Source organism: Bidens hawaiensis, unplaced genomic scaffold (assembly GCF_021521415.1).
Source record: "Bidens hawaiensis isolate Kalapana, Puna unplaced genomic scaffold, B.hawaiensis_p1.1 tig00014466_1, whole genome shotgun sequence".
Lineage (NCBI taxonomy): Eukaryota > Viridiplantae > Streptophyta > Magnoliopsida > Asterales > Asteraceae > Bidens > Bidens hawaiensis.
In genome coordinates, this window is record NW_027492259.1 from 359,405 (window position 1) to 431,493 (window position 72,089).

Consider the following 72,089-nt stretch of genomic DNA (forward strand, 5'->3'; position numbering starts at 1 on the left):
CTGCACAGAACTTCTTCATCACCAACTCTTTCAGATCGTCCCATCTCAACGCCTTGATCTCATCCCTAGTCTTTCTCTGCTCCACACTTTCCCACCAATACATAGCTTCTTCCACAAATGACTGAGTAGCATAACCCACAGCTTGGTCGGGACGGCATTCGCTAATGCGGATAACCTTGTCCATAGTAGTTATCCATTGGAGAGTAGCGATTGCGTCTCCCAACCCAGTCAGCTTCGGCGGGTCGCATCCTTTGAAGGACTTATAGCTGCACCCACCTTGTCCTCTTCTCCTATCATCGACTTTCACAGACTTATCCTCGCTCGAGGCCCCTCTTTCTCCTTCCCCAACCTCCTTACCATCACCCCCTGCCCCTTCAGCAGTTCGCTCTCGGCTTCCAGCAGATCCTTCGGGATTCAGGTTCTTCACAGCAGCAACTACAGCTTGAACAATGGCTGCTTGAACTGCAGGGCTAAGTTGAACTTCTTCATTGTTGTTCTGGTCTCCTCCAGCTGCGCTTCCTTCATCTTCGGTGTGGGAAGCTTCTTCTACCGAGGGTTGCCGGACAAGACGAGGCCTGCCACGACGTCCTGTGCGACCCCCAGTTCCCACAAATTCTCCAGCTCCAGCCATCCGTATTCTTAAAGGGACAACACAAACATCATCACGCAAGGAACTATTTAGTACAAGGATAGCAAGGCTAACAGGTAATAACAGTGGCCAGTTGTGACTAGCTGATCACGTTGCTTTCCGTGTCCTATACACTTCCCTTTATGAGTCTATTTGTGCTAGTTCTACTTAAGCAGTTAGTCAAATCAACAATCAATTATTCCTATCCCTTTTGTTCACATACCTTTTCATTCTCATTAACATATGTCATTTAATCATACACTTTACCTTTACTGATCTTGCTTGAGCGACACATGGCATTCTTGAACTGGCATCTTCTTTCTTTTCTTACTTAAATCCCATTTTCTGTTCGAGTCTAAGCATGTAGGATGCTTAAATCTCTCGAACTTATGCTCTGATACCAACTTGTAAGGCCCCGAACCCGGTGACCCTACTTTGGCGTCGGATTTACTCATAAACACAGTTCTAAATATCAGAGTTAATTAAAAACTTTACGCGGAATATAAAACTTTCATAAAACATTACATATCAATTCATAATCATGTCTTAAAACATTCCTCTTGTCTTTCAAAATCAAAACATAACTTATAAAACATATCAGATCTTCAGATGCCAGGCTTTAGTCTTCTGCCATGTGTCCTCCACTCAGCCAGCTGTCTCAACCTACTCACCTGCGTGCATACTAAAAGTCAGCTACGCTGAGTGAGTTCTAGTTAATCATACAATACCATACAATACCTTATTACATACATACGTACTTAACCTCATAACTTTCTTTCATACACACATAAGTGCTCATGCCTTCATTCTTACTTACATACTTTCTTTCTTACTTACATACTTTCTTTACATTCATAATCATACGTTTTAAAGAGCCTTTCGCCCTATAACCTCACAGATATTATAAGGGTCTGGTCCCTAACATCACAGATATTATAAGGGTCTGGTCCCTAACATCACAGATATTATGAAGGGTCTGGTCCCTATCCTCACAGATATTGTAAGGGTCTGGTCCCTAACATCACAGATATTATAAGGGTCTGGTCCCTAACATCACAGATATTCTAAGGGTCTGGTCCCTTACATCACAGATATTATAAGGGTCTGGTCCCTTGCTTTCGAATATTAGTAGGGTTCAGTTCCCTCTTCGTTACCATACAACATGCAACATACATCGAGTATTATTAGGGCTTGGTACCCTTTTCGTAACCATACAACCATACAATCGTCATTTCCTTCTTTTATTAACTTTATTACGTTCATACACATAAACATACATATCATACTTGCCATATTTATAACGTTACAACCTGACAGTACGTGCAATATCCGAAGATCGTTCACGAACCATCAAGCAATCATTCATACATATCACATATATCACATATGGCTTTATAACGTTACAACCTGACAGTACGTGCAATATCCGAAGATCGTTCACGAACCATCAAGCAATCATTCATACATATCACATATATCACATATGGCATACATTTATCACTTAGGATAAATGTATTAACAACACATCAAGTATGCACACAGCCCCGAAAACATAACAAGGAATGGGGCTAGAAACTCACCTGAACTCTGCTTCTTCCTCTGGTAGCTGTAAATCCCTTCTTTAACTGAGCTCGGCTAACTGTACAAGTTACACGTATCAATACTCGCCTGACCTAATCCGGTGGCCTAGTATTAGCTTACTTTAACTTATCGCTTTTAATTTATTTTCTAAACGAACTTCACTTCAGGCGAAGTTAAACCTCGGGCGAACTTGGCTTCAGGCGAAGTTAAACCTTAGGCGAACTTGGCTTCAGGCGAAGTTAAACCTTAGGCGAACTTGGCTTCAGGCGAAGTTATCCTTAGGCGAACTTGGCTTCAGGCGAAGTTAAACCTTAGGCGAACTTGGCTTCAGGCGAAGTTATCCTTAGGCGAACTTGGCTTCAGGCGAAGTTAAACCTTAGGCGAACTTGGCTTCAGGCGAAGTTAAACCTTAGGCGAACTTGGCTCCAGGCAAAGTTATCCTTAGGCGAACTTAGCCGTAGGCGAAGTTATCCTTAGGCGAAGTTACGCTTGAAGGCGAAGTTACGCTTGAAGGCGAAGTTACGCTTGAAGGCGAAGTTCATCAGGCGAACTTAATCTTGCAGGCGAAGTTATCGCGCTGCAGATCTGTTTGCCCATAACTCCTTCGTTTCTTAGCCAAATAACTCGATTTTGGTACCCCACGGAATCGTATGATCGGCGCCTACAAACCCCAACCATCAAATCGGCCTAAAATCGACGTTTTAGGGGTCCGATTTGGGCAGTTGGGTTTCGGGTCCGGTTAACCCATCCATTCCTAACCATTTTCAGTAATAATAGCTTTGTTAGATTAGTTCTTACCTTACCAACTCAGATCTATCAACAAATCTCGGGTCTCGGCTTCGAATCTAGATCGGTTAGAATGTGTGTGTTTTGAAGGTGTAAGGAGTGTGTGTTAGGGAGTTTGGTGAGAAATGAGATATTTTGGGATTTTGGGGGTATTTATATCCCTGAAATCCCATTCTCATTTAACCTATCTCAATTAACCCAAGTCCATAACCCACTTCCATTACCCGACACTAGCCCGACCCATACCAACTCCTATTCTTTTATTTATTTCCTGATAACCCGAGTAAACTTCCCATCTATTAATAAGTAATATAATTAATATTACCTTTGAAATTTCGGGATGTTACAGCCGAGACCGGAGAAATGAAAGACCGAAGGTAAACAAGTAGAGTATATTATATATATGTTGTAACATCAAGCTTTAAGTATTGAGAAGTTAGTTAAAATGAAAGATTAGCTTATGAAGAACAACCTTAGAATTCAATAATTTGAGAGAGAAATGAGGAAATGAGCAAGCACAAATGAAGAAGATGGGTGTGTATATATAGGGTAAGTTGAATGGGTCTTTCATAAAGGGTGTTGCATGAAAATGGGTTGGTTATAGACCCAAGAAAGCACAAACTACAAATGGGTCATTCAAGTCTCCATTTTGGTAGTTTTAGTCCCTTGAGTTCGTTTTTGAGCGTTTTCGGGCATTTTAAGAACCGAAAAGGGTGTTTTTTTTAGATCCAACAACTATAAAACATAACATAAAATTCATCATTTTGATAATATCGAAAGGTTCGGGATACAAAACGGGTCGAGTTTACATTAAGAATACAAGTATAAAATAACCCAAAATTGACAAATGTCACAACCCGCTTATGTTTTTTACTATAAAAATGTTTATTAATTGTAAATAATATCTTTGTCTTTTTAAATTGGATATTAAATTTAGTATATTCCTATTTTGTAGGATTTTCATATCAAATAATTGATAAGATTAATTTTTAATTTAATGAGATGTTATAATCCGTTTAAAAGCTATCTGGTTTTGGTAAGACCCATACCCATGAATTTGGGTTAAATCAATGAGAGGCCTCCATTTCAAAATCAAGGAATCTGGTGGCTTGCATAAAAGGGGGGAGCGACCATATCGCGACACATAGGATTTTTGGGTTTTCGTTTATATATATTATAGATTTTTTTGTACATACGAGATGTAATCCTGGGTAGCTCTAAAAAATTTTGACACCGACGTTCATAAAATTTTAAAACCGACCGTGTAATTGACACCCATTCTCAAGAATTTTTTTCAACTTTTGAAATTATGCAAATATAAATATTTTATAAGAAAATAAATATGGGGCTGTTAAGCAAGCAACCTTATATGCGAAACCAGGGCCGGTTCTAAGGAAGGGTCGGGTGGTCGACGGACCCCGGACCGAAACCCCGTTAAGCCCGAATTTTTTTTAAAATTATATATATATATATATATATATATATATATATATATATATATATATATATGTTTAAGTTCATGAGAGAAATGAAATTACTGTGAGAAATAAATATGGACCACTAGTTTTATTTTATGTTTTAAATATTTAAAAATAAATGAAAAAAATATAAATGCATTCTCTCTCTTCAATTAATACAACTAATATAACCATAATAAATTTTTCTTTTCAATTAATACAACTAATATAACCATATTACGTCATCTCTAATTAATAAATATCATAACATAATATTTTTTTTTCAATTGATATACTTAGAAAAATTATTGTTATAAATAATAATAAAAAATATCATACAAACGTGTTCATTGAATATAAACAATAAATATACAACCTACACAAAATTATATAACCTACACTTGTTTTGAGCAATAAAAACGTACAACATACAAAAAAGTATACAACTTACATATGTAATTCGACATCAACAATTACATTAGACAAAGATACACATATCCTATACATGTGTATATTATATGTTTTTCGTGTGTAGGTAATATGTTTTCTTATTCTTAGAACAAGTGTATGCTATATGTTTTTGTGTAGGTTGTATATTTTTTATTGACATTTAATGCTAACATATGTAAGATAATTTTTCGTATTATTCATCACAATGTACCTACGTGTTGATGGATATTGATATATTGAGTTGGAAGAAATTGGTTTTTGATTGAAAAAAAATTTAATGTATTAATAAATTGTATTTGTGTAGGATAAAATTTTCGAGTGTAGGTTATATGTTTTTCGTGTGTAGGTTATACGTTTTCGTGTGCGTGTATAGTTTATTGATGCTGAATTTTGTGTGTCGGTTATATTTTTTTCGTGTGTAGGTTATATGTTTTCTTATTCTTATAACAAGTGTAGGTTATATGTTTTTGTGTAGGTTGTGTACTTTTTTGTTGATATTTAATGCAAACATGTGTAATATAGTTTTTTGTATTATTCATCACAATGTAACTACGTGTTGATGGATATTAATATATAGTTGGAAGAAATTGGTTTTGGATAAAAAGAAATTTTAATGTATGAATAAATTGTACTTGTATAGGATAAAAATTTAAGAGAGAAAAAATAAGTTATAAAAATAAATAAATTCTTAATATTTTTCAATTATAATAATTTGATTAGTTATATTAATTAAATAGATAACTATTATATTTATTAGTTATATTAATTGAAGAGAGAGCATGTATTAATACTTTCCTTATTAATCTTTAAGCATTTAAAATCTAAAATAAAACTAGTGGTCCACATTCATTTCTTGCATTTCTCACAGTAATCTCATTTCTCTCTTGAACCATCCCTTATATATATATATATATATATATATATTAAAGATTAATAAGGAAAGTATTAATATATGCTCTCTATTCAATTAATATAACTAATAAATATAATAGTTATCTATTTAATTAATATAACTAATCAAATTATTATAATTGAAAAATAAGGGCAAGATTTTAAACAACCATATATATATATATATATATATATATATATATTAATTTCGACTGTTAGATCTAATATGCTACATAAGGGTAAGATTTTAAACAACCATGTCATTTTAATTACGTAAATAAATTACTAATTAAATTGTAATCCCTATTTCTTTGTTTAGGAATTAACTAGTTTTAGAGCCCGTGTCACACACGGGATAATTCAAATTATAAAAAAGTAAAACAAATAATTACATAGCGTATATGAAAAATAATGTATTACATCTATGCTTGTATCTATACAATGTGTACATAAATTGATTTTATTTATATCACAAAATGATTTTTTTAAATGAACTTAATAAAAAAAATGTCTGTGCAAAACCGTACCCGAGAATGCTTCTTTCTATTGAAAAATTCATTCTCGGTGTCATATATGTATAATTGAAAAGGTTTTGGTTATGAACCAATTCGAAAATAAGACTTCTCATACGATAGTAATTATAACCACTCAGCCTAAATACAAAAGAGGTGTTACCTTTATTGATATATTTATCAATTTACCACCCATCAAAGGAAATTAAGCAGGACATTAAATTGTAGCAATGGATGTTCTTCAAGAACTATGTTTTTCTGAGCTACATAATAAAAAAGATTTTGATAAGTTTCAGAAGGCTTCTCGACTTTGTCATAATGACAACATAAAAAAATAACATGTTAACCCATTCAATTTTGTGAATATTTTGTTTCATTTGAGCATAGTTTTGCATGACATGATTCCCATAAAACGTTCTGATTACCATTGAAGGAAAAATTAATGTTGGCATAAATATTTTAAATTTGATAAAAGTTAGAAGCATTGATAGACATGGGGGTGACATGTTGAAAATTTTCGCAATCTTTTCTTAAATTTTAATAGCTGAGAGAAAAATAATCAATTTGTCAAATCCCGAACCTTTTGTTTATTTCAAAAAATGCCCTTAAAAATAATCTTGAAACCTGAATCATGTTTAAAATTCTAACTTTCATACTTTTGACATTTTAAAGTCAACACTTTGAACCCATAACAAATTTGACGATAAATCTATTTTGCATTCTCAAACTTTTAAAAATACTCAAAATTTTTATTTTTGGCCCGTAACAAATTTTGACCTCAATGTAGTTAACTTGTACCAAACAATCTATTTACCAACTTTTGACCCATAAAATCAAATTTAACTTTCACAAAAAACCCGAAACAATTTTCATTTGAGAAACATAATTTGTTGTTGATTTTTGGAATTTACCAAGTATTTTGAAATATATAGTAAAATAATATGTTAATATTTATGTTTATAAAAATATATAGATATTATATAAATATAGTGTAAAATGAACGTGAATAATTATTGATTTATTACATATATTAGGGTATATTAGTTTTGGAGGGAAAAAATTATGAGAATTAACAAAAACATGACATGTGTCCACATTTATTTTATTTTATTAGAATAAGTAGATTATGTTTTTAATAGCCCTTAATTTTTGGATCTTAATTTGGATATATATATATATATATATATATATATATATATAGAGGAAGTAAACCAAAGGAGAGAGAAAGGGACTGGCTCTTTGGTGCACAGGCGGGAAGATCAACAATCATTCATCATCACCCATTTATGAACATGTTAACTTTTCTGGCGACCGGTTAGGGTTCTGCCATTTTGCACATCGACTGCCGCTGGTTATTCCACGGGAAGTGCTGTAACACCCGGGCTTAAGCGGAAACGCCCGAGTGTGATGTACAGATTGCTCAAAACATATGTGACACTATTACGTGACAATATTATCATTAATTCATTTAAATCGCAAGTACACAAGTGTTCAAGTAAACAATTAAATTGAAAGGAAATAAAAACAAACATCAACTTGCCCATTATTTAAATATCCTAGTTCTATTGTCTTCACCCATCTCATCGTCTAATAATCGTACCTGTAGCATATATATATATATATATATATATATATATATATATATATATATATAATACGGTCAACTAATTATATAGTTGGTGAGTTCACACAAGTTTTATATAAGTACGTAAAAACCGTGCAATTCCATGAGAAATGTAATAATCGCGCATGCAACGTCCTTTCCAGTCGGTAACAAACAACGTACTCGGATCGGGGGTCCATTTTCCACTCATAACAAAATGGCCCTGAGTGCAAAAGGGAGCGTATAATCATACTTAATGAGTTAACCATGAGCAAGTAATTCTGATCAAGTATTAAGTAAGCACACAAGTCCATAATACGAATCGCAGTTTTGTAAATGAATATAATAAAAATTTTGGTTGGATAGAATATATACGCTACCCCCCCAAAAGTATAAAAGCGTTAGGGGGGGGGTTGAGAAATTCACCTTTGCAGTTAGGGCTGTAAACGAACCGAACGAACACGAACAAGGCCTTGTTCATGTTCATTCGTTAAGTAAATAATGTGTTCACGAACACTTACCGAACGAGATTTTATGTTCATGTTCGTTCATTAAGGAAACTAATGTGTCCACGAACACAAATAAAATCGGCAGAGACTAGAGATTGAGACCGATGTATTCATCAATGTGAATAATGAAAGCCTGTAACCGAATCGAATGAACACGAACAAGGGCATGCTCGTGTTCGTTCATTTAACTTTAAAATAACACAGACACTTAATCGAAAAAAATATTTATGTTCATGTTCGTTTATTTAAAAATGGACATTTGTGTTTGTTTGTTTAAAATCGAAACTAACATAATTGAACAAAGATAAACGAACATGTATGAACAAACGTAAATGAACACAAATATAAACGAACTTAAATGAAAACACTTAAATGAACACAAATTAACAAATATAAAACTTTTAAGCAGATGACCTATCCAGATAGTATTTGATTATTTCCTATTAATATTAATACATAAATGAACATAAATAAACAAACACAAACGAACGTTCATGAACATAAATGAACGAATGGAACATGCGTTCATGTTCGTTATTTAATTAAACGAACACAAATTTTTTGTTCGTGTTCGTTCGTTTATTAAATAAACGAACTTCCCTCCGAACGGTTCACGATAGTTCACCGAACGTTCGGTTCGTTTACAGGCCTATTTGCAATAGATGATAAACGGGAAAAAGAAATCGAAAATGCATCAAAGGAACGGAAACGAATGATCCGCCGAAACTATAAAAATAAATGCGAAATTTAAAGACTAATCTAACGGAATTTTTAAAGTTAATTATTGTATAATTTTGTTGAGAAAAAGTATTATTTGTTATAACTTTTATTATTTTAAGGCATGGATTATTTTAATATTATTCTAAGTCTTAACAGAAATTTTAACGGTTTATATTATTTTAATATTAAACTTTAACACTAATATGCGAGTTACAATATTACAATGTACGGATTGTAAATGAATATTTTTATCTCAAACAATTATTTATATTAACGAATTAAAGCTAGCAAATTATAATTCTAACGGTTAAAGTTTAACGAATTCAAGCAAAAGGATTAAAGCTCGCCGATTAGAGTTCACGAATTATAAAACTAACTTAACGGATATAAGCTAACAAAATAAAGTTTAGCTAATTAAAGTTTACAAATTATAAGCTAACGAAATAAAGTTTAGCGAATTAAAGTTTACGAATTATAAGCTAATGAAATAAGGTTCAATGAATAAAATTTAATGAATTAAAAGTTTAGTGAATCTTAAAGTTAATGAATTAAATCTAACGTAACGGAATTTATAAACTTTAATTTTAATGATTTAAAGTTCATAAAGTAACGGAAATATAATTTAGTTTTAATGGTTTAATGAAATATGAAAGTTGGGTTTTAGTTGAAAACGATAAATTATAATTTATAAAATTTTATTTAGTTTAAAAATAATTTTAATTTATTTTAATTTTTAAATAATTTATTTGATTTATTAAGATAAATAAAATGGTTTAGATAATAAACCAAAAAAAAATGTGTAGTGACCTGGGTTCTAACCCGGGTCTGAAGTATCGTACACATTAGTCTTAAACATTGTACCAATCTACTAATTTGACTACAACTCACAAACAAAAATAGATAAGTTTATGTTCATCTTCTTCCTTATTACAAACCCTTATCTAATTCCAACAAACGGCTCCATGTTCGATCAATCTTTGTTAGGGCTTTTGTTTGTTCGCTAAAAACTATTACCAAGCATATTACAATTACCCATAATGGTGACGTAATGATGGTGAACTATGGCGGCTGGAAAAACGGATTTTGAAGATTCAAATTGGATTACAGAGGGAATTTTAGATGAAAAAAGATGTTTGGGCAACTTTAGTTGATGATTAGGGTTTTATTTATAGGTCGAATTGAAACGATTAGTGATTAAAGCTCGTTAATGTAATTTGCAAAAAGTCCGGCCGGTTATACGATGGTTAGGGAGTGAATTACGTAATTAAAATATTGATTAAAGATCGTTATATTAATCTACGGCTGTTACACGAATCAATTGAGTCAAAGAGCGAGTTTCGGCGGTGTTTTTGATGTGGCCAGAGTCCACCGGGGGTTGCTGGACGGTTTTCCGGTCACCGAAAAACGTGCACAGTAGGTTGGCTGATTTTGAATTACAATATTATTTTTTAAATGAATTTCCCATGTTTTAATTTTCCTTTAAAACCGAAATTAATACATATTTACAGATTGGACCCTTGAACTTTGATATGTTCTAAAAATGTGTCAAAAGTTATAGTTTTTTGGATATTTTTCATATTAAGCCCGTATATTTCGCAACTCGATTAAAGTTAATAAAGCTTTAAACAAAAACGTTAATCCTGAAATTTTGATAATTGAACAAAACATGAACAAACGATAACCGTGAATCATCGAGATATTATATTAATAATAAACGATGAACGTTGAACACGAACAAAATGAAACGACAAAACGGGTTGATTTAACGAATGTGAACACCAATCCAAATACAAATAAAAAAATGACTCATGAAATACATGCAACGAAACTTGTGACACACACACACATACGCATACACATATATATTTTTATATATTAATAAACAAAACCAAAAATTTAAAATGGGTCGGGTCTTCGGGTTTAAAAAGTAACGAATGGTACAAGTGCTGACAATTCTGGGTTTTGATGAGCGATTGAGAGGAGATTTGGTATCCAAAGTCGTCGAAGCCCAAGCTGATTTGTATGCCTATTTTTACCCCTAACATCGTGCCGATAAAAATCTGGCGCCACTGAATCCATCATCTACGGCATCATCAAACACAGATCCATCAAAGCGCCGCCAATAACTTAAAAAACCATGTGAAAACATGATGGATGATGCCATCGAAGCCCAAGCTGTTATCGAGCCTTGATTCCGGAGCTTATTGTTACCATTAATAAGCTTTGTTTGTGTAAGAAGTAGGGCTTTCAATTAATGACACGAACATGTTAACACGACACGACACGACACGAGTTTTAACAGGTTTGGGTTTGAATTTAATAGGTTTCGTGTCTTAAACAGGTTAACCTGTTTAAGACATGTTTAAATTCGTGTCCTAACAGGTTAAAGACCTGTTAACCTGTTAGTAACCTGTGTAGATTTTTATTTTAAAAAAATAAATTTATATACACTCTTAAAGTCCTAAACCAAAAGTCATACTTACAAATGATATTTCACTATTGCCCATCAGAACCTGTATTATATTTTTATAGATGTTATAATTTGCATCTATGGTTTTTTGTTACAAGTATGTTATGTATTTGTTGTCTTTTGTTTCTAGCATGCTATGGATTTTTGGTTTTTTGTTTCAAATATGTTATTGATTATCTATTAACTAAGACTTTTATGCTCGTTTTGAAATTTTTGGTTCCGTTACACATGTATTATTCATTGTGTCTTTGAACAGGTTCCTTAACAATTCTTAACAGGTTAACCTGCTACTAAACAGGTTCGTGTTCGTGTTTGAAAAAAATGACACGATTAGTTATCGTGTCGTGTTCGTGTTTAGCACAACAGGTCATCGTGTTTTATCGTGTCGTGTCCAACATGTTATGACAACCCTAGTAAGAAATGCTGCTACCGTTAATAAGTTTCGGAGCTATTATCGTCGCCACTGTCGTGTTCTTGATCCAAGTTGTGGCCATTTTTTGCTTCCGGAGCTTAAATCGAGCCTTGATTGGCACTATTGAAATAATTTAAGTTTTATGTAAAAGGTGAAAATGAATACTACATTTTTTTAAATCTTTCAATTTTATGCACAATATTAAATATATATATATTTTTTGTAAGAATGTAGGTTTTAGAATTGTTGATTGTCATATTATGTATATCTGTTATCTATATTGTTTCATTTTTCTACCGAGTGTGTTATTGTTCATCTTTCTACCAAGTGTGTAAAAAGTAATATTTTGTAGTGTTTTAATTCTTATTTTGTTATTTATTTTGTATTGTGTTATTGTATTATTGTGTTTTAGTTCTTACAATCAGATGCTATTGTGTTTTAATTCAAATGATTAGATGTGTTGCTTGTTTCTGGGTATTTGTAGGTGTGTTTTTGTTTTTTGTTATTGGTGTTGTGTTTTAAATTTAGATTAAAATTTGGTGTTGTTTTTAAATTTTGATTATTATTTGATTTAAAAACACACTGTAATATATCTTGTTCTTAATGTTGGTAATGATGTTTAAGCTAGTGTGTTTTAGTTCTTGGTGTTCTTTTTGTTGTGTTTTAAATTTGGTTTAAAATATGGTGTTTTTTTAAATTTTGATTATTTTGATTTAAAACACACTGTTATATATCTTGTGATGTTCTTGGTGTTGTGCTTTAAATTTGGATTAAAAAAATGATAATTATAGATTGATAATGTTTCCATATATAATATAACACACCAGACGATTATGCCCCTGAAGTGTTATAAAGCAAGTATTAAAATAAAACATACAGCCTACAAAACACACTTTCCATCTAAACCATCAGATCATCAAATCTAACGCACCAAATTACTTCTTACACTTTTTAGACACACTCCACTTCTTATTATAACTCCACCCTATGTGTGTGTGTGTGTTTTAATTGACTATTTTTATATTTGTGCAGTGTAGTACACAAGTCAATAACCTAGTTTATTATGAAAGTATTAAGCAAGGGATACTTCCACCCGTAAAGTCGTAAATCCAATTAAAATTCTATTTTTCTCCTAGGCGGACTAAGTTTTTAGCTAAAAAATCTCTTTTTTTTCTTAACCAAGTAGATTCGAAACTTCTGAAAAGACAAACACAACATGGCCTAACAAAAACTTGAAATCCCTAGGTGTTATGCTTAAATACATGTGAATTCTATCTTACATAAAATAAGAATAACATAAATTGGGAAAATGATCATTACCTAACATGATACATTACACAATTAAGTTTACAACAATGATGTCAGTTATGAATAACATAAATAGGTAAACTTACGTACAACCATCATTACTTTTCATATTTAAGCTTAAGTCGGGTGCAGCTTTTTTCTTTTTGAACAACGTTTAGAAATACCCACAATATCTTATTAAGCCTCTTAATGCGAGATGTCAACTATTTATACTGATTTTTACACTTTATGTCACCCAAGAACACCATTAAGCTGGAAACCCGCCGCTGTGAGAAAATTCTATTAAGTCAGGTTTTGTATTTGAGATCATGGTGATAGATTGAATAGACGACAACACATTGATGGGGGTGAACCTAACCAAGAAATCCACACCAAGATCGCCTTTAAAAGTGACATGGGCATGTTCGAATTAATGGTTGTAGGTAAGCCACAATGCATCAGTATTTTCTGTTTTAATCTTGTATGAGAGATATGAGGGCCAGGAACCCATGCCTACTGCTAGAGACGAGGAAAAAAGGGGTACTGTTGTGACTTACCCATGCATGACACCATATGAAGTAATAAATTATACGGACCAGTTTAAAGACATCCAGATAACATATACATTTAATTTACACAAGAAAACAAAACTTGTTTTAGAGTACCTTTTTTTTTTTTTTTTTTGTGATTTATTAAGTTATTAGAGCATTCTCATCCAACCCCTCATATTATGTGAGGGGTGTTTTTATAATTTAGAGAGTGATTTAGGGTGTTGTGAGTGAAGAGTTTTTATATTTTTAGAAATAGTAGTGATTTTTCTATATATTTGAAAAGTTACTGTTCATTCCCTATAATTTTTTAATATATTTTGAAAGTGGTTGTGAGTGAAGGAAAAAAACAATGTAATGATAAAAGGTATAAAAAGTATTATTTAATTGAAATAGAGGATAAAGTGAGTTTTAGTGTAATTTTTGGTTTGAAGATAGAGAGTGGAATGAGAATACTCTTAGAGCATTCTTATCCCATCCATTAAAACACTCTCTATCCTTAAATTTTAAAAAAATCTTTCAATTAGTCACTCCATCCAATCCCCTATTTATATACTCTATCCCTAATTTATGAAAATATGATACAGTAACTTTTCATTTATAAAAAGCTACTGTAGCACCCCATAACTCAACTCCTGTACTTTCACCCGCCTAATTCATCTTCTCCCGCCCATATTCATTTCCCTCTTATTATAAAGCTCATAATCTGCTTTCTGCTTTCTTCTTTCTTTCTTTCTTCTTTACCTATGAAGCAAAACAGAGGCAAAACCTAAATCAAATAATTATTTTTCATCGTCAAAAGCTGCAACAGGTACTCACCCAATCACCCTTCTTTGCAATCGTCTTAAGTATTTTAGGTCTTTTGTTGTTAACAAAATATGTATTTGGGTTTTTTGTAAGATGAATGAAGAAAAAGTATTTATTTAGATTTTATATTGTTTGACCCGCCCCGCCCCGCCGACTCGAAAATTTTTTATTGTTTGACTTTGACCCGACCCAAACCGAACTGCTGTCCCGAAATTTTCTAGATCCATAACTTCGGCCCCCGATGATTTTGGTCAAGCTTCGCCACTGATGATTTGGAGGTGTTCTTTTCTTACAAATATGTCAGCGGGATAAGAGAAGTTAATTAGGGTTTGTAGATGTTCTAATTCCATGTTCTTGGATAGTAATTTGGGTTTATTGGGGTTTCTAGATGGATTGTAATTTGGTTCATGATTAGGGTTTTGGGTTGAGTTGTATACTTATTTGTTCATAGAGAATAAAGATGGTGGTTTCTTTTATCATCATATTTAACACGTTTCAACTTTGTGTGGATTTATTTAATTTATTTGGTCCATTTTATTGTTTTTAGAGTATGCAAGTTGTTTTCTTTTCTTGATTTAATACAATAAAAGTTACAAAGTAGTACTTATAGTGGAATTATCCACATAGGATGAAGTTTTGTAGAACATGAAATAATTAGGGTAATTAAATTGTGTTCATTTATGTAATCAGTATGTGTTATAATCGTTGGCCAGCTAATGAAACTATTGTGACTATTAATAGATAAGAGAACACATTCAATAAACTGTTATATTTCTTTACCAATCCTAATATAATAATCTTTGTACTCTATTGTAGTTTTGAGTATGGATGCACAAGATCAAGGTGTATCCTACACCGATCTTCTTTGTGGGAATTCTATTGTGAGCCTTGACGACTCTCCACCTTTCCCCGCAAATGCAAACAGTGTTAAGAAATCAAAAAGGGGTGTGAACTTCACCGCTAAAGAAGACGAGCTAGTCGTTGCTGCATGGCTTAATCATAGCCTTGATTCCATTCAAGGAACAGATCAGAAATACTCTCAATTGTGGGAAAATATCTATTTGTACTTCGAGCAACATAAAGAAACCACAAACGAAAGGTCAATCAAGTCTTTATCAAATCGATGGTCTAGCATTCAAAAGGCCACTAATACTTTTTGTTCGTGCCTAGATCAAGTTGAACGATTAAATATAAGTGGCATAACCGATCATGATAAGGTAAAATTCCACACTCTAATTTGTTTTGTGAGTATTTTATAATGTTGGGTTAATCTTGACGGGTCGGGGTCAAAGTTGGGTCATGAAATTAAATTAAGTTTGCTTTTAATGGGTAAGTTAAGTGTCAATAAAGCAAAGTGAGTCCGAACCAAAAGATAACATAGTAACCCTAAGGGTAATTTTGGTATTTTATTTACCTTCAGTATTGGCAGCAGGTTATAGATTTTTAGAAGGCTAATACGAGTAGTTCATAATTACAAGTGCAGTTTAGTGAAGCTTCTTTTCGCGTTACAGTGCAATATTTTCGCATCAGTTGGCTACAAATGGTGTATGGCATGTTTGGATCGGTCAAGTAGACTTTAATCTATTTTGGATGAAGTTAATTGGGAATTTGCTGCGAACTGTTTGGTTTATTGGAGGTCAAGTTTGCTGCGAATTTGCAAACGGGTCAAAGTCAACATAATAAATGGAACTAGGGATGAGCAAATTCGGTTGTTAATTGTTATACTTCCAGGAAGTAGTAAAAAGGTTGTTAATTGTTATACTTCATTACAATTTTTTTGTAACTTTTTTTTTTCAAACGGGCCGAATCGAAAAAAGTCGTTAAATTTTGCTAAACTTTGAATCAACAGGTTATTACAGCTACTCCTAGACAACTTGAGAGCGTTATGCGCCTCAGCGAGGCTTTGGCCCGCATTCGCTTTTCAGAAGAGGTTGAAAAGAAAGATGTTGTTGAGGCTTTTAGGCTTCTAGAAGTTGCATTGCAGCAGCCTGCAACCGATCCTGCCACTGGAAAGCATTCAAACAAGATAAAACAAAATACATGTTAGTTGGTTAATTAGTTAGGTAACTGATAAAGATGTTTTCTTAACAGGAACCATTGACATGGACCAGATTACTACTGGTGTCTCTTCAAGCGAAAGAATGAAAAGAGACAATTTGGTTGCGTTGACTCGCAACATTATTATGGAAAGGCTGCAACAAGGAGGTCCATCTATTCGTATGGTTGAGGTGCGCCTTTTTTTATTTTTATTTTTATATTTCAGTTAGCTTATTTATTGTTATTAAGCATTAATATTTAATATGAAAACCATAATTACTCTACAGCTGCTTGAAGAGTTGAAGCAGCGTAGCGAGATTGCTGAGTTGCATCTTAACGATGTAAGTGTCGCTCTGTTTTTCTTGAGCAGGACTATTTTAAACATCTCCTAAGATTTTTTTTTTTGGCAGTTGCGAAATGCACTTGGTACTCTTGCAGGTGAGTTGTTGGTGGATGTCCGCGGTGATAGTGTAACAAGAGTATGAGCAAAGGCTAATATCCGCTTCATACAAAAGTTCTAGAGATTGTATGCTTATTAACATCAAGACGGAGTATTGCGACATTTGTATACTTTTGGGTTATATATATGTTGAACGCTTTGACATTATATGTGTGATGTTAGTTAGAAATGCTTGTGTATGAGATGAAAGGTGTTCGGATTTGCTGCATGGTTTAACCTCAGTATTGGCAGCAGGTTATAGATTTTTAGAAGGCTAATACGAGTAGTTCATAATTACAAGTGCAGTTTAGTGAAGCTTCTTTTCGCGTTACAGTGCAATATTTTCGCATCAGTTGGCTACAAATGGTGTATGGCATGTTTGGATCGGTCAAGTAGACTTTAATCTATTTTGGATGAAGTTAATTGGGAATTTGCTGCGAACTGTTTGGTTTATTGGAGGTCAAGTTTGCTGCGAATTTGCAAACGGGTCAAAGTCAACATAATAAATGGAACTAGGGATGAGCAAATTCGGTACTACTATTGAATCAGTACTAAAGTTTCGACTTTCGGGATCGTTACGGTACCGGAACCGGTATTTCACGAATTTTTACCTTCGGTACCGGTATTATCCCGGTACCGTACCAGCACCGAACCGAATATTTCGATACCGGTATCAAGAATTCGCGATTTTCGGAATCGATATTTTTGGTACCGGTACAGTACAAAGCTCATCCCTAAATGGAACTCAGTTGAAGCGTTGTTCAATGAAGTGCTATTTTGGATGAAGTTAATTGGGACCTACGAAGAAATTTAAACGCATATCGATTATAATGTTTGGTTTAATATACTATATGAGTTCGAGCCGACTTTAGGCTTGCATAACGTTTAACGCAATTTTTCTGAAGGTTATTAGAATTATTTTAGACGAAAAGTATAATAAGACAAAATAGTCTTTAGTTAAAATTGTAAATGAATAGAAAGAGAAAAAATAATAAAAAAAGAATGTAGAGATAAATATAGAGGTTAGGATGTGTGGTGGTTTTTAAAATGAGAGGCGTATTTTAAAAAGTAGTGAATTTTTGTTAAATTATGAGGTTAAAGATGGTGGATTGGATAAGAATGCTCTTAGAGCATTCTTATCCCATCAATTAAAACACTCTCTATCCTTAAATTTTAAAAAAATCTTTCAATTAGTCACTCCATCCAATCCCCTATTTATATACTCTATCCCTAATTTATGATATGATACAGTAACTTTTCATTTATAAAAAGCTACTGTAGCACCCCATAACTCAACTCCTGTACTTTCACCCGTCTATTTCATCTTCTCCCGCCCATATTCATTTCCCTCTTATTATAAAGCTCATAATCTGCTTTCTGCTTTCTCCTTTCTTTCTTTCTTCTTTACCTATGAAGCAAAACAGAGGCAAAACCTAAATCAAATAATTATTTTTCATCGTCAAAAGCTGCAACAGGTACTCACCCAATCACCCTTCTTTGCAATCGTCTTAAGTATTTTAGGTCTTTTGTTGTTAACAAAATATGTATTTGGGTTTTTTGTAAGATGAATGAAGAAAAAGTATTTATTTAGATTTTATATTGTTTGACCCGCCCCGCCCCGCCGACTCGAAATTTTTTTATTGTTTGACTTTGACCCGACCCAAACCGAACTGCTGTCCCGAAATTTTCTAGATCCATAACTTCGGCCCCCGATGATTTTGGTCAAGCTTCGCCACTGATGATTTGGAGGTGTTCTTTTCTTACAAATATGTCTGCGGGATAAGAGAAGTTAATTAGGGTTTGTAGATGTTCTAATTCCATGTTCTTGGATAGTAATTTGGGTTTATTGGGGTTTCTAGATGGATTGTAATTTGGTTCATGATTAGGGTTTTGGGTTGAGTTGTATACTTATTTGTTCATAGAGAATAAAGATGGTGGTTTCTTTTATCATCATATTTAACACGTTTCAACTTTGTGTGGATTTATTTAATTTATTTGGTCCATTTTATTGTTTTTAGAGTATGCAAGTTGTTTTCTTTTCTTGATTTAATACAATAAAAGTTACAAAGTATTACTGATAGTGGAATTATCCACATAGGATGAAAGTGGTTGTGAGTGAATGAAAGAAAAAATGTAATGATAAAAGGTATAAAAAATATTATTTAATTGAAATAGAGGATAAAGTGAGTTTTAGTGTAATTTTTGGTTTGAAGATAGAGAGTGGAATGAGAATCCTCTTACATGAAGTAATAATGGTGCTCATAACTAACATTATTTTGATTGGGAACACAGTCGGTCAATTATTCATTGGGGCTCACGAAGTTACATTTATGTTAGGGTCGGATTGTCTTTCACAACAAAACCTGAAAACTAGAGGTGTTATTTATTTATTTATTTTTTTATCACATTGTCAATATAGATTACTACAGGTTAACCTATAATATTTTGGATAATTAAAATCCAATTGGTCATTTAATTAAGCTCGTGGTGACATTCTCACGCCTTCTCAATTCACGAAAATTTCGACGTCAATAAACATATTCCAAAAATCGAGAAGAAAAGAAAGATTGTTCAATCCATCATTATGGTTGCGTGTTGATGCATTTGGAAGGCCCGACGATTGGATCTTCTCTAACAAACCTATAAAGATTCGGTATATTCTTGGTGATATAAAAGTCTTGATCTTTTTATGGATATATTAAAAAGAGGTCTAAATGCATGGAAATAGATTGGAACAAATAGAAGCTGCCTATAATGTGTGGTCTTCTGTGTGTATACCTGCTCTAGCTTCTTGTTAGCAGAGGTTGATAGTTCGCTTGTTCAAAAAAAAAAAAAAGACCAAGCATATTGAATATATAATCTGACTATTTAGATGAGCTAATGCGGGTTATGTCAGGTTAACCCCTTGACCTTTTGCTTCTTTCTATTTTGTATTGGGTTTTGTGTATTACGAAACAATAGTACTAAACAAAACTTTTATATTTATTTATAAGGTCACGGGCTTTTAGCCCCACTATTAGGGGTGTTCACGGTTCGGTTTGAAACCGTGAAACCGTCCAAACCGGTCATCGGTTTGGTTTCACGGTCGGTTTTTTTCTTTTATTTTCGGTCGGTTGGTTTCAAAATTTTTAAACCGTAATGAACGGTTTGGTTTACGGTTTATATAAAAAACCGGTCGTATAAAATTGGACCGATCCGTGAGAATGGATGTGATTTAGGGTATGTTTGGTACGGGGTGATGGAATAGATGAGGGAATGAAATGGACGTGGTAATGAAATGAAGAAATGAATGAAATGGATCATTACCATTCTATTGTCATGTTTGGTTACCATGTAAGAAGGAATGATTAATCACTTTATCATTATTAATATTTTTATTAGTAATAATAAAAAAAATAAATAAATAATATTAATAATAAATGAATATTCATAATAAGTATTTTTAGGACCTCGTGCTGCAACGAGATCGTTAAACTGTATATGCGTTGTGAAATGTTAACTCATCTATTTTAAAATTAAAATATATTGATAATGTAGTAATAGTTCTAATATAATAATAGTTATATTATAATATACAAAACGATAATGATAATATAATAACTATAATTAGAAAATAATAATAATAATAATATAATTATAATTTTATAATAGCAATAATGATGTTGACTTTTTGACTTTTTCATTCTTTGGAGGAATGAAAAAAAACACCCATACCCAAAGGAATGAAAATCCTAAAAATGGAAGGAGTTTCATTCTATTTGGAATGATCCATTCCATTCATGCATAGTAACCAAACATGTTTTTTTCTATTCATTTGGAATGGCTTATTACATTCCACCTTCCATTTCTTTATAACAAACACTACCTTATTCTTTTGAATATGTTTTACTAAGTATTATTAATTGTCTATTTTGGAACATTTAGGTGTAGTTTTGAAGCACTTGGGTGGATCTTCACCTAAATAGATTACATGTTTGGATTTGATTAACTCTCTTAACTTCTGTTTTCATTTTTTTACTCCTTTTTTTCTTTTGTTTTCATTTGGCACATCGTGTTTTATGATTAGATTGTTTTCAGGTAGCTTGATTTGTATATTTCTAGACAACAATTTTAGCATATAATGCACTTTTAAAAAAGAGGCCTAACAAAGCCCAAACCGTGAAACCAAACCGAAACCAAACCGTTAGTGACAGTTTAGTTGGTTCGGTTTTGTTTTTCAACGGTTTGGTTTTGGTTTTGATAACTAAAAACCGTTAGTAACGGTTTGGTTCACGGTTTGATGTAAAAACCGTGAAAACTGGACCGTGAACACCCCTACCCAGTATTAAGTTGTTTTTCTTACATTCGGCGTTTCTATTATTAATATATTTTATTTTGAACTAGTTTTTTCTACCCGGCGCGTTGCGCCGGGGCAACTGGCAAAACCCCAGCATTGAAATTCGGGCGTTGGTAAAACTCGAGCATTACGACGATGAGTTGACACAAATTCGGTCAATACCAACTTAAGGTACCATAATTAAAACAAAAGGGTCGGTAAAACTCGTGCATTGTGGTGATGAGTCGGTAAAACCTGAGCGTTGTTGGTCTCGAGATTTGTGGCGGTAAATCGACACAAATTTAATTTGTTTCAATTACGCTCGTTACGATACCGAAACTACGAAACAAAAATAAAAACTTTGTCCAATGTCGGACCATCATATGAACCAATAAGATGCTATCGTCACCAAACTTTCAATTTATATATATTAGATAATTTTAATTTAATTTATTTTAAGGAAGTTTGTTGTATTCATTCCGAATTTATATACTTGGACATTTTTTGATCCATTTATGTAAACATGTTTTTTTATCATATTCGTTTATGTTCATTTTTTTATGAAACATTCAATAAATAATCCATTTAATGTTTTATATTTGTTCGTTTATACCCATTTAAGTGACAATTCAATTAATAAACTCACGGTTTCTTTGAGAGGGCGCTATTAGAAGACTTATCTATACCATTATTAGACTATGTGTAGTGATTTAATTAAATACTTAGTTAAAATGACAACTAGGTGACATATAGGCAAAAATAAATTCATTAAAGTTTCTTTTAAATCAAGTGTAGTGCTTTTAACTAATTGCAATAATTACTCAGTAACTTTCTTTATTTACTTTATTTTTTTTATTCAACAAAAATACTAATTTAAATAATAAACCATATAATAAAATAGTAGAGCATTTTAGTAAAATAAAATTTATGAGCATGTATCAATAAAAAACGATACTCGAAATTAAAAAAGAAAACAAAGGATATGTGAACTTAAAAAAAATAAAAGATACTAGAACATTTAATAATAATAAAAAAACTAATAAAAGGTTGTGGCATTCAAGTCTCTCTTTTCTTTATATTTTGAACACACCATATTGAAATTTGAAAAGTTTAATTTTAAGCCACTAATTAACGCCAAGGGCATGGCGTTCCATTGCTTTAGCAACCAATTTACAATATTGTGTAGTGGTTTTGGCAATAATTTGGGAGCAACCAATTTACAATATTGTGTAGTGGTTTTGGCGATGATTTGACTGCCACGTGATCATTCTAGCGCCATATTAGTTCACCATTACGTCCGGTCTTAACATTGATTTTTTCCCCGACCTCCGTTAACTTTGCTAGTCACCACTGACCTTGCTTTCTTTGAAGGCAAACAATTGGTATACATATCTATACCATCATCAAGATTGACATTTATAATAAAAGAATTATAGCAAAATAAATAAGATGGTCATAGAAAATAATATATTTATTAGATATATTTTTAAACCATACGAACCTCAAGGAGTTGATATCACCAACTATGTTTTCAATCTTGATTTCTTTGCCCTCATGAATCTTCACATTTCTTGATTTCCAGATTTACCAAGTTATAATAATAATAATAATTATTCCATAGAACGCCTCCTCCTTTAATCCTTCCAGACCCACACGACCAGAAAGGTCCAACAAATCTCTCACCGAAAAGGGGAAGATTTGAGGAACCTTGCGCCAAGCACAAACGAGTTGCCACAACACCGAAGCAACAAAAACTATGATCCAACAACTCGGGACCTGAATCACATAGCACACACCTATTAGAAGCCACTTGAATGTTCCTCCAACTCAACGCTTCCAAAGTTGGCATCCGATTCAACCCCGCCCTAGAAGCAAAAATGTTGCACTTGGCTGGCACCACTTCATAACATAGAATCGGCTCACATCTCTACCCGAAACCAACAACTGCTTAATCGAACCAACCAAAGAAATCCTTGAAGGCTCTCCAAACACTTCCACAGGTCAACAAGGCCTTTCCAACCAGCTGATATATGTTCCCGAGTTTATTTAAGGAAAGTAAAGCAAGGAAAAGAAAGTTCTCTTCTTATCTTTTCTTTTGGCATCTTCTCTTTATCTTCAATTTATTTTCCTTCAAAATCTTTCCAAATTGGAAATATATAAATTCCCTTATTTTACTCATCATTTTCTCTCCTCTCCCCTCCTTTTTTTTTAACGAAACTCGGGAACACCACTTTTATATTTGCCTTCATTTTCCTTTCTTAAATAAAACTCGGGAACACAACATATTTTTTTCATCCCTCACTTTCCTTTCCTTTCCTTCTTTAAATGAAACTCGGGAACACAGTGAGCAACTTTCCCACTCGAACATCTCTACATCAGTGATCAGGCGACGGTTTACAATTCTACTCTCAGTTTCTAGAAATCATAACCCATGTATTAATTAGTGCACGCACTACAAAAAAAATGTCATTTAGTGGCACACTTTTTTAATGGCATTTAGCTTTTCGGCCACTAATTTACGTTTTTAATGGCACTTTGTGTATGTCATCTTTGCTTGTAACACATTTTTAGTGACACTTAGTTTTAGTGCGACTAATTTATGATTTCCGTGGCACTTTGCGTATGCCACTAAAGATATACCGTCACATGTTTTTAATGGCATTTAGCTTTTGTGCCACTAATTTTGGTTTTTAATGGCACTTTGTGTATGCCATCTTTTCTTACAACACATTTTTAGTGTCATTTTATTTTAGTGCCACTAATTTATTATTTCAGTGGCACTTTGCATATGCCACTAAAGATCTACTGTTACATGTTTTAATGACATTTAGCTTTGTGTCACTAATTTAGGTTTGTAATGGCATTTTGTATATGCCATCTTTGCTTATAACACATTTTTAGTGGCATCTTATTTTAGTGCCACTAATTTATGATTTCAGTGGCACTTTGCGTATGCCACTAAAGATCTATTGTCACACGATTTTAATGGCATTTAATGTTTGTGCCACTAATTTAGGTTTTTAATGACACTTTTCGTATGCCATATTCGCTAGTGACATTTTGTTTTAGTGCCACTAATTTATGATTTCAGTGGCACATGTCGTATGCCACTAAAGGTCAAGTGTGACACGTTTTTTAATGACATTTAGCTTTTGTGCAACCAATTTAGGTTTTTAGTGACACTTTGTTTTTATAGACAATAATCGATAAGATAAAATTACGGTTTATAAAGCAATACAACATAAAAATAAATTTAATGAGCAGCCACCCGTGCATCATAAAAGGATGCAAATAATAAAAACTTAAAACTAGCATAAAAAAACAATACGCACACAAAATGAAAAAAGAATATATATATGTATTATATTATATATATAAAAAAAAGCTAAAATTAAAGTATGGTTTTGCCTAACATCTCGATCTATCATCACATCTCCTCCAATTACAAAACCCTAGTTTTTCAATCTATCGTTCATATCTCCAATTCCAAAACACTCTGGCGATGGAAGTATAAATGTATGATCCTACTTCTTCCTTTGATCCTTGGATCAGTTCTGCCGTTAATCAATCGTCAAGGAAGGTAATCAATCTTCTTCAATTCGTCGATTTCACTATTTCGTTTTGTTTTGTAGTTGCAGCCTATCAGTTTTAGACCGAGACAGAACACGTTTGGCCCCGGCGAAGGACCTCCGACCGAAGACTGTTCCCTATTTGCTTCTGCTCCTTCTCGGCTCCTTTCATGGTAATACGGTATGTTAATATCCTTTGTTCATTTGCGTGCTTGAGTAGAAATTAGGTAAACATTTGGATTATTTCGCTGCTAGGTTTTCATTTGAATCATTTTGCTGCTAGATTATATATTCAATTTATCCCAGGGATCCACATATTTGCATTAGGTTAGGATTTGATTTAATGTGTTTTTTATTATTTATTGGATCGGTTTATAATTGAATCATTGGAGATTCTGGTAATGATTGGGCTAGGGTTTTGTAGACAGTGGGACTTGATATGATTATGTAGTGATATATTAATTGATAAAAGCAGCAGTGATGCATTTGAGCTTGTGCTCTGACCTACTACTGTGGATTCAATCAGTAGCATTCTATTGCTTATGGAATGCTTAAAGATATTATTAATGTTTACACTAGTTATTAACAAACTATTAGGTTTTCAGAGTATGAAACAGAATAATTTTTGTTAAGCGTCAAATGCCTATTAGACCTTAGATTGCAATTTTACCCAAATTCTGTTGGTATAGCCATTAGGGGTATTCACGGTCCGATTTTGACAGTTATTAAGTCAAACCGGACCCAAACCGTTAGCAACGGTTTTTTATCATCGTAAACCAAAACTAATCTGTTGAAAACTAAAACCGAACCAAACCAAACCGTTACTAACGGTTTGGTTTCACGGTTTGATCTTGCTAGGCCTTTACGAAAAACGCATAACATATCAACCGTTTTGAACTAATCAACCGTTAACTAAAATAATATCTATACACAGAACTTAGTGTTAATCCAAGTTGTTCTTATCCATCTATTTTTGTTAGTTTCTGTTATCTTTTAAAAGTTCTACCAACATCTAAGACTATATAATTAGATGTTTGTAAACTAAAAATGTTAAATCTAAGTTATTCAGTACTAGAATACAGCTTTCTCTTTATTCTTCAATGTCTATTAGAGTTCATTCAGTTTAATTTAGATGTATCTTTAGTTTTGAATTAGACCTGAACTTGTAGACGTATTTCCTGTTCCTAATTTATTATATGTAACATAAGAAATATACTAAAAACAAAAATATATTGTTAAACTTTACGGTCCAGTCCGGTTTATACAGCTGGTTTTTGGTACAAACTATAAACCAAACCGTTCGATATGGTTTGAAAATTTTGAAACCGACCAACTGAAATTCAAAGAAGAAAACCGACCGTGAAACCAAACCGAAGACCGGTTTGGACGGTTTCACGGTTTGAAACCAAACCCGAACCGTGAACACCCCTAATTACCATTACTTTTATATTTTAGATCACGAAGAAGATAAAGATCATGATGATTATGAGGTACAACCATGTTCCGGTTTCAAAAAGAAAATAAAAAATTTAGTGTTCACATAGAGGATAATCGTCTTTCATGAACTGAATTACGTGTCTCACTGTTGTCTTTTTTGGTGTTAATGATCCCAGTAATTGCTCTTTCTTAGTATTGATGCCTTTCTTTTTCTCTTCGCAGGTTCATCTCTGATCATTTTTACCTTTGCCATTCCTCTTAAATTGCAGGTGTGATTTCCCTTTTTTTTCTTCTTATTTTGTGCTTTTTATACTGCATTCATTTCTTTGTCTTCTTTTTTTCCAAGTGCATGTGTTGTTCTTATGAAATTAGGCTTTTAGTGTTATTGTATTCATTACTGATTCGGTTTTGTATGCTGTTATGCATAGTGGTTTTTGGAATTAGCCTTTTTAGGGTGTATTTTGGTTTTAGATACTCTTTTTTTTTTAGGTGCACACCAGGTGTTCGACCAAATGTCAGTTATATTCTTTTGTTGTTGAAATAGTACTCTAATACATCAATGCTGGTAGTATTATACATCGGTACGATAGCATGCTTACCTACAGAAGTCATATGACATACTAACAATAAATTGATAATGTCCACGTGTGTGCACTGCCATATCCTTATTTTTTGTTATGTTCTTGCAACTTACCGTGGTCACTTTTCTTATGGGGCATTTAAGAGACAACTCCATAAGGTAAGACATGGCTTCTTATATGTTGATTTGTATTTCAAATTGCAAACTATATTTTACAAGTTTCTTTCAAATTTTACTGATCACGTGATCTTAGGACTGCATTTGCATGTTAATTTGTGATTTATAAGTCATTTCGTTTATCCATATCGAGTCAGTAGACTAGAAAATAAAAGGCAACTTAAAGGAATGGAGGTGTAAGAAGAGTTTGCATGTGAACATTGGGAATGACCAATGTGTGATCAAGGGCTTTGAAGGCTGTCAAATGTATATGTAAAGTTGCACCATATTTTGTGTATTTGTAGAGACTTGAATGCTATAAATCTGTAACCGTACAAGCACACGCGCAAGTAAAAACTACTTACACATGATATGGAACGTGAAGTGGATGTCGATGAAAACGATGATGATTCATTTCTTTTTTGATTGCACATTAATATTATAAATCTGCAAATGTTCTCTTTGAGATATTAAATTGTTTTTTCTTTCTCTTGAATATTATTTTAATGTTTTATGATAAATATTGACATAATATATATATATATATATATATATATATATATATATATATATATATATATATTGCATGTTTTTAATAGATAGCATGGGTTGAAGAAAATTTTGAAGACAATGAGGCATCTTAAACTCAAGTGATCATACCAGTGAATGCAAGTTGGTCAATCGGATTCTCCAGAATGTCTGTCCACAAATGAACCGGGTACTGAATTAACCTTATTGACTGTTTAAATTTCTATACACTTTTTGTTGCTTTACTCCATTATTCCATACTGCCCCTATACATTCTTTGATCTACAGTCTTAAATTAGGCGCAGTTTAAAATATGTAAGAATTGGCCAGTTAACAAACTGAATCACAAACGTTTTTTTTTTGTACACCAATCCGACCAGTTCAGTTGCAAAAGTTGATTTGGTTTAATTACCGAAACACAATCTGATCAGTAATGAAACTTCCAGATATATCCTTGATGTTGATGGCGTATACCAATAATTTAACCAGAATGCCCTTATGCAAAAACCCGTAATGTTATCTGGATCTGAAATTACATTTAAACCCGTAAATTCGCTGCATATCCTTTTATTTTAACAGCTTAATCTGTTTGATGACATGCACCAACAATTTGACCAGAATGCCCTTCTTATGCTAAGACCTGTAATGTGATCCGGATCTAAAAATTACCTTTAAACCTGTAAATTTGCTGCAGATTCTTTTATTTTATCAATTTAATCCGTTTGATGCAATTTACTCAAAAAGAGTTGAAAAATGACCCGTATATAAGTGTGTGATAAGTCTGATCTGCTCAATTTTACAGCCTTTTCAATCTCTAAAATTTCAGTAATTCCAGTTTTACTATTCATTGTAAAAACAAACGTGTAACGCAAAGTTACGTAAGATGCCCTCCTAACTGAAAATTTTAGCCGGGTAGTTGCCTGAAACGCAGATAATAGCTGACCCGTAGTCGAAACTATTGCACCCCACATGTAGCTTGAAGCCTTGAAATTTTGTAGACATATATTTGACTACTTTGACCTCATTCTAGCAGGCTAATAATGCTCTTATTGCTTGCATATTGAAAAGTCTTATATTTTTTTTATTAGGTATTGAGCATGAAGATTGATGATTGTGAAAGAGGTTCATGAACGCAATGAAGTTTGATATTTAGACTTAATTTGAGACTTGCTCGGCATTTGGTGTATACGCGGATATGGTCGAACTTTTAAATGTGGTGAAGATATCATAATTTCTATTTTTATGGTTTTATTTTCATTATATATTGTAAATAAATATTGATTTCAATTAATCAAAATTAATGGTATTTAGCTCTTGTGTCACTGAAAGCCCATAAGTTTGTAGTGGCAAACAAAATAAATGCCATTAAAAACCAAAAGGTTAATGGCCGATGAAAAAAGTGCCACTAAGGTTTAAAAGTTAGTAGTGGTAGATGAAAAAAGTGTCACTAAAGCCTAAAATGTTATAGTGGCACACGACAAAAAGTGTTAAAACTCTAAAAGTTTGTAGCGGCAGACGGAAAAGTGCCACTAAAAAGTCCGAAAAGTTGTTGTGGCAAACGAAGAAAAATGCCACTAAAACTCCGAAAAGTGTAGTGGCAAACAAAAAAAATGCCACTAAAACTCTGAAAAGTTTGTAGTGGCAGAAGGAAAAAGTGACACTAAAAGGCTTTAGTGGTAGCGCTTCTAATGACACTTTTTTTTGTGTGTCACTCATTCCTTCAAGGTTCTTTAATGGCATTTTTTTGGTTTGTTGTGGCCCTTTTTGTACGTCACAAAATGGCTTTTTGTTTGTAGTGATGTTTACATAGTTAAGGATTCAGATTGGCTCTTTAAAAGTAATGAAAATTGGTGCTATCTTAACAATTAACAAAAACCTTCTACTTAGAATTTTTTTCAGCAAAACTCAATCAAACAAGACATGCAAAAGAACAAACAAAACAACACCGACAAAAACCTCGACCTAGACCCGAACCCTATCACTAATGAAGAACGCTTAGCCCTAAGAAAATGAAGTCATAAATGAAAACCTTTCAAATAGTGACATATACGACTTTTCTACATTTGCGGGCACAAGTTAAGGCGTAAACTAAATTGGAGATACATGTGGTTTATTCATTGACACTAACAACATCATTAATTGTACATGTCTATTAAGGTTTTCATGCATTAACAGTGGGACATTTTGTTTGACTAAACGAACTACCAAAACAAGCTTTCTAAAAATGGACTTGTGCTATCACAATTAAACATCGACTTGGGTTGTTGGGGACATTACAGAAACGTTTCACTTCACACATAATTGATTATTGATTCATTATTATTTAAGTTAATTATTTTACACAGTCTCCTAAGTACAAAAACACAATGAATTACAAAATATAACACAATGTCGAGCAAAATATAACATTAATATAACATAATGCCGAGGAAAAAAACACAATGATGAAAATAAACAAAAAACACAATAATAAATAAAAACACACAATGACTTGAACAAAATTCTAAAATCTACAAACTAGAAATTGAAAAGCGAAAACCTGAAATCCAATATCGTAGAATTCAACAAGACGGTTTTAATATAGCTAGTTTGAGTTCAACCCGAGTCCGTGTGATACCCTTCCTATAATTTCCTAATTTTGGAAAACTATGTATTTGAACTCCACCCCATTATTACTATTATTACCAATGTCACACCACATCTCAGAATCATTCACAGTTAACATATTACATTATCCACTTTTAGAGATTTATCACTTACAAATTTCTTATTTCACATCCTTAAATCATGTATGTCTCTAGTATTAGAGATTTAAGAACCTCCCAATAAGCAATTTTTAGATGTTTTTGGGTGCTGATGTAGCAATGTTTTTGAAGGAGTTTCTGGTGAAGGACGCCTCAAAAATCTTACCTTAGTAAGATTCGAAGGTTTCTGGCAAGGGCTAGAGGTCTTAAGATTCACTCGTCTCTAACTCAATTCAAGTGGCATATATGACCTCAGTTCTTTCTTAGCCACAACTCCACAAGTAATTTATTATTATTTTCATTTTGATTACATTGAAAGAGAAGTTAAGCGGGCAACAAGCTGTGCCGCTACCCCCTTTTTGAATTGTAGTGAAAACTAAATTCGGATCCCGGTAGGCGGCCATATATCATGCATTAATTAGGGAGACATCTAATTTGATTAATAGGATTTTTCTTGTTTGTTTAGAACGACAAATTCATGCAGTCTACAATAATACTCGTAAATCTAGATAAATTTCAAAAAGCTGGGACTAAAATGTTTCTTTTAAGCTATATTAGCTATTAAGAATAAGATGGTTTTTTATTAAAACTTGGCTGTTTTAAAAAAAAGCTATTAAGAATAAGAAAAGTAGGTCAAATGACTTCAAAATATTTTTTATTAAATATAACTTCTATTACAATTGGTACGAATCAAATTATTTAAATATGTAAGACTAAAATAATTAACAAAAATTTAAGATTAAAAACTTGCTATTATCATAAAATTTTTTTACGACGACGGCAATTCAGCCTCAGCGGCATACCTCCTAAAAACTTGATTTTAGAATTAGAATAGTCAAACAAAGTAACATAACATGTAATGTTTTATCACATAAACTATAAACTCCTTATTTTTTAATACAAACGTTTACTTTTTCATCTTACGTAAATTTCAGATAGCCTGTTCAGTCTTTTAGCTACAGTTTATTCTATAGTCATCTATAGAGTAACACTACTTGTATACTTAACGTATAAAACCTGCGGTGGAGGTGCTAATCCCTCGTCTGAGCCGCCCCTTCCTGAGTCGCTCTGCAATGATGAACGCGAGTTCCAACGACTGAGAAGCATTGAGCCGCGGGTCACAATGGGTGTGGTAGCGTGAGCTCAAGTCATTGTAAGTAATGGTCCTTGCACCACCAACACACTCGGTCACATTCTGGCCCGTCATTTCTAGGTGTACGCCACCTGGATAGCTTCCTTCCTGATCGTGCACATCAAAAAATGCCGTCACCTCAGCCTACAAAACAATTAATATTATATGTCATCTCGAACGAGTAAAAAAAGCTAGCTAAAAGGGAATCATATAAGCAAACAACTCGCATACCCTAATAGCATCGAAAGACCGAGTCTTGAGCCCCATGGGAGCTTTAATGGTGTTGCCATGCATCGGGTCACTAACCCATGTGACGATTTGACCAGCACCACTAACCGCTCTGATCAGATGAGGGAGTTTTACTCTCGTGTTATCGGCTCCCATTCTTGAAATGACAGTGATTCTTCCGGGCTTGTTATGAGGATTCAAGATTTCTATGAGCTTTACTAGTAACTTTGGGTCCATTTTATTGCTCACCTACATCACAAAAACAGTAATCTCAACCTAATTGGTTTCCTTAGGTTTAGTTTTTGTCATTTTTGGTTAATCATCTAATCCACAAAATTGAAATAAAAAAAAATCTAACCCACGAAATAAATATAATAAAATTAACTAACAAATATATGATTTCATAAAGAATAAATAAGATGGTTTCATTAGGTTTTGGTTTCTGTCATTTCAATCATTTTGTTATTAAATATAATAAATATATATCAAATAATGAAAACAATCACATAAATATTTACTGACAAAACTAACTAAACAGTATATGATATGCTATAAGGAACATATACAAAATGAACTATAATATAAAAAATAAGTATATATGCATATAAATAAAATAATTGATGAATGAATAATAAACGAGGAAACTCAAACTTGGAAAATTTCTAAGTAGCCGAGTTCGAGCTTTGTATACAGAGCTCGAAACTAGTCAAACTCGAGCTCTAGTAAGTTAAATGAGTCGCTTGATCTTCGGCGAGCTCGAAACGGGCCAAGCTCAAGCTTTAAGTTAAAGAGCCGAGCTCAACCTTTTGGTCGGCTCGTTTAGGTAAAAAGATTCTAAAATATTTTTTTAAAGAATGTTATCCATGTGACCATGTCAATGTTAGTTATATGATCAAGTCTAAAAGTTGAGACTTCAATCCAAAGACAAATATAAGTTGGTAGCAAATAACAAGAGTACGTTTATGATCAAACAACCTACAATGATTAAAAATGCATTAATATATGCAAAATTTAGCAAATATACCTTAATCCCAAGAGGGTTTGCAACTCCTCGCAGAAATTCAACATGTGCACCATCGAGTTGGCGCGTGCGCTCACCGACCCAAACCATGTGAGCTGAACAATCATAGTACAAGCCTGAAGTAGAGTCTTCCCGTGTAAGTGCTTGTTCATAAGGCAAAAGCAAGCACTCGTGAGACGTCCAGAACTGTGTCGTTGTCATAATTGGGTGAGCGGTTGTGAGTCCAGCAGCTGCCATGAACCCCATTGCTTCACCAACTCTGTGCGCTAATTCACGGTACCTGTCAATCAAAAAGGCGTCATTAACCTCACAGTTTCAAAAAAGGGTCATGCTATCGGTGCACCACCCCCTAAAGTGTAAACCAGTTTACCTGTCATATCATACAGGCCGTATGACCTTTTACTCTACTTCATATTGGCCATATGTTGTCATATAGGCCATCATATGATAGAGCGTAAAAGGTCATACAGCCCGTATGGCTTTTGTTAGGGGACACACCAGTTATTTCTTTGTCAGTCATATGGTTCATAGATTGGGCCCTCATACAGCGGGTATGAGTGTATGACTATCAAAACGACCCGTTTGACTATTCTTATCATATGGCCCATATAACTAAACAAGCCGTATGACGCGCCAATGGTGTCAAAATAGTAAATCAATCATTTCTTTGTCAGTCAAAAGTGATACGAGTCGTATGATTTGGCCCCTAACACGATCCGTATAACCTTTTTCGAGTTATCACACGGTCAATATAAACGACCGGTTTGATCGCTTTTCGCCATACAGCACATATGACACACCATTATTGTCTGGATAGTACATCAGTGTTGTTTGTATATCGACAGCCAACCAAACTATTAACATAACTTCTTTTCACATTAAAAACATGCAATTTTTCCATACCTGTCACCCTGTTCACTATGCTGTGTGAAATCAAGATTCCACTCGTTAACTCGCTGCATTGCGGCATACCCACCAGTAGCAAAAGCCCTTAATATGTTGAGGGTGGAGACCGATTGAGTATAAGCCTGAATCATCCTATCGGGGTCCGGAACTCTCGATTTTTCGTCAAATAAATCCCCATTAATATTATCTCCTCTGTAACTATGTAACTTAACCCCATCCTTCTCTTCAAATGAGTCTGATCTCGGCTTAGCAAATTGACCAGCCATCCTCCCCACCTAATCATGCAACCAATCGATAATTTACAGTTTAAAATAGGGGTGCAAACGAGGGCAGCCGCTCGCAAGTTACTTGAGATCGGATAGAAAAAAGCTCGAAACTAGCCTAGCCCGATTTTCAAATAAAGCTCGTTTGGTTATCGAGCATCAAGTATGCGAACTAAACGAGGCAAAGCGTAAAACTTAAAAATATACACAACCGAGCTCAAACTCGTTTAGTTATTTCAAATAAAACTTGTGTATTTTTAAGTTTTACGACTTCTATGTGTTAATTACACTGCATAGTCGAGTTGAAGCCGTGATTTAGCTCGTTTAAGTTCTACATGAGCTTGCGCTGAGCTAGGCATGATTATGGTTTTTCTCAAAATAAATAAAAACATATATAAATTAAGTATTAATAAATAATAAACAAGCTGAGCTCGAGCTTAAAAAAATACGAGCCCGACCCTTGTATGGGAAGCTCTTTGCGTCTTAACGAGTTTTGTGCATTATTAAGTTTTCTCTCTTTTGGACTACTATGCATTGATTACGCCACAAAACCGAGCTCCAGCCGTGTTTTGGCTCGTTTAAGGTCTGCCCGAGCTTAGGCCTGTTTATGGTTTTCTCAAAATATACAAAAGTAACTAAAAACATATATAAACGAATTAACAAATTATAATCAAGCTCGAGTTTCGAGCTTTAAACAAGTTATAAGTCAAAACAAGCTGAACTCGAGTCTATTTTGGAACCAGAGAACAACATATGTAAAAAATAACATGTACCTTGATGATGGGTATTTGACCACCGAACATAAGGACAACACTCATTTGCAAAAGTAACCGAAACGTATCCCTAATATTATCCGTTTCAAACTCTTTAAAACTCTCCGCACAGTCGCCGCCCTGAAGCAAGAACGCGCCGCCGCACGCGGCGGCAGCCAACCGTTCCTCAAGTTTCCGGGCTTCACCGGCGAAGACGATCGGAGGGTACGATTCCAGTGTTTTGAGAACGGAGTCCAGGTGGTTGTTGTCGAGGTAATCTGGGATTTGGAGGGCCGGTTTTGATTTCCAAGAACTGGGTGTCCATTTGGTGGCACGGACGGTGAAGATCGGTTTGTGTTTGGAAGGAATTGGGTGTGGATTGAAGAGTTTGTGGTGGTGGAAGAAGGTGGTGGTGGTGGTGGTCATGGTGGTGATCGGTGATTGATGGACGGAGTGGAAATTGAAGGAGTGATTATGGGACAGATGGAAGCATGTCATGGACGAAGTGGGGGCCACCATGGTATTAATTATTTTTTTTAACTGCCAACGAATCCTTTAAATAGGTTACGAGTTAATTTAATACATTGGGATACACACGCATTTCAATCCAGAAAAAACCCTAACCTGAGGCCAATGCTCAAAAACACTGCATGGAGGCATGACAGTACGATAGGATAAAACTCGTTATTCAGTTCAAGGATCTAACCAGTGAACGCCACCTACTTGCCTGGTCTCTCATCATCACTTTGGTGTCTCTCCCGAGTTTCAATTAAATAAAGAAAAGGAGGGATGGAAAAAATACGTTGTGTTCCCGAATTTCATTTAAGAAAGGAAAATGAAGGAAAATATAAAAGGGTTGTTTCTGAGTTTCATTAAAAGGAATAAAAGGAGGACATGGAAGAGAAAATGATGAGTAAATTAAGATAATTTGTATCTTTCTAATTTGAAAAGATTTGAAAGGAAAATAAATCAAAGAGAATGAGAAGATGCCAAAAGAAAAGATAAAAAGAGAAAACTTTCTTTTCTTTGCTTTTCCTTTTATAAATGAACTCGGAAACATAACGTAAATGCTGGGAGCAGAAATTAAATTTAGGTTACATGAAACACCAAGTTTTTTCATTTGACTCCACCACAAACTTATTAGCATCCACTCAATGTTTTTATCTTTAGTTAATATTTATATTTTATTAAAAATCAATGTTTACACTTTACATCAAATAGAGAACGCAACGGGGTAATTATTATGTGATGAAGTGGTGTAAGTAATTATTATGTGATGAAGTGATGTAAGTGAATTTTGGATAAAATCATGTGTAGTGAAGGGGCTACATTAAAAGGTAATTTTTGATACGTGACGCTACGTTAGCAAATGGTCATTTTCATTTTAGGTGTAGTGGTTTATAGCATAATATTGCCCCATCATAAATATATATATATACACACATATATATATACACACATATACACACACACACACTATATAGGGGCGAGCTAACGTACATTAACCGCTTAGTGTACACTACGTGCACGAAATACATTTAAGGTTAAAACAAATACGTTCAAGCCAAATTCCAAAACTTAAAACGTTCAAAGTTAAACCCTAAAATGTTCAGGCTTAAAACCTAATACATTTAAAGGTTAAACTCCATCACTCATAGTCAAAATTGATCGATTGAAGCTTCAAATTGATGATTAATTGAATCAATATCAAAGATAAACCGATCAATTGGCTTCAATTTCAATTTTAATTCTTATAAAAAAAACTAAACAAACCTGTGAACAACAAAAAACAATGGTGTTTCATGACGGTGGATGGTGGAGCTTTTGGAAAGTGAGAATTGAAAAGTTTCCTAAAGAAAAGAGGCCAAGATCGATTTGATTTTATGAGAAATTAAATCGTTCGGTTTTATTTGATACAATCATAGATCTGAAAAAGCTTCGACCGATTGGACAAACTGGTGAAATTTCAATTTTATGTAGTTGGGTGGTGTGAGGTGCTTGCCTGCCCTCCAGCTTGTGGACGGGCCCGTTTCGGCGTTTTCGCCGCTTGTTTATAAGAGTTTACATTTTGGAAAAAAAATAAGGTAACCAAGTAAAAATCTGTGCCGCTAGTTCTTGAATAACAAAACTGAGTCGTTTAAAAATAATATTCATAGATTGCAGGGTCACAATATTTTTATTCATGATCTGTTGGACATGATTAAGTAACTCTAAAAAACCCTCGGGCACTACGAAACCAAAAGTATTAAAGACGAATGGTATAAACGCGCGTTGGTTGTGGCACAACTTTTGCCCGTTTGCGCTCTGTATCAATGTAAACACTACTTTTTAATGAAAAATGTTTAATTTCATAGTTCCTTGTAAAACAAATATTAAATCATCTAATCTAATCTAACTAATTTATTAAAGCAAAACATGTTTTCCATATGACCTTTAAATACACCATCCATATAGGATGTCAACTAATCAATTTCTATTTATACATATTCCACCTAATTAATTAATTTTTTAATTACCATTACTTCACTTTAATAAATTTTGATATTAACTGATATAACAATTAATGTATTTATTTTTTTTTGAAAGACAAACTTGAAATAAAAACCACACCCGAAAAGAAAAACCTAACCGGGACAAGACAAAAATTACATGCTAAGTAACAGGTTTTTGAGCCACGCCACTCAGTTCAAATAAAACTTACAATTACGAGATGATAACCATAAATACGAAACTGAAACAATCGAATCAAATAAAGTGTCTATGTTATCATTGGGTTGACAAAATATAATCTCATTCCAAACTCTCCAAATAGTCCACCATGTCGTATAGATAATCACCTCAATAACATCTTTTTTCTTTTTCACCCATCTCGAAGAATCCAACCATTCAAAAATACTTTTAGGCCCTTTATCCCCTGGAAGAGACACATCCAACCAACGATCGATAGCATTTCAAATCTTTGAAGAAAGGTGACACCCTCCAAAAATGTGATCCAAAACTTCCACCGAATTCAAACAAATTGGGCATAATATTGAAGAAATATCAAAACCTTTACGACTTAAATTAAATCTAGTCGAGAGATGATCTAGAAGCAAGCGCCAAATCATGATGTTAACCTTCCTTGGCACGAATGTATTCCATCTCGTAGGGATGGTACCCTCTGGAAGCTCCTGACGATCCAAGTAAGATCTGACTCCTTTAACCGAGAACGTGTCATCAGAATCCAAGTCCCAAATCTATTTATCATCTGAATCACTCAAATAAACTGTTTAATATTTGTTAATTATCTCAATTAAACTAATTATTACTTTCTTAAAGTTACATTATTAACAATTTCTAATTACTTCACTGTGGATGACATATTTGAAGATCATGTGAAAAACATGTTTTGCTTTAAATATATACTATGATATAGTCTATGTAATACACAGGTGGCTAAAAAATGCAACAAAAAGCTAAATTTAATAATATACATAATAACACACCTTATAGATTACTAAGATATAAATAATGATAATAAAATTTTATAATTCATAAATATCTAAAAACATCATTTAAAGTTATATTTGTAACTTTATTAGTATTTTTATAAATGATAATAGTATTAGTTGGCATCTTAGTTGGCTACTATAATTGAATGACATGTGAAAAAATGATTTTGTTCTAATAGTATATATATGTGTGTGTAGAAAAGTAGATTTTAAGAAAGTCATAATTACTTTATTGAGGTAATTATTAATATTAAATAGTAATAAATTCATTAACGGTTATATCACATATAACATAAAAATTTATTAAATTGAAGGAATGTTAATTAAAAAATTAGTTCATTAGGTGGAATATGTATTAATGGAAACTGATTAGTTGGCATCACATGTGGATGACATAGTTAAAGACCATGTGAAATTGCTTTTAATATAGTAGTTAAATTATAATTGTTTCATATGCTATGACATATACTTCATGTTTGATTTCATATATAACTTGTATCAATATACAAACATTCTTTTATTGGCATTATATCATTTTTCGTGTAATACACGGGTTACTAACAAAGTGCATATTAAATGGTGGGTGTTGTGTTGTTTGGGGTTAGTGTTTATAAAAGTTCATCTTCGAGGAAAATAAACAAAAAAAAAACATGCATAATAAATGCGACAGAAGCTTGGAACAACTGCTTGTAAGAAGGTACAAAAGTAACGTTCAATGAACATTCTAAACGTTTCATGCATGTTTTATTTTATTGCTTTAATTGATTTTCATGTTTTCAATAACCTCTTTTGTATATTGGTATGTGCCTATGTGGTAATGGTTTAATCACTTTAGCGGTATTTTCTTGGGTTTGTTCACAAAATGGTTATCGCCAATTGAGTTTCAAAAATACAAGGTAAAACGTATTGCAAAACCATTTGGCGATAGCTTTTGTCATTGTCTAATCACCATTCCAATTTAGCTAGTTTGCATACTTAAGAGTGAGAAAAGACTATCGCTGAATGATTTGTCGATAGGTTTTACCTCGTACAAACAACTTCTGACATCTTATGACAAGTCTTCAAATTGTTAAAACCCTTGAACTGGGGACTACCCATTTGTGAAACAAACCCAAGAAAATACCCCTAAATGATTATTAATCCATTACCTACGTACCCAATTAATATATAAAAAGCATTATGTTTTTAAGTGTGACTAACTAATAATGCCAAAATAATGTGGGGAACAAAGTATTAACTTCTTGTATGTATTCTCTTATCATTCGTCAGCAGGTGTCTTCCATTGTCCCAATGAGGTTAATGGTCTCATTGAGGGCCGAGTTTCGTGTTCCTAATCCTAAATGGAATGTAACAACATATGGACGCATATGTAATTTAGATACCCTTAAATGACCTCTTTTCACAATGAGAATGTATTAACCCTGGAAAAAAGATGTTTATTTAAGAGTGATTTTAGTTCATGTGTGAACCAACCTTTATAAAAAAAATGTATTTTCTTAACCTACAAAAATATTCTTCTTTAAAATGCATCAAAACTAATTAAGTTTAGAAAAACTCAGTAATTTGTAGCTCACTTGTTCTTAGAACTTTTCTCTTTTAAATTAAGCCAAAATATAAATGTTTACAAGTTCTAGGCCCGGCCCAAGGAGAGGGTGAGGAGGGCTATGTACCCAGGTCCACTTTTTCGAGAGGCCCATAGTTGTTAAAAAATAGAATTTATATTTTATATATAATGTTGTTTTAACACAAAAGCCTACAAAATAACTCTTTGGTTGAATGAAAAGTGTTCTAAACTATGGAAACAAATGTCATGGGCTTCAATTTCTATAAAAAAAAGAACACTAATTGTGGGTTGTGTTTTATATGAGTCATTTTAGTAACATGCTTATTATTATTTGTTTGTTTGGGGCGTTTGAAAAACAACATTATTGGTAAAATTGTCAAATTATCTATTACATAACTAAGAACGCGAGTTTAGGGGCCCGTTTTTTTACTCGTCCAAGGCCCCAAAATTTTAAAGGGTTCTCAAAGATAAGTTCTAACCCCAAATAGCAGCTGATCTTAATCTTTCTAAGCTCAAGTTTTACATAGTCTAAGCTTGTTGGCTCGCACGTTTGATTCAACCTATTTATAATTTTTTATATTTGTGATAGATATATTATTTTTGTTAAGAAGTAAATAAGGGGGTGTTTGGTACAGAGAATGGAAATGGAGAGAAAATAGAAATGGAAATGGAATTGTAGAGAAAGAGAATTGGTATGGAGAATGAGAATCATTTATCTTGTTTGGTACACGAGAAAATAAACAAAGAACTCTACCATACCCAACCCCACCTCCACCCAACCTGACACCACTCACCACCGCAGCCCCACCACCACAACACCACCACCACAGCCCCACACCACCAGCACCACCACCACAGCCCACCACCACCGGCTGCCGCCACTAAACCCCCTTCTTCAACCACAGTACACAAGAAATTAAAAAGATTCAAATTTTTGGAACATAAGATATAGAAAAAGGAGGCTCAGATCTGTCATCACTGCCTCTTTGGAGATTTTGTGGTGGCGATGATGATGATGATAATCAGAACCACCACTTGAAACCCTAATCTCCGTTCACCCGTACCACCTGCAACCTACAACCGGTTACAATCTCTGTGTTCACCACTGCGAACGGCGGAGACGGGGTGGTGGTTGCAGACTTGGAGACGAGGTGGCGGTTGCAGACTTGGAGACGAGGTGGCGGCCGGAGACGGGGTGGCGGCCGGAGACGGGGTGGGGTCGGAGACGAGGTTGTGACATGCTATGAGGAGGCTGCTGAGAAATGGATTTCTCTTTGTTTTAAAGAGAAATGGAATTCTCTAGTTTTAGAGAAATAGAAAGAGAAATAGAAATGAAAAGTGGAAAACAAACAAAAGAAATATTTCTAATTCCATTTCTCCCCAATCAAATCCCTCTACCAAACACCCCCTAAACATAAACAAGCTAATTAACTAGAGCTTTTTATGATCCGAGCTCGAGCATGTATTTCAACTCGTTAAAACAAATGAGTTGAGCCAAGTACGCGCAAAAAATAGCCGGACATGACCTAATCTGAACCTAAATCCTGCCATTAATGAAGAAGACCTACCCCGATCGAGAACACCTTGGCCGACTCCTCAAGATAGGCAATGGCTGCATGAGCATTTATTTCAATCTAGATATAGTTTAGGCCACCGTTCTAGCTGCATGTATTTAAGGTTACTGCCCTAGTTGGTGAACTTGTTAAAATCTAGCATGTGAAATCATTATTTCAAGTTGTGCTAAAAATTAACTGGGTTGGTTTTCATACACCGGGATTCATACACACTAACTGAGTTATGTTGTATACCATAATCCAAAATTAGTACACTCCTGATTTTAACATGCCACATCAATGGTAATGTTAATTTATTAATGAGTGCAAATTTAATTTAAAAACCTTTTGATTTGATGTTTTAAGAGTAGAGTATGATGAAAATATATGGGTAAGATACATTTAGCAAGCCTCTTATATTATTTTATTTATTTATTTATTTAAAATGGCAACTCATGCAGTCATACGCTCTCTATCTCTATTCTTAGTTACATATATTTTTTACGAGACTTGAACCCACACCAATTCGAAAGAGCCTTGTCTAACATTCCAACTCCTTAACACCGATAAGACAGAGACCCTTTGGTCTCTTATTTTATTGAGTGTAAATTTAGTCATTAAAAGAGCACTGTAATTCACCTTAACTTAAATAAGTTGTGGATATATATAGCTTTCCCTTCAATGGACAACATTAATGCCACTGTTGACAAGCTGAAGGGCTTTGATTCGATTGAGATATATATGTATGGCTTATTTATCGACACGAAGAAGAAAAAACATAATATTCGTCCATGCCTACTAGGTTTTCATGCATTAATTACGGGGACAGTTTATTTGACTTATGAAACTCATGAATATAATAAAGCTTTCTAATAGGGACGTGCATTGAGATTTTGGGAAAATTTCCATAATATCAACATTTTATATAATGGATTTTCAAATTTGTCCACCATTTACAAATAATACCCAAAATGCCTATTACTAAAAAGGTGGAACGACTTTTTAATCATTCAAGACGACTGGTTTGTGTAGCCAATAAAAAACAAACACGTGTCTCTAAAGTGATGCGGTGACTGGTTCGTGTAGCCAATAAAGTTGCCCCCGATCAAAATCTAAGCGCTAACAAAGAAGTCGGCCCGACGACTGCATTCATGTCTATGTCGGGGCGAGTAGTCATGAACATTCCAAATAGATCCTGACATGCCGACTAGATCGTGAAAATGCCGAGTAAATCACAACCGACTAGTAAACGACATTAAAAACCCGGGCTGACCAGATCACGTTATTAAAAACACGGGCCGACTAGATCGTGAACATGTCAACTAGATCGTGAAGTTTTCAAAAATGTTTGCAACTATTGTATATTATTTAAGTCGATACATACACAATTCATAATTGGATCAATTAAATTTACTTGAGCGTTTTGTATTCCCCAATAGCATCAACTATCTGCAACAAACATGTTGACAAATGCAAAATGTAGATTTAGATGGTTGGTCAGCAACTTGCATTTTTTGAATGAGATATTGAACGAATGTTATAGCTACGCTCATTTTTTAATATCAAATTCATAAAAAAGTTAACAAAGTTATATGATTAAAATCATTGAATTTATTGTTACAAATATAGCAATTACAATATAACATTTTTAAAAACAAACTACAAGATATTAAAAATAAGTTGTGCGTGATTGGAACCAACGACTAGATTTGTCGTTTTCTCTACATCCTTGACTTTGGCGACATACACATCGTAATGCCGAGTGTTCAAGGTTCTAGTTGGGTCGGGTCGGCTCTCTAAATATCCAGCATGACCCCCGACGAAACCTTCCCAGCGTAATATGGCGGATGGAGCGAATGCGGTGGTAGCTGGAGTAGTGATATGGAGTACACCCCCACTTCACGTTGATTGCTCACATCCTAATTCTGAGACGACCAACTCTAGCAATGGAAACGAATCATACTAAAATATGTTGGTTTTGGGTCTCGACGTATTGTTGTTTCTTTTTATATAAATCTGGAAGGCATTTTGCAAGGGTATTGAGCAAGTGTTTGGGTATATTTTGGTGGTTAATGTTGTCTACTCAGGATTCTTGGTTATTTATATTTACAGTATAAAATGTTAGTATTTTTTTTATATCATGATCTAGTCGGTCGACTCGTGTTTTTAATAATGTGATCTAGTCGGCCTGGATTTTTAATATCGTTTGCTAGTCAGTTGTGATCTACTCGTCATTTTCACGATCTAGTCGGCATGTTTACGATTTAGTTGGAATGTTCAAGATCTACTCAGCCCGACATAGACATGAATGCAGTTCTCGGGCCGACTTCTTTGTTGGCTCTTAGCTTTTGATCAGGGGTGACTTTATTGGCAACATGAACCAGTCACCGTGCCAGCTTCAGGGACACGTGTTCGTTTTTTATTGACTACACGAACCAGTCGTCTTGAATGATTAAAAAGTAGTTTCGCCTTTTTAACAATGAAATATTTTGGGTATTGTTTGTAAATGGTGGACAAATTTGAAAAACCATTTTATAAAATAGATATTATGGGAATTTTCCCAAAGATTTTTGCGTTTAAACAAGGCGGAGTAAGAACATCCACAATAACATCATTTCTACCATATGTTTTTGCTGGTTGAGGGCTGGCAAATCGTGTCTTAACAGATCCAAAACGACGCGCTAAACACAAGTAACAAACATAAATACGAATCGTTTAACCACTTTATATGTTACGACTATAAGATCGTTTTAAGTTTCATGTACCAATAAGGGTAAATAATGGAGTCCGGCCTACTAATTTCAATTATTTAAAAAAATAAAAAAAATCGTATAACGCACTTTTTTAATTCACGTGTCTTATCATGTCTTAAAAGAGTACCCGATTTCCAGCCCTAAATTTATGGCATATGCCTAACCAGTCATAATATTTATTTTTCTTGCCATACTCACAAACACTTAAAAGTACAATTTCTCTAACCTTTCTCCTACTTACATTCCTAATGTTGTTTTTGGGTGTTGTCCCTCTCTCTCCCTTACATCACACCCTCTATAACGATATAGGTTTTCAGAGAAGATTAACATGGACCAATTGCACACCTTAGGTAAATCCCACATCGGTCGTGAATAATAGAGATCCTTAGTTCAAAAGCAATGCCCCCGCCTCTTAATTCATCAACGCGTTTTGGGCTTAGTTGGCTGCGGAGCACATGGAAACTCCACAGTTAAGCGCGCTCAAGTGTAAGTAGTACTAGGATGGGTGACCACCTCGGAAGTCACTACCGGGAAACATAAACAAATCCGTCAATTCCTGGATGGGTCATCCATCAAGGGCAAAGTGCACAATAGTGATGAAACGAGACACGGGGATGTTGCACCCTCTCTCGTTCACATCACTCTCTCTCTCTCTCTCCTAAAAAACACCTCAAAACCTCTATTATGGATGCTTTAGGCTGACTTCTAAGAGTGGTTACTGGTTAGTGTTTTGATCCAAAAGTGACATCGATATTCGATAGTCCTAATCTTATGTTAAAGCATCTCCTTTCACCTTTCACTTTTATTTAAACCACTTTTGTTCTAGAATTACTCATCTCTTGTATTCTTGAAAAAATATATAACAGACCGTCCTATATAGGGTAATTATATTTGTTTTAACAAATAACAATATCATATAAACTCACTTTAACTCTACTTTTAAATTACACCTTTCTTGATAACAAGACTTGAGCTTACACCCACACTCTCTTTGAAAAATAAAGCCATATGATATCGTCAGGCCGAAGGCCCTTGATCATATAGAATAATTATTTGTCGAGACACATTCATATCTCAAGCTCAAAGTAAGATAATGAGCAAGCACACAAAATTAGACTAATTGAATTTTAATAATCTCACATTTTGCAGTTGCCCGATAATAATTTCACCTCTAGAAAAAAAGTTCCACTGGTTTCACCTTTCACACTAATTTCCGTTAAAAAAAACTTAGCGCTGTTAAGTTTTTTCCAATTCAAACTAATGTTTTAGGGCTTTTGATCGGAATGCGGATACAATTTGATTGATGTAAAACTTACCCCGAAACAGTGCTCCAAACAGCGAAACGATCCTTTAATTCGGGTGTTTAAACTTCCAATTAACAAAAATCAAACCGTTTGGAGCATCGTTTCGATATAAGTTTACATCAATCGACTTGTATCCTCATTCCGATCAAAAGCCCTGTTTGAATTTAGAAAAAACTTAACGACGTTAAGCTTTTTATTTTTATTTTTTTTGTTAACGGAGGTCCAATCAAAACAATTAGTGTAAAAGGTGGGACCGGTGGCTGCTATTTTCTGAGTGGAATTATTATCAACCAACTGCAAAATGGTGAGATTATTAAAATTCAATTTGCCGCAAAATTAAAACCCCCATTATACAAACATTAAGCACATGTAATAGATGATTGTATCTTTGAAAGTGAGAAGTAGTGATGGTCTCAGTTGGGGATGATAGTAAAACCCGAGCCTAATAGAAAATTTTAAACAAAGATAGTTAGGATTGGTGTGGGTTCAGATAATCGGGTGTGGCATCGGGTATAACATTACATTTGAACTTTTTCATGATGGGTATATAGGATAAGGTGAAGTACCCGACCTAATTACCCAATAACATATACATGTTTAGCAAATTGTATACTCGACATGTTTTTTATTCTTTTTTATTTATTTCAGGAGTACATGCCATATTTATTTTAAGTATATACACCCGAAGTGATTGTATTTCTTTCTTTTTATTTTAATTTTTGAATGGTTTTTATTTTTAATCATTGTATTTATATATACCTTATAGATACTTGATGGGTTTTGGGTCATACTCGACAGGTTTTCGGTCATACTAGATGGGTTTTTGTTCAGGTATGGGACAACCTTTTTTGTTAACTAGTGTGAGGTTGGGATTACCTGATGTGTTTGTAAGAGCATGATGTATGCCAAGGTGTGCACATAAATATTGATTGTTTTTTACACTAGATCAGGTTTTATATTTTTAAAAATTATTTCTACCAAGACTAAACACATACAAATAGGCAAGTATAAATATCATATATGCAAAACGGTATTGGTAACAACCAAGTATTGATTCGAGGATACAAGATGTTTTCAATACTAAATCTTTGTGATTAAGTTAAACAAGAATAATAATCTTAAAAGGTTTGTTTTTTAAAGTGATTTTGACTTTTTTAATTAAATTAAAGTAAGCAAAATAACTTTGAACGGGTTAACAATACGCAAAGGATACCACTTTAATCTAGAATCCACCTAACTTTTTTTGCCAGTTAATAATAAGAATATGTGGTGAACTCGCTTTTACGCATAAAAGATAGAATAGTTCCTTATCTATAAGCAAATTATTCTAATGACATTTAAGAAAGTAGCATTCATAACTTCAAGATCACCATCTATATATCAATTAAAGTAAGCTAGTAGTTTTCGTGAAGCATATAAAGATTAGACTTAATTCAATCTCTTGACCATTAAATCAAACAACTTTTGGAAAGATTATAAGTTTAACGAATAATCCACTTATGGTTGATTAATATAGGTTATGTTTATACATTCTTTTGACATATGATTTTTCAAACTAGCATAGAAACCTAATCAAGCTAACAATTTTATGTTAGAAATCACCATAACTAGAAAGATTGATCATAACAAGTATTGCATTTTCTCAAAATTCATACTATGAGATATGTTTTGGATAAAATACAAAAATTTTCTTTTTACCATCTCTGGTTTCGAAGAACATGAATAATTCATGAATGATTGTTAAAAAGTTTGTTTTAAAGATATCAATCATCGACCATGAATTAATTAATTAAGTTGACAAAACATTACTCATGAAATGATAATTATAAAATTATCATTGCTTCACAAAAATTAAAACCACAAGTTCAATATAATCATCAAAATAAGTTAGATTTCATCATGGATTAAGACGGCAAATGGAAGTTTGGCTCAAAATAAGCATAGTATCAGTTAAACAAGAAGAAGATGATGAAAGATACAAGATTAAACTATGACAATCTAACCACATTTGATGATTAAGTCACAGACACCGACCCCTTACCCCGGGCAGGGGCCACGATCGCGAGCAATGGTAACGATGCTATTAAAATATTTGGCAGCGGAAAAATTATCAAGACTGTTGTTACGAAAAATTGTTAGAGTTTAAAATACCATAATTCTTATTTCATAAACTGGGAATAAAATCAACATTTATGTAAACAAAAGTTTTATAGGGATAAACCCTAATTTACAAAAAGAAAATGTTTCTTTATTATGGTGATAAGCCACTTATTTAAGCTAGAGTGCCCTGTAGCATTGTTTCTATTTCTTTCAGAAAAAGTCACCTGAAACATGTTTAAAAATATTTTAGCAGGAAATACTTGTGAGCATCATTCATTTGTAATTGACACATTTATACAGTACAGCATTAAGATGTTTTTATATTTGTCTGTTTACAAATTACCGAAGGGTATTTATCATCCGGTCGTATCTGTGATTGTGGTCATATTACTTATTAACTAACTCTTTGTCCGATAAGTCACGATATTTAAGAATTGTATACAAAATCCCACATACCAGTAGTAATCATCCCATAAGTTTACAAAGACTTAATCACTGTAATGTAATTAAAACTGTTTGAAAACATCTAGACGTTTTATATATGTCATGAGTTATACAGGTTTAAAAATCTCAATTACAGTGTTGGAAACTGGGTGTCTCACAATAATGTGAGTTGTACAAAACCTCAAATGCCTCACCTTGCAAGTTTACATATTACGAGCTTCCTGGTGTTAGGCACCTAATTTAATACAATGTAGTATGTATTAGTATAAACCAAAAAGCTTTAACGATAATCACAAGATCGAAAATCATACACGATTGCACAAAGTCACAACTTGTTTCGGAAGAGATTTGGATTCGTGTGTTAAAGTCTCGATTGATCAGATAGTGTATCATGTAACATTTCAGATTTTTCATATTTTTAGTCATTTAGGTTTACCCGATTCAGGAATGTAATCGGATCTTACATATTTATAGAATCTTGCATTGATTAGCATTTAACTTGGTTTAATTCATTTTATATCCTCACGTTATTTAAACTCGTCAAACAACTCATAGAAACCTTTAAACTCGCTTATTTTAGCTAAAAATCGCATTTTGGGAAGTACAATGACTAAAATGACAAAAATCAAACTCTCTGAGAAGATACCCACACCGCACCACACGAGGAGCACACTCCTAGTAGGTCGCGCCACACGGGGAGCACACCCCTAGTAGGCCGCGCGACGCGGGGAGCCCCTTGGGCAGTTCATAATCATTTTTTTGTTCGTTTAGGTTCATTTCTTCGATTTCGTCAATTTTGGAAGCTCAATCTCATGAATCTTTTAAATAAAACAACTAGAATATGTCTTGGCATCATGCCAAGCATATTCCATCAAACTACAAAGATTAGGGAGCAAGAATCAATCTAATTTTGTTATTATAATAATTTCTTTTCATTTTAACGATTGTTGCAACTAATAAACGAATTTTTGGACTTTATTGTTTAAACAAGTTATCATAAAATCCCTAAACTCTACTGCAAACTAACGCGAAGGCGTTAAGCATTTTATATATGATTTAAAAATCAAACACATGGCTTGAATGGTTTTCAAAACGTTTGAGCGTAAAGGTAATCTACTAAAAAGCATTCAGGCCATAAGTGCACATATAGTTTGATCCAAGTTATACACTTGTTACAGATGAAAGACTGCAACATGGCTAGTAAAGAGACTCAATTGTAGGCATACGTAAAACTACGGTTAATCTGAGTAAAAAGACTAGTGTGCTCCGTGGTTGTACACTCGGGTGAAACTGTCCCGCTGAGTGTGTAGATACTAATACAAATTACGATTAAATGAGTTTTAAATTCTTGCCAACATAAAATGCTTTGTGCCTGTTAATGTTATTCATCAGATTTTAGCTGACGTATTATTTTAAACATTTTTAGGTAATCAGTAGTAAGCGATAAGAGATAAAGGACAATAGAGTAACAGGGAGACAGCTGATTGGAGATATAGAAGGACATGTGAGCTCATTTTGTTAAACTCTTTATAAAGCATGATTATGGAAAAATAAATGTTTTATATTATCAAGGGTATTTAAATCCCTATTCATATAAAGAAATATTTTGTCAAAAGAAATTTCCGCTGCAACAAGATAAACTCTAATATATTTTCAAAACAGATACCAACTATTGGTCATATGTCTATACTCCTATGGCCGGGTGTGACATTCGACCCCACTGCACCCAAAAAAAATGCCTGTTATATCCATAAATCTTACGAGGCTATCGCTTCGAGAGATATCGCTGGGTAAGTGATCTCCTCGAATGAATTGGCTTGCCACTTCGTTAGACAATTCTTCTAAGACTAGTGAGTACAATCGATGCTAGATATCATCCCCAGAATCCATGGATTCTTTCATAAACACCGTATAAATTCTATGTCGTCACTGGTTGATCTATGCAAATATATTCTTTCTCGACATAACTTGTACCTCATCGCAATCATCGGCAACAATCCCATATACTAACTGGTGATCAATTGCGGATGTGAACTTTTGAATTGACGAAAACACCTTTTTGAATCTATCATCATAACGTTGTTGAAAATCGTCAAAGTTGCCTGTGGATTGGCAATAATTCTTAAAAATAGTCCCCGCAACATCTGAAATATACGCTTGAAAACTTCTGCATGAATTTAGGAACTTCAACGAAATAATCTCTAATTAGCCGTTCATGTGCGGCTCCATCATCTCTCTTTATCACAACTCATTTCTTTTGGGCGACAACTTGCTGATTGCGCGACTAGACCAAGAAATTTCATGGCTTCTTGATCATCATCGCTATCGGATTACGAGCTAGACGACGAAATGTTAAGAAGATCCACTTTTGAGAAGATGGATAGAGATTTTTTAAGAAGACGAGTAGAAAATTTTTGGTTTGAACAATGAATAAATTGATTTATTTAATTATAGATTTAAATATTTGTTTTAGTTTTTCAAACGGTAATATTACAGTTATATATTGGTTGAAGCTCTGGATGATTGGTATAACCCTCTCGCTTGGGATGGTTTTTACTTGGTACCATCGGCCACAGCCCTCCGGTGGGCATTCCGTTCATCCTAATTGGTATCAACCAGTTTATTCATTTGTGCAATCAACATCAAATTAGATATTAGGCCCGTTATATTTTGAAACAGGATTCGTAAGGGTCACGGTTTATTGAAAGTAAAAATAAAGTTGATTGGAATATTTTAAAATAGTAAAAATACATAGCTATCAGCTGCATACCTTGTGTTGGATTATTCTAAGATAGTACAAATACGTAGTTATTAGCTACAAACTTGCCGGTCAAAAAGGAAAAGAAAAAAGTTACATACGTAACAACACACATGTGGTTGTGCATTCTTCACCTATCATTAGTTTTCGGATTTTCTAACTAATATCTTAACGACGACACGTATGCGATACCATTTTAATTACACAAATACCCTTTCAAGGGATAAAAAGAATAAATTGCCCTCATGCGCAATGTACATGACTAGATTTAACTGACAAATTTGACGTCCGTTAGTGAAAATGGCGAATAATGCAAGTTTTTTTTATTTTTTAACATAAAATACGATTCCTGACACTTTTTGAGGTAAATCAACCACTAAAAATGGTGTAAACATAAAGGATGAAAAATGTAATTTACCACGATTAAATTAGTTTTGTTTTGTAATTATCTTATTACAATTTAACTAGATTTCCTTTAAAATTATCCATATTGTATTCATACATACAATTCATTAATAATACATTATATCTTACGATGTTTTATTTTTTATAGGAATCGTTGCCTAAAAGCATACAGGTGCTTCCTCGTCAATACCCTTCTAACCGTCAATATCGATAAAACCGTAGCTTGTATTGTGTCATAGACAACATTCCTACCCTATAAGTCTCGTAGAAAGAAGAAATAGAAGATTACTATAATTTGAGCGGAACTAGCTGTCAAATTATCGCTTGATTTCTTTTTGGTGTTTCTTTGTTTAGGTTTATAATATAATATAATTTTTAGAATTATAGTCTAAAAATTATAGCCAATAGACATTATAGTCTTCCAGCCCGTGTTTAATTTTTAGAATTAAATCAACAAAATATATTTTAACAACTTTTTCTAGACAAATGTACAGTACTCGATAAAATATATTTATAGAAAGAGTATGAAAATTACAAGACAAACAACCGCCTCAGTAACATGGCCCTAGGGAAAATTAGGCATGCAAAATAATATAATATAATATAATATAATATAGGTGGCGGAGTGGTATGGAAGAGACTTGACGTTCCATGTGACCCAGTTTTGATTTCTACTCCCAACATTTAGTTTCAGTGGCATCAGAGTGATAATCTAAGACTAGGCGAGTATCTAACGTTCACTAGTTGTATCCTTGAACTGAACGGGTTTTATCTCACTGTATTGTCATGCCTTCGGGTGAGTGTTCATAGGCGTTACCTTAGGTTTGAGTTTTCCTATGATGGAAAGACGAGTGCATCCCGATGTTGTGAATTTAGCCTGTAGGCATTTGGAGGATTCATTGTCTGTTTAAAAATAAAATAAAATAATAATAATAATAATAATAAAGGAAAGTTATCGTACAAATTAAATTAACATGCTAATTGTGAAAATCAAATAGTGTAATTATGCAATTACATCGTTAATTTAACTTGTTAAATTAAATTTACACTACACTATTTGATTCTCACAATTAGCACGTTAATTTAACTTGGATCAATCCAAGTTAAATTAACGTGCTAATTGTGAGAATCAAGTAGCATAATTATGTATAAAAGTAGTGTAATTGCACATGCAATTACTACTGTAATTGCATGCTAATTGTGAGAATCAAGTACACTACTTTTATACATAATTATGCTACTTGATTCTCATAATTAGCACGCTAATTTAATTTGTATGTTAACTTTCGCATAATAATAATAATAATAATAATAATAATAATAATAATAATACATGAATTTGTCTCCCATGGGTCACGAGATTATAAACAGAACATATTAAATAGAAATTAAAGCCGTCGAACTACCATTGCATTGCTCTTTCTGTATATATAGAGCCCATACTCTTCTCACCATTTCTAAACTACACTTCATACTCTTATATATCTCTCGTCTTGAATGGGTAGTCTAGTACATAATAATGAAATATGTCCAGAACCAGATGAAGGCCGAAAATGGGGAATCGAAATGGTTGATCCCGAGTCACTTGTGATGTCGAAAGGAAGCGGAGTCCAGTTGACATGGGACGAGCTTCGAGTTTCGGTTTCAAGCTCTAATGGAAAACATGCATGTAAAAAAAACTTACTTTCTGGTGCCAGTGGCTATGCTAAACCAGGAGAGATTGTCGCCATTATGGGTCCTTCTGGTTGCGGCAAATCTACTCTACTTGATTCTTTGGCTGGTATGTATATGTAACTCTCCATTTTTCTAATAATAGTTTAAACCCATAGGGATGTCAGATCACGAGCAGTGAGGACAACTGATCATATGTGTATACAACATATAAAACAAGAACACATAATATATAAAAAGTTAAAATAATCAACACAAATGTTAGCCAACATCACACTTCTCGGATGTGCAAAAAGAGTTTATTTATTTATTTATTTATTTATTATTTTAACAGCGTTCGGAACCACCCTCAATACTCGGGTAAGCTTTCCTAAAATAGGATGTCAACTGTCCATAGATTTTGATGCCCCAGACCTTACTCATCCCAAAACAACATCAATGAGGAAACTTATCAGTATAGGACAATCCTCTCGAGTCAAGTTTTGAAATTGAGACCTTAAGATCCAGAGCGTTAACCATCACCTCATGTTATTGAACCAAAACGCCAACCTCCACAAAGAGTTTATTTAAGTACTGATGATTCATATATTACTTGATGGCTTGATGCTTGTCACCATATGTATATGTATATAATTTGTAGAAATGCTTGGATTTGTCGCTTCTTTAGAGCATTCACATTCAGTTCCCTATCATATATCTATATATATTATATAGTTACACTAAAAATCACTACATTTTCTCTCTCATTGTCAATTAAAGAATACATTTTTATACTTTTATCATTATCATATTTCTCTCCTTCACTCACAACCAATTTCAAAAAATATTAAAAATATTATACAGCAGTGAAACCTCAAAATTTAATTTTTCCGTATAACATTTTCTCTCTCTTCTACTGACAATTATTTATAATCATACCATATAATTTATAAATTTCTTTCACATATTTTTAAGTAATAGATTGAGAATGCTCTTAAAAACGTCGGAAGTATTTCTAATCATTTTAACTTTTTAAGAAAGCTTTTATATAAATGGGCAGTTCACTACACCTATAATTGGTCAACTCTAAGGAAATGTAACTATGAGTGTGCTTTATGAGTTAGCTACACCAATAACTCAAGGAAATCTAACAATGACTTTAATTTCTAAGAATAGATTGCATGTAGAGTCATGTGAGTTCACTTTTGTTCTTATCCAAGTTCACTTTTCACAACATCGAACTCAAACAAACATTAATTGTCATTATCTGAACTGTCTTTGAGTTAGTTGATATATGTATACACGGAAGTGATGGAACTATCTATTTGTACAACTTTCAAAATATTTATACCCCTACAAATGTCAAAAAAAAAAAAACAAAAAAAGAAAAAGAAAATAATCTAACTAAAATAAAGTTCGTATTTTGGGCTGAATCTCCAAATTTATTAGCTTGGGTGCAAAACTTCCTAGTCAATCACATAAATTTTTTTAACATATGTTTTTATTTATTCTGCATCTTTTCGTCTCTTGTGAAGTTTGAACCCTGGTATTTACTGGGTAACACCAGCACCTTTACCACACTACAACAAATATGATTTTTGTCATTCTACTTTGTTATATTTTGTAATTATTCATTTTTTTCAAACATTTGTTTGTTGGTCATTATTTTATCTTTAGTTTTCTGATTCGATAGTTTTTGGCATTTTATCATTAACTAAGTTTCACACCCGGCGTGTTGCGCCGGGCTGATAAAAAACTGCGCGTTACGGTGGCGCACCCATACGAACTTTGTCGGTATCGCTTTTCAACACCGGAAATAAATGAAAAGAAATAAATTCAACAAACTCATGACGACCAAAGAAAACCTGGGTTGCGGCTGCGAAGCGATGAGAATTCGATGGGTTTCAAAGGTGATGCCAACAAAAATAAAAACATAAACACCGTGGCAAACTAAAGAAAATAATAATAACCAGCGCATTACGGTCGTGACCCGACACAAATTCTGTCGGTTGTGCTAATTATAAGAGCATCTATAACAACAAACACATACAAACCGTCAAGTCATCGCCACACTATATTCCAATTTTTTCTCAAAAACCTCATTTTCTTTCACAACAACAAACCTCATTAAAAAATATTAAAGTTGTATATATGAGAGAGAGAGAGAGAGAGAGATCGCCACATCATTTGTTTGTTTATAGTTTCCTGCAAACTTTAAAGACATATTCTATCTCTACAACAAGAAAATTTGTGACAAAAAAGTTTGTATCTTGGCACATAGATTCACATATTGGGCTCTGTAGCCAATTGTAATTGCTCTAAGAGCTAAAAAGAAAAAGAAAAAAAACAAAGCTGGATCACTAAGGTGCCGCCAAGTGAATTAATAAGTCACCAGCGGCACCAACCCACCGCTTTTAAATCTATGTCTAATTATCAATTTCATTGTAATTCCATATATTATCAAAACGTTTTTAGTTATTCAAAATAGGCATAGAAAATATCATTCACCAACAGGGCCGACATTTTTGAGGGAAGGATGGTTGACGGAGCTTGGCCCGACACCCCACTAGGACCAACTTATATATGTGTGTGTGTGTGTGTGTGTGTGTGAAAAACAATATGTATTGTATATTTAATGTTTAAATCCAATTACACAATCACTTGTCTGGTCTGATGTCAAAGGGGTATGACTTCCAACCAAAAAGTTGTAGGTTCTAGTCCCAGTTAAGACGCTTCTAAGCCTCTTTTTATAGAAAATGTTTTTTACACAACCCAAATCATAACCAAGTAAGTTCATTTAAAAATTAAATTTTTTAAACCCAACAAAAAACCCCTTTTACTTAATGCCTTTTTTTTTGCCTTCGGCCCATAAAATTTTAACAATTTTCGGAGGGCCGTGTTCACCAATATGGTTTTGTTCTTTTGTTTCAATTCTTTTAATGTTAGATCTTCGTTGTTTACAAACACAGGGCGGTTGGATTCAAACGTAAGGAAAACTGGACGAGTCCTAGTAAACGGACGGAAGCTAAGACATACATACGGTACAATGGTATGTGTACAATTCATTAGTGATCAGTCCCAAATGTATTAATTCATTTAAAATGCTCAACTACAGGAAAAGAAAACAATGTGACAATGTACACAAGGTTGCATTTATTTTTCAAGATTCTAACCACTTCTTTGGAAGCTTAAAATGTAAATTTTGAATACAGTTACATACATGGTATTCATGCTTACAGTTCTTTAATATTAGTGTAGGCTTATATGACTCAAGAAAAGGTTTTAACATGGACTTTGACGGTTAAAGAGACGGTATACTACTCAGCTGAGCTGCAACTTCCCAAGTCCATGCCGAGATCCAAGAAGAGGGAGAGAGCGGATAGAATTATACGGGAGATGGGGCTCCAAGATTCCATGAACACAAGAATAGGAGGATGGGGAATCAAAGGACTTAGTGGCGGACAAAAACGACGTCTAAGCATCTGCTTAGAACTCTTAACACATCCTAAACTTCTCTTACTTGATGAACCTACAAGCGGTCTTGATAGCGCGGCGTCATATTATGTCATGAACCAGATTGTTAAGCTCACTCAACAATACCGGATGACGGTTTTAGCAGCCATCCATCAACCTAGTAGTCATGTTTTTGGGCTTTTTAATAATCTTTGTCTTCTCTCTGTGGGGAAAACAATATACTTTGGTCCTGCATTTTTAGCAAATCAGGTAATCTTCATCTTATTCTCGTGAAAAAAGTTGTAATGATTATGATAATAACAAAATCGTGAAGGTAACTAGTTCGTTGTAAAAATCAGTTTTTTGCAGTAAATGGTTTTCCTTGTTCAGATCTACAAAATCCTGCTGATCACTTTCTCATAACTATCAACACCGACTTTGACGAGGTATGTCATAATTGTTCACTCTTTCACATGAATGAGTATTAAGTCATGAAAGACATATGGTCTTGATAAATCATATTTCTAATAAAAGATCAGGTTTATTGTAAAATTTAAACTGTTTGTTTAACTAACTGCTCTTCTTCTCCCGCTTTTAGGACCATGCTAATGGAAATTTAGCCGTTGAGAAAGTAATCGATGTACTTTCGGAATCTTACAAGTCATCTGAGATATATATGGATGTCAAACGCGAAATAGATGATATATGTTCACAGGTAATGATCTCACTATCTGTGTTATATATATTAGCCAAGGTCCACATTGAAGAAATAGTTGATAATGATAGTTTTATATTTTGAAGAAAGGAGGCCTGGCTGAGAAAACCGGAAGCCTGAAAGCTAGTCCGGTTACACAATGTCTGGTGCTTATAGAAAGATCATTATTAAACATGTATCGCGATATAGGATACTACTGGCTACGGCTTGGTATATATATTGCTTTGGGGTTCGCCTTAGGAACAGTCTTCTACGGTCTTGATTCTGGATACAGCTCCTTAAACGTAAGTGATATATCGGAATGCATATATTCAAATTATCCCCCTATGAATTCTAAGAACTGTGTGTTATAATTTACAATGACAGCCTAGGATTTCAATGCTCATGTTTGTCTCTTCATTCCTTACCATCTTGGCCATTGGTGGTTTCCCCTCATTCATGGAGGAAATTAAGGTTTGCTTTATAGTTTATACATAATTCATGTATTCTTGAAGAATAAAATGTGCTTTTAACATATTTTCATTTTTTTTACATCCATTTTGCAACTACATATGTGTAGGTCTTTCAATGGGAAAGATTAAATGGGCACTATGGGGTTGGATCATATGTCATCAGCCACGGGATCTCTTCCGCACCCTTCCTACTTCTCATATCTTTAGTCCCAGGAGCAATAGCTTACTCTCTTGCAGGACTTCAAAGAGAATATGAACAATTCATTTACTTTGCATTAGTGCTTTTCGTGTCAATGTTACTCGTCGAATGCATGATGATGATTGTAGCTACCGTTGTCCCAAATTTACTCATGGGCATAATATCAAGTGCTGGAATCCAAGGCTTGATGATACTAAGTGCGGGATTTTTTCGATTGCCAGATGATCTAGCTCATGTGTTCTGGAAATACCCTATGTACTATGTGTCATTACATAGGTATGCGTTACAAGGATTGTACAAAAACGAGTTTCAAGGTCTTGAGTTTCCTGAGTATTTGGGAGGACCTCCTACTCTTGATGGCGACGTGATATTGAAGAGTATATTGCAAGTCGAGATGGGATACTCTAAGTGGGTCGATCTTGGAATATTATGTGGAATGGTGATTGTGCATAGAGTTTTACTCTTCTGTATTATCAAGACAACAGAGAGGATGAAGCCTGTTATTAGAACTTTCTTGATCAAACAAGACACGATACAAATGTTTACATCGAGCATCTGTTTATAGTTTTCCTCATGGCAATTAACCATCCCTGGCGGTTATATAACGACCTTGGCGGTTATATAACTACCTGGTAGTTATATAACTAACTTATAACCGCCTAATATTTACATCAAGACCCCCTAACTTACAAATGTTGCATTAAGCAACCTAAACTATACTTTATACTAATTACAAAATTAAACCGCAACATTGTATCAAACTTGGTCACACAATTAAGGCCAACATTCACCCCCCCCACCCACCCCAATTGTTAATCCAAGTTTGAGTCTTCTTCACTTGGTCTTAATCCGTCTTGTCTTTTCCTGCATCTTAATGATTATGTAAATGGACTTCCTTCCTTGAAATTCTTCTCTATTTCCATGCGAACACCTTGTGCAACCCTCGACCAAAACGCTTTTTGATCGGATTCCCTTCAGCCTCATGCCGAACTTTAGTTCTCCCCGGTTAGATTGCATGTGGAAGTTCTAGCCACCATAATTAACAACCGAACACCAGTCAGTCACCCCTGAACCATTGACTTCCTGCGTTTTAATACATTTGGATTCAAACATCCTTTAGGACGCCGTCTGCGTGATTAGAACAAAACACCGGGATTTCAACCACCCTCAGTGATGTTCTATTTTCCAAACCTGAATTCAAAACACATCCTCTGCACATCAATACCCGCAGCCTCCTGCCGCCTTTTGATGTTACCACACCATTGTCGCTTCCTGGCCACCGTCGATGACCACTAAGTAAGCCTCACCTACTCTGATTCGGTCTTAATGAACGAACCACCGTCGTTCTCACCGCCGCTACATTTTTTCACCATATCACAACGCAGCCACCACCACAAGTCACATACAACTTGTTAAAACTTGAACCGATTATAACCGTCACCAAAACATCGCAGCCATCCTCTTCTATATTCTAAATTCGTTTCACCTTAACACCAAGTCTTTGCTGTTCAAAACACGCAGCAAACCTCGCCACTCGATTTTCGGTTCTTCAAGAACCCCATTAACCGCCACTGAATTCTTGATTGAAGTTTCAATATAATGATCTTGGATCTTTTGAGTGTTCTTAATCTTTCCCAAACTTAACATTCTGGTAACCGGTCTTTCCTCTTGAACCTTAATGTCTTCTCACTCGCGGCACTGGCAACACCCTTGCCCTTCCTTGCGATCTCATCCATTGTTATGCCTGGTTCACTTATGAAAGATTCCTTGTAACCATCAACCAAAATCCCTGGTTGAACACCCTTCGGTCTTCCTCTTGAACCCTATTGGCTTCTCACTCGCGACACTCAACACCCTTGCCCTTCCTCGTGATATCATCCATTGTCATGCCCGGTTCACTCATGAAAGATTCCTTGTAACCATCAACCGAAATTCCTGGTTGAACACCCTTCGGTTTTCTGCCAAATCTTGGCCCTGCTGATTTCATTAAACTGTCGAAACTTCCATCGCTTAAATTATGGGAAACGTCAAGATCAGAAAACCATGTGGTTCTGATACCAATGTAGGACTCAGGAGATCATGATTCAACCAACAATCAAGAACATAACACAAAGAATAATAACAAACAAGGGAGTAACCCGAAACACAATCTTTATTGATCGAACAAGACACGATACAAGTGTTTACATCAAGCAACTATATATAGTTTTTCTCATGGCGTCCGATTAACCACATCTGGTGGTTATATAACTACTTGGTAGTTATATAACCAACTTATAACCGCCTACAATTTATATCAAGACCCCCTAACTTACAAATACTGCATAAAGCACCCTAAATTATATTTTATACTAGTTATATATATATATATATATATATTAAAAACTAAAGATTCCTCCCCTCATAAATTCACTATTCATCAAATTATCAAATGTATAAAATAGGAAGCCTTTTGTACAAATGTTTAAAGCATTCTTTATAATTTTTTGTTTGCAATTAGTGATACTCTAATTGTATTGTGTATTTTTGTTCATAGGTTTTTTTTTATGAGATTTTAGCTTTGGACTTTGAGATCTTTTTGCTACATTAACAATCAAATTTATTCACAAGGTTCTTTGTAACTTAAAAGACTATTGTTTTACAGTTTACACGTTTAGATAATCACTTGATGTAGTGGCAAGTATGTTTATGTTATTATCCACTCTTTTTGGTCGGCTTTTATCTGTTGTGAATTAACATACCGATTGCTAGTACCAAACTGGTAATTAAACGAACCAAATCGATACAAACCAAGCGTGTCTACTTGGTTTTCTTTATCTACAATCGTCATTTATTGTATACCCACGCGCTGCAACGCGTGGGTACAAAAGCTCGTTACAAAATTAAGCTACAACATTGTATCAAACTAGATCACACATTACGGCCAACATTCATCTCATTTCCAAACCGCCACCACCACTTTGCAAGTAAGGCAAAGTTAGATTCGCAAAGCAACCCTAGCTGAGAACCCCACTATTAACCGGAGCCGTAAAATTTTGACAATACCACCTAATTTATTCTTGCATCCTCCTCAGTAAAATAGTAAATGAAAATTAAATTACATTCAATAATAATTAATGTATTTTTGAAGCCCAATTGTATATTAGTTTTTGCATATTATTATTATTATTATTATTGAATAATTTTGTTAAAATCATTAGTACATGTAATACAATTTTCCACCAATACGATGTAATAAAAATTTAAAAATTCATTGAATTTTTTACCAAACTAGTGTTGGTGAAAAAAGTATTTATCATTTTGATGTTTTATGAAAACTATTTACCAAACTAGTGGTTTTATTTATGTTCCGGTCGTTCATTTATGTTCATGAACGTTCGTTTATTTATGTTCATTTATGTCTATTCATTTATGTTCGTTTATGTATTAATAGAAAATAGTTAAATATTATCTAGATAAGTCATCTGTTTAAAGGTTTTATATTTGTTAATTTGTGTTCATTTAGGTGTTTTCATTTAAGTTTGTTTATGTTTGTTTGTGCTCATTTACATTTGTTCATGTATGCTCGTTTATCTTTATTCAGTTATGTTCGTTTAGATTTTAAACAAACGAACACAAATGTCCCTTTTTATATAAACGAACATGAAAATAAATATTTGTTCGATTAAGTGTCTGTGTTCTTTTAAAGTTAAATGAAAGAACACGAACATGCCATTTTCTTGTTCATTCGATTCGTTTACATTCTTTCATTATTCACATTGACGAATACATTAGTCTCAATCTCTAGGTTTTGCCGATTTTATTTGTGTTCGTTTGTGTTCGTGAACACATTAATTTTCTTAATGAACGAGCATAAACATAAAATCTCGTTCGGTAAGTGTTCGTGAACCGTTCATGAACACATTATTTTCTTAATGAACAAACATGAACAAGGCCTTGTTCGTGTTCGTTCGGTTCGTTTACAGCCCTAATTTTGCGTATATGTTATTTCATGATGTTGTATTTAGTACTTGCTATTGTCATCTAGTAATTTATCTTATATGGTTTTTATGATGCATGTAGTACTTATTTTTACGTTTTCATGACTTTTTTTTTATTAGTGGTGATTTTTTAATTATGTAATTTTGAAACTGTCACTAGCACACACTAGCACTATATATTTTTGTATGATGCTTTTTGATACAAGTCCGTTATAAACCCGAGGGTTTGCACTCTTGATACAATAACTATTACTAAAATTTTTATTAGATATGGTTGTTGTAATTATAAAGAAAGCCAATTAATGATATTTTTTTTAACTTGTTCATCTTTTTGATAAAGGAAAATCAAGAACTATATTATCAGATGTTGTCATCGTTGCACAGTTATTTCACTAGGCCCCAATACTAATCGTATTTACGTGTGAATGTATTCGTATTTTCTCCACAATATAGATATTTGTTGCATTTATTTTACCCGATGTACGTCTACCATTCTTTGAAATACCGTTGAGACCTACCATCTTAACTCAAAAACCAATAGACATCAAGTGAGACTCTCTCCTCACCACAAATATTTAAATCAATTAATGTGAATGTTCTAGACGGCATTAACTTGACAAGTCAGAGAGTAGATTTGCGTACAGGAGAGTCTATATTCTATTTCTGTCCAACACCGGTCTATATACGAACAACCCTACGTTGCCAATCAGTCTATATTCAATACAGCACCGGTCTATATATGATTATATGAACCCCACGTTACTAATCAGTCTATATTGTATATACAACACCGGTCCATACAAACAGCCCCACCTTACCAATCAATCCCGTTTTAGTTGATGTGATTTGATGGTATATGGGCACAATAAAGGCGGCAATTCCTGACCCAGCTCCGAGCACGAACCGAACCCGCCATAACAAAAATTAATAAGTTTTTGGGTCGGTTGACATGAAACAGATCAACCCGAACACGGCCCATTTAAGAGTTTTAGAGAAGTTAAATTGTGATTTTACAAAGTGGCGGAAATTTGTTTCCTGTGAGTTCAGGATTTTTCAATGCTCGAATTTTCGGAGACAAAGCTTTTGAGTCGGGCCAAGTCAGGTCAGATAAATAAAATGTCATGTCACTAACATAACAAAAGTGCATCGCCAATATTCAAAAATATACAAAGTTATTATAAATAAAAATATATATTATATATTATAATTCAAAATTTTTTTATTAATTGTTAATTGAGTTAGGCTTATAAAATTATAAGCCCATTAATATTTTTGATATTGTATATTAATCTATATACTAGTATTTTTATCCGCCCATTTTTAATTTTTATTAAGTAATTTTTATAGTTTTTTTAAAGCATTTATATTTTATAAAAAAAGTTATTTACTAAAAAAAAATTTAACTACGCTTTTCATAATAAATGGAGAGGAGCAATTTAAACATTTTGGATTAAGACGGGACCCGACCACATAAAACTAATATTATAATAGCATAATGAGCTAATACTCAGTGATGACAGACAGATCAGAATTTTATTCACATAGGGTCATTGTTATGTTTCATTTTTATACAAATGTATATGAAAATTACGGGTTGGTTCGGCTCTAGTAAGAAAATACTTTGACTTTAAGCCTAACACTTGAGATAATAGAAGACCAAATTGCTTGAAATATTTGCCTCTGCATTGTATCATTCCAATCCCATAAATAAGACAATTACAAGTAGTTTACAACGACCGCCATATTTGATTTTAGAATCAAGTAATGTGATCAAATTGCTTGAAAAATTTGCCTCTGCATTATATCGTTTCAATCCCATAAATAAGACAATTGCAAGTACTTTAAAAACTGAATACATAAAATATTAAAAGAAATTACAATATTCGACATGGAGGTGTGAATGTCGAAAAAACCAAGTCATAGTCTCCCACATATAAATGTGTCAGGCACTTAAAATAATTAAATAAAAACAAAAAGGTTATCTTCTTCTCTACCAATACTACCACCATAGTTTTAGACTTTCAGTTGAAGAAAAAATCCAATGTCTTCATTTTTCTTTTTGTTCATCGATCTAAAGAGTTAATGCTTACAGTCCTAAGCAATAGAAAGGTTCGTCCTTGAATCAATGAGTTCGAATATATATTTTTTAATTATAATCGGTTCGCTCGTCCAAAAAAATGGGTTCGCTTGTTAACACGACGCTATAGGCTATATATAAAACCAATAAAAGAGTGGTTTCGGCCGAACCCAATGGGTTGTGTATACCTCCGCCACTGATTTTACATATGAGAAATGTTAAAGTTAAATATTTTGATTTTAAATTTTCATATAAGTATTAACTTTTAAAAATAAAGTTATTGTTCTTTTTAAACTTTTTTTTTATCTATTATTCACTGCCAACATTTTTATTTTATTAGTTCTGATTGTCTATTTTCTAACTATTCTCATTCGCTTATTCTAATCACGAGTTAAACATGTAAGCCCAAGTTTATTAATCAGGAATAAGAGATAAATACACAAAAACAATTAAAAATATCACAAATTACAAAAAATGTCTTGTACTAATCGGAATTAACTGTTTAAATTGTTCACTAGGTATTACACATATTCATAAATGAACGTAAAATGGGTCGACGTGAACTCTAATTTAAACGGGTTGACATGACACGAACAAATATATGGGCCTGATTAAGGTTGAAGAATCTCAACACACCAACCTGTTAATCAAAAACCATCAACATGCCAAACCGACACAATTGACACCCCTAAATAAACCTCAAGTAGAGCTACTGACAAACCATGATAATAACTATAAGCACAAATACTTTAACACGCATAGTGACCCAATCAATGATGTATCCTCACATTCCAACACCTCTTTAGAAGGTGAAATGGATGATTCTTCTCCCGAAAGCATTCCAATACGCACAAGATGTATAAGTAAATTATACGAAAACACTTAAAATCCGATACGCACATGAGTCTCTTGCCAGTCTTTACGTTGATTCAGTCCCCATGAGGTTTAATGAGGCCAACAAAGAAAAGAGGAGGTCGAGAACTTGAAACAATATATAGGAACTACTTGACTTGCCCCAACATCAAAGACATATAGGAACAAATGAATATACATGACAAAGTTTAATTAAAAATGCGAACTAGATAAACATAAGGCTTGATTGGTAGTAAACAGGGATTCTCAAAATATGGTATCGATTATCAAGAAATACTTGCTTCGGTTACAAGATTCGAGACAGTTCGACTAATCATTGCTCTTGCAACACAATATGGTTCGGAACTCCATCAAATGGCTGTTAAATTAGCATTCTTGAATTGATATTTAAACGAATGAGTTTGCATACAACAACCAGAAGCTCATATCAAAGAAGGAGAAGAACATAAAGTACGCTTACTTAAAAGAGCTTTATATGGGCTAAAACAAGCTCCTCGGGCTTAGTACAGTCAAATTGACATTTATTTACATATATAACAATGGGTTTCAGAAATGTACCTTTGAGCACAAATTGTTTATAAAGCATTCAAACGAGTCTCTACTATTAATTTTCTTGCATGTTGACGATCTCATTATTACCATCAATTCACAGAGTGAGTTATTAAATTTTAAAACTTCCATGCATAAGAAATTTGAAATGGCCGGCTTAGGGATTCTACATTACTTTCTCAATGTGGAAATTAGATATAATCAAGATCGGCATAACTATTATGTCTTATGTCAGCAGAAATATGTTAATGGGTACCTAACAAATTTAGATTAATTGATTGTTCACTAGCTACTATACACCTATGGAGTATGGTACCCGATTGACAAAAAACAACTTGGAAGCCGATTTAGATACCGGACTTAATTTATAGAAGTTAGGTTGGTAGCCTCATGTACTTACCAACACACGCACATATATAATGTTTAGTATCAATTTTTGAAGGACCAAAACGAAGCTTCATTTCATCGACCTTAAAATAGATACCATTAATCAATCTATCTATCAAACTTCTGATTTTTAAGTCCTTGTTCAATATTTTGGTCACAATATATCCCCTTATCAGTGAATGCGGTTAGCATATATTATCTAACCGTCACATACCAAAAGGGCTTGTAGTCCAATGGTATCAAATTCTTTGATAAGGCGGGGTCCTTTCCAAATAAGAGTTAAGCCCATAGTTAACAAAAATGTTGTAATAATTTGCGGTCAGGAAAAAAAAAATCCAAACGTCACATTGTGGATAAGTGGAATAAAGAGACTTCTCACTAGAGGTGTAAAAAAAATGGTTTAGGATCGGTTTTAGACAAACCGAACTGAACCGGTTTTACCCAAACCGACCCAAACCACTAGTTTTATAATTGGATGTAAAATTACCCATATTCACTTTTAGAGGCTGGTCCATGGGCATGTATATTGGGCCGATGAAACATTGCTACATGAGCCACTTACGTAAGGTTATAGACCTCCTGGGCCCTGGCCAGTTTATACTCATCTCTAAATAGAGGTGCACAAATCGGGTTTTTCAAATACCCGGATTTGGATAAGGAACCAGGTTCGGGTATGATCGGGTATTGGAAAATCAGATATTGGTAATACCCGGGTCGGGTTCGGGTTCGGGTCCGGGTATTGTCTCTAAAAACCATACCCTATGCATCGGGTTCGGGTCAGGTATGAAACCGGGTATTTGAATACCCTATTTCCGGGTATTAAAAAAAACCTATTTTTGGGTTTTTTGGGGTTTTTTTCCGAGTTTTTTTCATGTATAGATTGGATTTTTTTAAGGGGTGACAATTTTTAGCGGTAAGTATTTTTCGGGTAATGTCGGGTATAGATCAGGTATTTGAAAAACCTGGTTTTGGGTATCGGAAAAACCCGGTTCCGGGTATGTGACCGGTTCCGGGTTACGGGTATTACTGAGTATAAATCGGGCCCGGTTCTGGGTACGTGTTTTGGTACTAAAATGCATACCCTATCCGTACCCTACGGGTAGAGTCGGGTACGAGTATTAAAAACCCGGGTATAAAAAAACCGGTGCCAGGTATTTTTTCAGGTCCGGTTCCGGATTCGGGTTTTTTTTGCACCTCTATCTCTAAATATGACTATAGTATTTATTTGGAATTTTGATATTTATAACCCATAGAGAATAACGTCTTTATTTAATTTAAAAATTAAAAGGGCTTTGATCAACACATGGATTAGCCCATGCATGCACGTGAACTGGCCATATTGTCAACAATTGACCTGCCTTTATCCGTAGCCCACCCACCAAACAAGTTTGATCCATCGGGCCACCACCCACCAAACCTTCTATCTCATCCTTATACGTGGGTCAAAATTTATAGAACTCTACTCTCGTTTATTCAATCGATATCGTAATCAAACATGTAATTTAGTAAAACTTACTTACGGGAAACCCGATCTTTTATGAGGATGAGAGAGATTTTGATTGTTGTTCTTTAAGGTCTATATATTACTAGTGATCCATGATTATGATTGATGATGATGATTAGTTATGAAACTTCTTATATTCTCTTCATAAAGACATCTAAAGGGAAATCATAAATTCCTTATAACTTATTATAATTACTTCCATCAAGTATATATTGAAAACTTGTAGTTATGTCAATTTGATTAACTTTAATTAAATGAGCATGTTATAATGATGGCCACATAATTAGATTATTTCAAACATTCTCTCGCCTGACCGAGTGATCATTTACAATGAGTATACATGTAAGGTTTGTCAAGTTAAACAGTTATCAGGTTTCATGTTGACTATAGCTAGTAGTTATAGTCATTCAAATTGAAATTAATTTGAGACCCGCAACAATCATACTAAAGTTTCAACATAAAGCACTTGATCCTTAAACCAAAATGACTGAAATATATCCTTAAATGTACAATATTTAATTTGTACAACTTCGTTTATAGATCGTTAATTGTACATATACGTTATTATAAACAAAAATAAACATTCGAAGATTTATAATCATTCATACACATTATATGATCGAGTTTAGGTATAGATGTTTGGTAGATGGATTGACTATGGCAAGTAGTTATATAGTTTTTAAAAGATTGGGTTTTGCGATTCAAAAAGGGGTAGCGGCGCAGTTTGTTGCCCGCTTGCCTTCTGTTTCGATGTAATCCAAAAGGTCTTTAAAGATTATTGATATACTTAACCCACATTAGGCCAGACTTAAATGATGCTGTTGGTCTCGTGACTTGGTTCATGCAATCTCCATCAAAACTTCATCTTGAGGCAACCAAAAGAGTAGTAAGGTGCATTGCAACCACACCCACCTTTTGGAATCAAACTGATTAGGTTCACGGATATTGATTGGGCCAGTTGTGTGTTCTCCATTGGTAGTGGTTGTTGGTTATTTTGGTGCTATTGGATTAACTTGTCAATTGAGGAAATAACGTTAGAGATTAAACGAGTTAGGTGACGCGGGAGTGCGGGCTCGATTTAATCCTATAGGTTATTTGGGCTTTATAATGCACTGGGTTTGTTATTTATTCACTTGGGCTTAAGTGGTATGTGAAGTGGGCTTAATTAATGTTTGGGCTCATGTGATAATTGATCAAAATAAATTGATAGATATTTCCTGGTAACTCTTGATCGCAAAAAGATAGAACAGAGAGAACAACGGTTACTTGGTTCTCTTTGGATCTTCATCAAGAACAATCAAAATCCAATTCCATTAACAAAAATCTCTGTCTTATCTGATAAATTATTGCGTGTAACCCGCAAATAGGTTTATCTGGAAGTGATTCACGATTCAGAGATTAATCCAGACAATTATTCAAGAAACCAAGATTGAAATCAAGATTACAGGTTTGCATCATTGATTGAATTCATCATCCAGGTGCGCAAATATACAACAAAGATAAACCTATTAGGGTTTGTTTTGGTCATCGGTTATTAATTGCACAATTTGGTGGTCTCATGAATTATTGTTTGGGAAGTACCGAAGGGTATTGGAATTTAGTATCTTGGGTTCCAATTGATTCCATTGCATATACCATGTTATTATAAAAATATGTATGCAATGAAAATTTTGTTTCAATATATCTGATGATAACTGTCATAAACAATTCATAATTAACTAATTGATTTTGACCACTAACTTTTGGATTTATTTACATTAATTTTGGTCAACGTGATCTTGGTTCCATTTATATTTGATTTCTGGTATCTGGTATGCAAGTACGGGACTTTATATTTAAATATTCTCAATTGGATCTAGAATTGTGGATGGGTTGTACGATTCAATTCAACATTTTGTTCGTTTGGTTTTGATTATGTCGTAGCTCTATAATTCGGATTAGGTTTATCGTTGTATGAACTGCATTGCTGATATTGACCCCAAAAAATAAACGGTAGGTACAGCTAGGCCGTGAACAGCCAACCATCGCACTGTAAAAATTGGATAGGTTCGATCTATGGTCATTGAGGCCTCCTAAAAAGATCTACTAAATTCATCGAGTTGTTCCAAAGAATCAAAACGGCCGGTGATTAATGGAATTCCTTGTCGGTTCTCTGTGAAATACTCGTTTGGCCGAGGGCTTCCAAACACATCGTAAGCTAAACCAGTGCTGACGAATAACCAACCCGCAATGAATAGGGAAGGTATAGTAATGCTATGAATGACCCAGTAGCGAATACTGGTAATATTATCAGCAAAAGAACGTTCTCCCGTGCTTCCAGACATGCTGAGCTCCACATATTCTTGTACAGTCAAAAGGGGATCGATTCCATATATGTAAATTCACTGAAAAATCTTTGTGAGATCGTCAATATTGTACCGAGGGCGTCTTTAGAGTATACCGAATCAGTATAGCTATCCTTCTTCTGACACAGCAATGCACTTTCAATAAGTATTGGAAAAAGGTGCTAAATAATTTCTTTTTTGTTGTTTGTCGATGTAAAAGAATGTCCCATTCAATAGAAAATTATTGAATTTCAAATAATCTATTTCTCGCCATTATGAGTTTAGGGCTATAAACTAAGGATAGGGTAAAATGCGAATCTGATAAGTGAGTTTCTAATAATTCATGAAATGATTAGAATATTACCGCAAATGTAAGTAGATTTTAGATCTATAAATCTTTGTTATTCATAGTTGTATAAGCGCTTTTTGTTGGAATCTTTTTTTATCTTTTAAGGAATTAGGAATTGGTTAGTCGTCCAGTAACAAGGAATAATAGGAAATTTTCTTCGATAAACGAAAAAGAACAACGAATGAAATAATTGGAATCACTAATGCATGCATTGTTGTATTAGATCGAAATCTGAAATCTGAAGGTTCTTTTTTGACCTAACTACAAAGAGGCGGATTTCTAATAGGAAAGATACAAACTAGAACTTATAAAGTAAAAGAGAATAGAAATGACTAGTCTTATAATATAGTTGAACCAAAACACCTATTTTTTTCTTCGAGTGATCGTGTGATCACCTTTTGTTCTCATTCATTCAAGATATTATATGCAAGATATTATAACCTATTACGAAATCTAATTAGTAAAAATGAAAGTAAAAGTTTTATAAGATTACTGTTCGCTCTAAAATTGAAAATAGATTCGATAAAAAAATAGTAATAATTTTCTAATTTGATTCCATAATGATTCGAAAAGAGTTTTGTTTTAAAATGAAATTACACGACCTAATTCTTATTAGTTGAATTGAAAAATGATCCAAGAATGCATTCGCTGATTGCAAACGCGGTATGCGTAGATGTTACAGACGTTTAATCAATTTCTTTTTCTAAAGCTGTGACTTTATCCTTGTTAGTGTTGTCTATAATGATATTTGAATCAAAAGCTTGCAATTGGTATTTTTGTTTCTCTCCTATTTTGTAAAAAATGAAACTCAGGTAAGTGCTTTTTTATAAACATATGTATAAAAATAACATATTTCATTTAGCTCCTTGATGCCTATAATAACTAGTTATTTCGGTTTTCTACTAACGGCTTTAACTATAACCTCAGCTCTATTTATTGGTCTGAGCAAGATAGGACTTATTTGAAATGAATTGCACAATTCATAAAAGGAAATCTTTCCGCGAACTTCTGTGTATTTCTAGTTACTTATCGTGTCAATTACCAATTCTTGGTCATTGAGATTCGTGGTAATTTGGATTAATATTTAGGTATAGATATTACCTCTTTTTTCTCCTTTCAAACAAATTGAAATGATTGAAGTTTTTCTTTTTAGAATCGTGTTAGGTCTAATTCCTATTACTTTGGCTGGATTATTTGTAACTGCATATTTACAATACAGGCGTGGCGATCAGTTGGACCTTTGATTAATTAACATCCCCCCCTTTTTTTGACCTCCTCCTTTCTTTAATATCCAGGAGGTCAAATTAAGATTGCTATTCCAGTTCCAGTTAGTGTTTCAGCCGAATTCGATCGAAGAAGATCCGAATCACGCTCTGTAGGATTTGAACCTACGACATCGGGTTTTGGAGACCCGCGTTCTACCGAACTGAACTAAGAGCGCTTTCTTATCATAAAAGAGAATACTGTAAAGAAAAAAGAAAAGAATTGGCCCCAATACATCTTGTATGCATATTATATAGTGTCATTGTATGCATACTATATAGTGTCATAAGAATGAAAGATTCTATATGATATGTCCATTGTGAGTTGATCTTAAAAAATACCTCATTACTGCTCAAAGGAGAAGTAATAGGTAGGGATGACAGGATTTGAACCCGTGACATTTTGTACCCAAAACAAACGCGCTACCAAGCTGCGTTACATCCCTTCCGTTGGTCTACAGTGTCATTGTAGAGAATTCCTGTCTTGTTTTCCACATCGTTATCTCCTCTATTAAAACCTAGAATTTTTCTTTTCATTTCGTCTTTTTGGTCTCATTTAACATATAATAATAGCAAAAGACTTCTATCTATATGAAATATGGAACGGAACCCCAAGGAAAAATAACTGAGTCTTTTTGGGGAATATTGGAGAAGAAAAGGACGTTTTTTTCCGTATTTAACAAAAAGTAAATCTTTTTTACTAGATAATTGTACATTTAAATATGTATTATCTTATTGATTACAATAAAATGAAAAAATGAAGGAGGTTTTTCAATGCGAGATCTAAAAACATATATTTCCGTGGCACCGGTACTAAGTACTCTATGGTTCGGTTCTTTGGCAGGTTTATTGATATTAATCGTTTTTTCCCGGATGCGTTGACGTTCCCATTCTAGTTATTGGCGCGGGACGGAATAAAGAATATTAGAGATACAATTAAATATCAGCCCCCTCTTTTCTCTTTTTTCCCTTTTTTAGAAGAAGGGAGGAAAGAGAAAGAATAAAAGTGCATTCAACAGCTGTGAGACTCGGGTTCTGGTTGGAATGAAATGAATATTTCATTCTATGGAAGTCGAATACAAACAGTGGTTCTAGGGAAAGAGTATTATACAAGATACTTATATAAAATATAAAATGCTGTATTGTGATTTAAAAGTTTAGAAATCTTTCTATCT

At 33.7% G+C, this 72,089-nt stretch overlaps 2 protein-coding genes, 1 non-coding gene and 1 pseudogene across 4 annotated transcripts; 2 read left to right on the top strand and 2 right to left on the bottom strand.

Moving 5' to 3' along the window:
• The first annotated feature begins 16,522 nt into the window (after nucleotides 1–16,522).
• Nucleotides 16,523–17,259, top strand: LOC143546800 (DNA replication licensing factor MCM4-like). Its single transcript, XM_077038384.1, has 4 exons — nucleotides 16,523–16,669; nucleotides 16,752–16,889; nucleotides 16,986–17,039; nucleotides 17,109–17,259. The coding sequence occupies exons 1-4, from the start codon at nucleotides 16,547–16,549 to the stop codon at nucleotides 17,181–17,183; spliced, it is 390 nt and encodes a 129-aa protein (XP_076894499.1). The 5' UTR covers nucleotides 16,523–16,546; the 3' UTR covers nucleotides 17,184–17,259.
• Nucleotides 17,260–31,275: 14,016 nt separating this feature from the next.
• On the bottom strand, nucleotides 31,276–35,118 carry LOC143546819 (phospho-2-dehydro-3-deoxyheptonate aldolase 2, chloroplastic-like; annotated as a pseudogene). The gene is made up of 5 exons (XR_013137658.1): nucleotides 34,790–35,118; nucleotides 33,751–34,028; nucleotides 32,851–33,127; nucleotides 31,830–32,075; nucleotides 31,276–31,742 (listed from the first exon to the last, which is right to left on the bottom strand). The product of XR_013137658.1 is annotated as a phospho-2-dehydro-3-deoxyheptonate aldolase 2, chloroplastic-like (transcript).
• Nucleotides 35,119–52,533: 17,415 nt separating this feature from the next.
• Nucleotides 52,534–58,174, top strand: LOC143546820 (ABC transporter G family member 1-like). Its single transcript, XM_077038397.1, has 8 exons — nucleotides 52,534–52,920; nucleotides 55,760–55,839; nucleotides 56,049–56,513; nucleotides 56,603–56,689; nucleotides 56,842–56,958; nucleotides 57,045–57,242; nucleotides 57,325–57,411; nucleotides 57,518–58,174. The coding sequence occupies exons 1-8, from the start codon at nucleotides 52,638–52,640 to the stop codon at nucleotides 58,172–58,174; spliced, it is 1,974 nt and encodes a 657-aa protein (XP_076894512.1). The 5' UTR covers nucleotides 52,534–52,637.
• A 12,845-nt stretch (nucleotides 58,175–71,019) lies between these two features.
• On the bottom strand, nucleotides 71,020–71,093 carry TRNAW-CCA (transfer RNA tryptophan (anticodon CCA)). The gene has a single exon. It is a non-coding gene; the product is annotated as a tRNA-Trp (tRNA).
• Between the last annotated feature and the right edge of the window lie 996 nt (nucleotides 71,094–72,089).

Coding starts and splice junctions, on each gene's coding strand:
- LOC143546800 (XM_077038384.1), top strand. CDS start 16,547: ATGCGCCTCAGCGAGGCTTTGGCCCGCATTCGCTTTTCAGAAGAGGTT. Junction 16,670..16,751: donor CTGCAACCGATCCTGCCACT/GGAAAGCATTCA, acceptor GTTTTCTTAACA/GGAACCATTGACATGGACCA. Junction 17,040..17,108: donor CTGAGTTGCATCTTAACGAT/GTAAGTGTCGCT, acceptor TTTTTTTGGCAG/TTGCGAAATGCACTTGGTAC.
- LOC143546820 (XM_077038397.1), top strand. CDS start 52,638: ATGGGTAGTCTAGTACATAATAATGAAATATGTCCAGAACCAGATGAA. Junction 56,514..56,602: donor CTGCATTTTTAGCAAATCAG/GTAATCTTCATC, acceptor TGTAAAAATCAG/TTTTTTGCAGTAAATGGTTT. Junction 57,412..57,517: donor CATTCATGGAGGAAATTAAG/GTTTGCTTTATA, acceptor ACATATGTGTAG/GTCTTTCAATGGGAAAGATT.